General features: G+C 39.3%; 1 protein-coding gene across 1 annotated transcript; it reads right to left on the reverse strand.

The window, feature by feature from the left end:
• Nucleotides 1-14,332: 14,332 nt before the first annotated feature.
• Naf1 (nuclear assembly factor 1 ribonucleoprotein) lies at nucleotides 14,333-48,105 on the reverse strand. The gene is made up of 8 exons (XM_057752562.1): nucleotides 47,701-48,105; nucleotides 45,997-46,159; nucleotides 29,287-29,380; nucleotides 26,904-26,986; nucleotides 20,836-20,996; nucleotides 18,508-18,559; nucleotides 16,284-16,386; nucleotides 14,333-15,170 (listed from the first exon to the last, which is right to left on the reverse strand). The coding sequence occupies exons 1-8, from the start codon at nucleotides 47,982-47,984 to the stop codon at nucleotides 14,725-14,727; spliced, it is 1,386 nt and encodes a 461-aa protein (XP_057608545.1). The 5' UTR covers nucleotides 47,985-48,105; the 3' UTR covers nucleotides 14,333-14,724.
• Between the last annotated feature and the right edge of the window lie 23,984 nt (nucleotides 48,106-72,089).

Consider the following 72,089-nt stretch of genomic DNA (forward strand, 5'->3'; position numbering starts at 1 on the left):
TTAACTGTGGTAACAGGGACTGAACACAGGACCTTGCTGGTGTTGCTACTAGGTTGCACTATTCTTTATTTAAAATAATACAAGTTGTATAGTTTCAATGTACATAAACGCAACAGAATTTCATATGTTGTCATTTACAGGAGTGTTCCATACTAATTGATTAATGAACCATTTTGAAAGTAAAACGAAAGATTACATGTTTGCCAAATTAGCCTAAATTGATGTCATCATTATGACATCAAATTGTCTCTTAAAGCAAAATTATATTTTCTAAAATAATAAAAAGAATCAAGACACAATAGATACATTCAATACAACAGACCTTATAAATCTAAACAGTTGCTAAAATATTCAAAATTAATTCCTAAAATTATACAACACATGAACACATTATGACCAGTTTTTGATACTGGAGTTGGGTAATGTTATTGCCCGTATATTTATTTGTGTATATGTGTGTGTGTCTACATAAGTTTATATGCACCACATACATGCAGTGCCTGCGGAGTCAAAAAGAAGGCAGAGTCTCTTCTGGGGCTGGAGTTACATAGATGATTGATAGGGGTGCTCAAAACAAACCCAGGTTGTTTGCAAGAGCAACAAATACTCATAAACACTGAGCAATCTCTCTAACCCTATCCCCCTACAGTAATTTTAAAATAATATTCAGTACTTTTTTACATCAGGTTTTGAAACTAATTTAGAAATACTTTTTTGAAACTTAATTTCCAACTAATTAATACATACCACAATGTTATGAAGTACTAGGTCGATAATGTAGATAGATGACAGAAAGATAGATAAAGAGATAGATAGATAGATAGATAGATAGATAGATAGATAGATAGATAGATAGATAGATAGATGATAGATAGATAAATAGATGATAGATAGAAGATAGATAGATAGATAGATGATAGATAGATAGATAGATAGATAGATAGATAGATAGATAGATAGATAGATGATAGACAGATAATAGTATTTGTATATGAACAAAATTCTTAGAAATGTAAAGCTTAACTATCAAATTCCTATCACAAGAGTCTTATGGAATCTTGAGGGAAACAGGTAAAAAATGCAAGTGAATAAAGAGAAAATTATATCAATGAAATGTCTTTGAGCTATTTAACGTGTGTGAGCTCTATTGGAGTATGTGGAGATTAAGTATATGCTAGTAGGTTCAATACAGCTTACTTAACAGAAATGTTTCCTTTAAAACACATTTAATGGTTATTCTCTCAGCCTGTGCTGTAACACTTCTTCTATCATTTAACTCCGAATCCTGAAAATCTTGTATTTCACATTGTTTGTAAGACATCCTGGAACACTGATTACAAGCTCAGACCCTAGATCACTCAACTCTGTGTCATCAGTTATAACCCCAGAACCTATCATCTCTACAGGTCCTTGTCTTTCTGTTTTGTAGGTTAATAATTATTTTCTACCTTACAAAATTATTGGGAAGATAAAATAAGACCTGTGCAATATATGTCCTATCTAGTAACCATTTTGTGTCTTCCTTACCACGCCCCTAAACTCCTATGATCCTTTACACTTCCACTTAGCCACTGTGGTCAGTCTTCATCAGTGCCTCTATGAGGCTTCCGTTAATAATTTCTGACTGACCTCCCTTCATTTATTCCTTTCAATCATATTCTCTAGGAGAGTTACATTTCTAGGAGCAAAACTTGTCAACAACAAGGGGGTCCTTTATTCCTTCAGGATAAATTCTCACTGCTCAGCAGTGCTCCTCAGAGATCCTTGTCATGTGGTTTTTAGTTCTTTCCAACTTTGGGTATTTGTTTTTTGCACTTCATCTTCAAACTCTTATATTCCAGTCATACTTACGTTTGTTTAGAAATTTAATGAACTTTTTTGCTTCTTTATATTTACTTATATATTTATTTTCTTACTTGTTTGCTATTTATTGAGACAGAGTTTAGCTGTATACCCCAGATAGGTCTGAACTCACAGTTAGCTCAGGCTAGCCTTGAGCTCAAGGTCCATCTGCCATGGCCTCTGGAGTAATAGGATTACATGACCACGTAACCAAGTCTTTTGATTTCCACAATGTTTCCCAAACTTATTTTATTTTCAGTAAGGAGCCTGTTCTCTGTTCTCTTCCTCTTCCTGTCCCCCACTAAGGTAGAAGTGTTCCCACTGTAGCTTGCACAAACATATTGTATGATAGCATCTGGTGTCCTTTTGTGTGTGATCCCTACTAGTGAACTCTAAGAGCTGTACCCTACCATCAGACAACGACCACAAAACACATATTTTTTGAATCGAGGAGGTGGCAGTTCAAATGCTTCAAACCACTTTCACTAGAGCAACTTGTTTAAAAAAAAAAAAAAAAACACTAACAGATTACATGTACATGTACTCCTTCAGTGCTTGCTCCAGAGATCTAGATTGGTTCTTTTAATATTTATTTTTTTTTGTATTTTTATAAGTAAATCTAGTGCATTTCCTCCAGCTTCTTCCTCATCTGAAGCTATTGTACAAAGTAGAGAAAACCCAGAGGGAAAAAGAAATCTCTTGGAATGTATCATCTTATCCTTTAAATTCCCCCAGAAACCTAATATATATACAGCATCCATAATTCTTTGCCGACTATAAAGGTCAGTGCTCTAGATGGTATTGTTAAAGGTCAACGTCCCAGAGACATCCTTACAAATAGAGCAGCTTGGATACTATTACTGGAATATCAACTTAGAGAACTGAAAATGTCCAGACTTTTATCTTCTTTTGGTAGAGCTTGGTAGTCTAGCCTTGACAGAGACCATCTGTGGTGGATGAATGAGAATGGCCCCAAGGGGCTCATGTGTTTGAATGTTTTGGGCCGCAGTTGAACTGTTAGGAAACGTTGGGAGTGTATCAGTGGTTATGTCTTTGAAGTCTCAACATTTAGTCCTAGCTCTCTGATTTCAACTTTTGGGTCAGGATGCTTAGAGTTGTTAGCTAGTTCTCCAGTACCATGGCTGCCTGTCTGCTGCCTAAATTCCTGAACTCACCCACTTAAACTGTAAGCCCCCAAATAAACACTTCCTTTTATAACTTGCTTTGGCCGTGGTGTTTTGTCATAGTGATGGGATAAGACATCAACTGAACACTTTTCAAGTAAAGTTTACCATGATGAAAAGGGTAAAAAAAAAATCCATTGATTATGATGTGGTGACTTCTATGTCAGAGTCATAAAGTCTTCTCAAAATCAGCTCCAGTCTATTACATTAAGCAAAAAAGACCAAATACACTGTGAAAAAAAAAATAACATTGACCACAAAAGAGCTGAGAGTAGAATAGTGGCTACCAGAAGCTGGGGCAAGTAAGGGGTAGGCTGAAAGGACAGGTTGGTCACCTTGACCTAGAATATGGACAGGGGCAAGAATTTCTGGGGTGCTTATAGATAACTATTGTATGTTGTGAAAAGGGTGGCAGAAACGAGCCCAAATGCTCTTTCATCATAAATAATGTGCAAGGAAATAATCTGAACCAGGGAATTCAGCCATTACACCAAGTATAAATACGTTGATATAGCAACCTGTCTGTAGTAGGTGCTGTGGGCCTCTTCCCACAGCCCGGCTCATGGCTGCCTAGCTAGCTTATGCCCCGAAATAACAACACACAAACTGTATTCTTTTAAACACTGCTTGGCCCATTAGCTCTAGCCCTTACTGGCTAATTCTCATATCCCGATCAACCCATCTCTAATAATCTGTGTAGCATCAGTCTTGCCAGGAAAGATTCAGCATGTCTGACCTGGCGGCTTGCTTCATCGTGTCTGCCCCAGAGAGGAGAGGAAATGGCGTCTGTCTCTCAGAGGAGCTGCCCTACATCTGAGCTCACTTCCTCTTCCTCCCAGCATTCTGTTCTGTTTACGCTGCCTATCTAAATTCTGCCCTATCAGATGGGCCAAGGCAGTTTCTTTATTAGCCAATGACCTTCCTCCATCACCTGTCCTCTATAAATATGTACAACTTTCATATATAATTTAAAAGCAAATTTAAACTTTCAAAGAGTAGAAGAAAAACAAGGAGAAAGTGAAACCATTTTCTATTGGTCTACGCCAGTTTTGAGAAACCATTGACCTGAATTCTATACTAAAATAGGCTTATGATGCCCTAGAAATACCATCCAGTCATTAACTAGACTCCTCCCATGCTTCTGGTAATGTTCTGGAATCAGCACACGTCAAGTTCTGTATTTAGAAACACAAAGGAGACTCCCAGGGTGACAGTCAGCAAATGACGCCTAGAAACTGGAGTCCAGTGGCTGTCTAGGCCTAGGAATAGACATTACTAACAATGCTGGTCCTGGAGGAGACTCCAGAAGGGAAGGTCAGTACTAACCCCTGGTTCTCAGATGAAGACAACAGTGGAAGGTCAGCACATCAGCAGAATTGGTCTTGTCTTGTGATACATCACATTTATGGTAGAAATGAAACTTTTGTAACAGGTTGTATGTCCACATTGGGGATAGCCATGGTGCCTTACCAAGTTCAGATAGATTCTTGTAAGAAGGTTTGCCTAGCTGTGTTGGCTAGCACAATTGAATACACTTTTTGTAAGGAAATCTGCCTACGCTGCCTTCCCATAATACATGCTTTCATACTGTATGAGTTGTACATAATCATGTAGGTCTGTGGGAAAAGCTGTTATCAGAGACGCTGCTTGTAGTTTGTCTTAATCAAACAAACTTGACTGTGCCTACAACCAAGCTAATGCTATTCTTGGAGACCATTTACAGCATGTTTTCGGCTTCCATACTGTGAACTTGGCCTGTTTAGAATTAACTGACTTTGATGAAAACCAGTGTAACTACACTTTGGATTTCCAGTGTTATTAACTCCTAGTAGCTAAGCTGAAACCATAGCTTTGATCCAATACCTTCCTCTTCATGCCTGATTTGGAACAATGTATCTGTGTGTAAAGATTTGTTGATTATTGACTCAAAACACCAAGTGACAATGCCCCCTATCCCCAGAATTTTGAATTCAGATTGATATCTACTTGTGTCTTTGTGTGCTGTTCGGAGTCAATATTGTGAGAACAATTTCCTTCCATCTGAAATTCCTGTAAGAAAGACCCATTAAGACAAATATTCCCCATTCCTTTTGATACTGTATTTTCTGGGTTATTCAATAGAGAAGATGCCTTTGTTGAGATCAGAGCAATCAGAACTCTTCAGAACGACTGGGTAATGTGGGATGCCCTTCTGTAAGCTGTGAAGGAGCTGCTTTTACTTGGTTGATGAATGAAGCTGCTTTGGCCTATGGCAGGACAGACTAGCTAGGTAGGAAATTCAAGTAGTCAGACACGGAGAAAAAAGGCAGTCAGGGACATACCAGCATCCAGCAGAAAAGCAAGAAGTAATGTTAGACCCCAACTCTGGGATGCTAACTCCTCAGGAGGGTCACCCCATGGAACCACTCACCAGTCCAGTTGATGCAAAAGCAGGAGGAATTTTATTCTCGTTTGTGCAAACGGGCTCCTCAGCCAAGCAAGGGAGAGAAGCCCTGACTAGCTATTACAGGCTACTTTTAAAGGAAAAAAAAATACATATTCAGGGAGGGGGGTACAGTGAGTTGTTTGTCAAATGCAGGGATTGGCTCATTTAAAGGATATTTACTATGATTGGTTACGTCAAATGCAGGACCGACGGTTGCTGGGTCATGCGAAGGACAGGGAAGCACCTGCAGGCTGTTGGAGTCACGACTAGTTCACAAAACCATGTTTTCTTCAGTAAAGTAACAAGCCATGAGCCTCATGGTAAAATATAGAATAGGAATGGATTAAATAGTAAGAGCTAGTTAATAACATGCCTGAGATAATAGGCTAGTTTGTAATTAATATTAAGCCTCAGAGTGGTTACAGGAACTGGTGGGCAGGAGAGAAACTTCCATTTGCAACCAGACTCACTCTTGGGTAAATGACACCACGGGTAATTTTTTTTTTTTTAATGTGGCAGCAGTTCACACATCCTCTATACAAAGGTTACCATACCTTGGTCAGTCAGTCTCAACCTGCCCTCACCTCCATTTTTGTACTAGAAATTTCCTGCACTTCAAATCCTTCTTCCCTTTTTTTTTTTTCATCTGTAAATGTTCACAAACTTTGGGAAACTGCATGAATTTCATCCTTTACCACAGTTTCTCTGGGATAAGTTTTGAATGTAAGTTTTCTCTGGGATAAATGGAAAAAGGCAACTAAATGTATCAAGCTGAAGCTGGTATTCCTTTCTTGTAATGTAAGAATGAATTCCCATTTGCAGTCTAAACTTAAGTTCCTCTCAGAAAAAAACATGCATGCTGGGCATTCTTAGACATCTGAGATGCCAAATATTCTGCTTCTGGCTGTTTATGTTCAAAAAATCCATTTTTCTCTCTCTCTGCCCATTTGAAACCCAACCTCGTTTCTTAATATTTCTAAAGTATTCCCCTCTCTTTCTGTCTATGTCAATGTCTCTCTATCCATCCATATAGAATTTTAGTTTCTTTAAGAAAAGGACAGAAAAGTGTGTGTGTGTGTGTGTGTGTGTGTGTGTGTGTGTGTGTGTGTGTGTGTGTGTGGCGGGGAGATCTGGGAGGAGTTAGAGAGGGGGAGAAGTAGAGAGTGAATATAATCAAGATACAATATATGAAATTCTTTAAGAACAAAAAATAATTTTAACAAGTTTTAAAATTCAGTTGTTTCCCAAATGGTTTCACAGATAATCTGGTATCTATAACAGTTATTTTAAAATTATTATTGTATAAAAGTGGCAAAACTTTTAGAGAAAAGGCAGGTTCTTTAATAAATGGTGTTAGGAAAACTGAGTATGCACAGATAGAAGATCAAAATTAGATACCTTTCATGCTGTATGAAAATCACCTCAAAATGGAGCAAATGCCTTCATACAAAACTTTAAGTTGGTAGGAGACCCCAAAGGAAATGCTTCAAGATACCGGCATAGCCTGTGATTTCCTGAGTAGGTCACTTAACAGCTCAGAAGATAAAAGAACTGACATTTAGAACTGCATCAAAGTAAAAAAGTTTGCATGGCAAAAGGAAGAACACAGGGCAGAGAATTCACAGAATGGTATCTTGGCCAGCAGAGGGCTAGCACGCAGAATCTCTCAAGAACTCAAGCTGGAAGTGTGGCTCAGGGGTAGAGGGTTTGCTTGGCACTCTGAAGGCCTTGAGTTAGAATTTGCTACCCCCAACACTGGTGCAGGACTTAGGAGAGGGAAGGGGAAAGGAGTGAAGAATGAAGAAAGAAAACTGTACATCCTAGGAACAGACTGTCAAACATGCACAAAGGGCCAACAGCAAATACAAAAATGCTGAACATCTTCATTTAGCTGTTGTAGAGGGCTGCTTGATTATTCCCAGTTGCCCAGACTTGAAATATCCACACAGAACCTGTATTTATTAAATCACTGTTTGGCCTAATAGCTCTAGATTCTTATTGGCTAGCTCTTACATCTAATTTAACCAATTTCTATTAATCTGTGTATTGCCACATGGCTGTGGCGTACTGGCAAGTTTCCAATCGTGCCTGTCTCTGGCGGGACTACATGGCTTCTCACGACACCGCCTTTTTTCTCCCAGCATTCAGCTTAGTTTTCACTCTGCTCTAGCACAGGCCAAGGCAGTTTATTTATTAACCAATAAAAGCAAAGCACATACGGAAGGACCTCCCACACCATTTAGCTGTGAGAGAAAAACCACAAAGGGAATGCAAATCAAAACAAAGTTGAGGTCCATCTCAGTCCTGTCAGAATAACTTCACCAGAAAGCAAAAAAAAAAGGCCAAAAGAATGATTCAATGAGTTAAGGTTCTTCCAAAACAAGCCAAGTAACCCAAGTTCAGTTCCTGGTACCCACAACATAAAGGTGGAAGGACAGATGTGACTCCACAAATTTGTCTTCTGATCTCCACATATGTATACACACACAATAGTAATTTCTTTAATATTAATTTTTTAAAAAGAACACCCCCCCAAAACCCCAAAACAAACGAAAAATGATGACAAGGATGTAAGGGCATAAAAGAAATCCATATGGCCGGGTGGTGGTGGCACACGCCTTTAATCCCAGCACTCGGGAGGCAGAGGCAGGCGGATCTCTGTGAGTTCGAGGCCAGCCTGGTCTACAAGAGCTAGTTCCAGGACAGGAACCAAAAGCTACGGAGAAAAAACCCTGTCTCGAAAATCCAAAAAAAAAAAAAAAGAAAAGAAATCCATATGAATTTGTGGGGGTGGGGTGAGGAAGAGGGAGAAGAGAGAATGTACATTAATGTATCTACAACGGAAAACAATATAGCTCCATCCAATAAAATAGAAGCACCATATGATTTACCTATGGCACTCACAGGTAGAGATTGAAAGAAAACAATGTCAGGCTACTAGGGACACTTGTGCATGCAAGGCTTATTGAAACACTATTCCCAGCAGCCACACCATGAAATCAGCCTGTGTGTATTAACTGATAAAAGGATACAGAAAATACTGCACACTTTTATATGTTTATGTGTGTATATATTACTATATATATATATCATAATAGATATCAGAGTATTATTAAGCTAAAAATAATCAGGTCATTTGCAGGAAAATGTAGTAAAGTAAGTGCCACCATGTTAAGCTAAAGGCATTTTTTCCCCTTCAGTGTGAAGCTAGGGAAACCACGAAAAGACCTGAAAAGAAGTAGATTAGAGAAGGAAAAGGAGGGGAAGGGTGAAACAGATTTGGGAGAGTACAAATTATCACTATGTAAGAAGTTAATATGGACAACTGACAATCACAATTGTAATGATGATCTGTAGTTAGATTTAGAAACATTTCTGTTACTCCTGCTCTAAACACCTTGTGGATTCTGTTTCTTGTCCTCTCCTGAAACAAGATGAGCCACAGACCTTGCTAGAAAGTTTGTAACACAGGGATTAAAGGAGTTCTTAAAAGATTGGGTAAAAACCTTAAGTTTGAGCCTATAGACTCCACCAAAGAATTGTGGTTGCCTGGAATCTAATAATTACCTTCTTAGCAGGATGAGGCATCTCTAAGACACACATGTTTTATTACTGTTCTATTGCTGTGAAAAGGATGCCATGACCAACACAACTATTATAAAAGAAATCATTTAGTTGGGGTTTGCTTACGTCTCTGAAGGCAGAAAGATAGGGGGAGAATACACGGGGATAGAGAGATCCAACAAGGTTATACCTACCTCAACAAAGGCATATCTTCTAATCCTTCCCAAATAGTTCCACTAACCAGAATATACACATTCAAACATATGAGTCTATGAGGGCCATTCTCATTCAGACCACAACATCCTACCCTAAGTTTCTGCCAACCATCCTGATGGCACTTTCCAATCTGTGGGGCATTGGGACAGGGAATGTTCTATGAAGAAAAAAAAAAATCTATACAGAAAGCAATATACCCCACAACCTACATATTAGATCGAAGCCTATGCAACTGCCACCTTGTAGCCAGTTTTGTATGGCTCAAAGTAACAGTACTGGAATACATTAACATTAATACCTTCAGCCATTTTTTTTTTATCCATTGTTTCCCCAACTTGTGAACTAAATTCATTTGAACTTGTTACCAACAAATAAACTAACAATTACTCATAGTCAAATCCAAAACATTAAAATTATCAACATCAAATGATATCAAATGTCTCAGCTTCCATAATTGAGTCTGATGGTGCCAAATCATGTCTGAAACAAAACACTGCATGTGACACATCATCAAACAGGTATTTTCAAGAGCTGTTGAGGGAAAGAACAAATGTCCCCAGCACTGCTGAATGTCATGGGAGCACGGCATAAAAGCTTTAGAGAGTTATGCTAACAAGTTTTGCCCAATGACTGGCAATTAGTACTGAGAACATTTTAGTCCATCTCTACCATAGCCACACTAGAGATTGCCATCATCTATTTGCCAAATTTCAATGGGCAGTACCTGCTAATAGATTCCATCCCTTTGTATCTGTTCTAGTTTATTATCTTTGGGATTGTATCTCTTGTTAGAAAAAACATCTGGCTCCTCTGTCCTCAATATAAATAAAAGCTTTTGCCATATGAACAAGGTCAATCTGTTTTATTTGGGAGATAATGAGACCAACTATAAGGTACTTTAGCGCAAGATCTATCTGCCTTCTGTCAACCTTAAAAAAGAGGGGAGGCAATACACAACTTAGCAGTGAGCAGTATGTCAGTGACACTTTTCACACTACCTTTCAAATAATAAACATGCATAGCAACATAGAAAGAGTATACAATGGTATTTTATTAAAAAGGAATATTATTTTTCTTCATTTTTATTTTCATTACTCCTTAACTGATATACAAATTCGCACCTTGTACAACAACACTAAGTAGCTAGTTGTACATGTCTAATTCACAACTTAGGGACATAGCCAAAAATATGATATGATGTTATTGCTGTTAGAAGCTTAAAACAAGTATCTGATAGAAAATATTGAGAAAATATCCAACTTTGTTTTCAACTATAGTGTGTTCTTAACATCCCAGGATACAACTGCATAGAATCCTGTCTGTTATATGCTAACTTATACTCACGTACATGTGACTCAGAGAAGTAATAAAAACAAGCAGAGTATTAGCAATTCTCATGGATGCAGAAGTCACATTCTACTGTGTCTTTTCCTTTAGAATCCTGAAGGCCTGAAATCATAAATAACTCAGCTTTAACATTACTTGAACAGTTTTTCTAAGATTTTCGATATTTTACATTTTCAGTTCATACTGCACTGAAGTGTGTGCATGCACACATGGGCATGATCAGGCCTCAGGTTTTCTGATGTCAAACAAGCAGTGTCTGATCACTTATTGTAGAAAGGCTCATTGCATGAATACAAGATTAATTCATTTTGCAAATGTTAAGTTTCATATTTTAAGGATTCTTATTTAAGAAAGCATTAGTTTATTGTCCCTAGCATATAATTATAGCAGTACTCGACTATTATAAAGGAGTTCTAAGCACCCCAATACTGTGGGACAAAGGTCTTGCTTGTATTGTTTTAATAAAACACTGACTGACCAGTAGCCAAGCAGGAAGTAGAGGCAGGGTGACGAGAACAGAATTCTGGGAAGAGGTAAGGGTCAGTTTGCAGTTGTCACCCAGGCACAGAGGAAGCAAGATGAGAATGCTTCACCAAGTCACGTGGCTGAACAGACAAGAATTCTGGACAAATATGTAAGAGTTAAATAAGCCTGAGCTACTGGCCAACCAGTTTATGATTAATGTAGACCTCTGTATGCTTCTTTGGGACTGAAGGGCTGCGGGACTGGGCGGGACAGAAACCTCCGCCAACACCCCGAGTATGTAATAATAACACCCATGGAAACCATTTGCTCAAATTTTAGTACCTTACCTAAGATGGGGAAAACAAGGAACAGAGTTTTAAAACCTCGCTCTTCTCTGTTTATATTCCCTGATTTTAGTCATTTGGAGGCGAGGGAGACCTTATGTAACAGGAAAGCACTCCATAGTGGAAGCTCAAGTTTTGTTTTGTGAAAGAATGAAAATATCCAAACCAGTCAAACATTAATGTATGAATCCATAAACTCAAATAAAAGACCCGTCATTCCTATTGAAAGGAAACATAAATGATGCGCTATGCCTGAGCTGTGTCCTCCAAACACAGTGCTTGAAAATATTGCTTACATGAAGTAAGCACTTTAAACACTGGGGTCTTAAATCCCTCTTCACATCAGAAGTTAAAATGACCTCAGATTCTTATCAAATGGTGTTAATTAGCAAAAAAGAGTTAACACATAACGGTAATGAATAAAAAGCACATAAAGTGGGGTTGTGCTGCGTGGAAAAGAACCAATACTGCTCCTAGCAGTCTGTCCCCTCTCCACTTAGCATTGTTAACTTGCAAGTGTTACTAACTATCTCACTGTGACATGGACACATTTTGGTACTTTGTCACTTTTATAGAATGTTTTGCTATGGTCTGACTGTCCCCTATCAAACTCATACTGAAATTTGTTATTGGTACAGTACTAGGAAGTGGAATCTTTAAAGATGGGCTCAAGACTATGGTAGAAAGTGGTATGATAACAAAAGACCCTATTCTCCCCAACCGCTTTCCCCATGTGATAAAGCAGAAAGCTCTTGCCAGCTGTTGGCACCTGACACTGCTCCTACTACCTAGTCTGTAGTAGTCCATTATAGCAGTACATTGCCAAACAATACAAGTCCCTTGGTAAATTTTCAAACTGCTTTTTATTCCAGATGTTGAAAAGCCAGCCTCACCCCAGTTCTTTCAAGATACATGTTCAAAACCATGTGTTTGTGGATGTCAAAAGAGGCCACAAGAGGGCATCGGTTCCCTTAGAGAAGCAATGCGTAAGAGTTCCAATTGGTTGAGAGCAGCAAACACGGGTTCTGCTCAAACTCTGGTCCTCTAGAAGAGCAGCCGGTGTTATCAGCCCTCATCGCCTATTCTCATCAGTACACTATGAACAGCACTATATTTTTTCTAAAACAGAATTCAGCTCAATAAAACAAACACAGCAGGTTAGTCAACAACAGTACTTTCATTCAACTACATTTACTAACTATAGACTGCAGAGACAATTATCTGCACGTAACCCTGTAACTGTCCTGATTTAGTGCAGGAAACGATTAAGGATTTTCTATTTGAAGAAAGAATGAATACATTTACATTCTTTTCAGATTGGAGTTTAGACACAGGGCCAAGGTAATTTGAATGCACTCTTAAGATTAGCAATTCTTGAGAATAGCAATCCTGCGTCATTTTTATCTTCCAAAAGACTGTTGTTCTGTATGCTGCTCCAAAATCCATGGACTGGATAATTTATAAACAATATAAATTAATGTTTTTGTTTTGGATGCAAGAAAATGCATCAACTTCTCTGGTGTTTCTGTGCCCAAACCAGTACCTGTTTCCAACTCTTCCAAGGGAAGAGACGTAACTCCTCACACAGTGGAGGAGTATAAGACTTCGCAGCCTAAAGCAGTGTCGCCCAGTCACATTCCAGGGCACCCATCCGCCGACAGGCAGCCTCTTCCGTGAGGAATCACGTCTCCAAGACCCCACACCTCTTACTACCACCCAAACTGACTGTAACTAACCACACGCATTGGAAGAACAGTAAACCGCTAGCAGTCGGCTTCCACTCCGAAGATGAACTCTTGATGGCAAAACAAATACTTTGAGATGTCAACACATACTGAAATACTTAAGGATATGGAATTTGTAGCTAGGTTTTCTCCCTGGCACAACCTCACTTCCACTGCTTCCCAAACTAGCTTACTCAAGTTCAAGTGTACTGTCAAAAAAAAGAAAGAAAGAAAAAAGGCTGTAGTAATGTGTTTGCCCTGAAATACTTGCAGATTAAGATTACTTATGCCAGAACAGCATGCATTCTTAACTGCTGAGCCATCTCTCCAGTGCAAATACAATGTTTTCTTACTTCTATCAACCAGAAATATTCTACAAACCAGAAATACATCACTTCCAACTATAAAAATCATTCCTAAAGAGAAATCTTCAGAGAACAATGAAGAAACTCCAATGTAATAAAGTTGACATGTACACTTTCACAGACTTCATGCCAAGGCAGACCGCAGCTATCACTTACAAACACTTTAGCTGTCTTGGTCTGCAGGGAGCAAAGTAGGACCTCAATACAAATACAGAGTGAATAAGCTTGGAATTAGTGATCTCTAAATTCCCCATGTGCTGAATACAGTATTGTAAGAATATCAGGGAATGAAAGACTAAGAGCACCAACTGAGCAGAAAGTACTGAGAAGGAAAAAGCACCTGGATTCAACTCTTTGCCACTGTAACAGTTAAGTGACCTCAGTTAAATTAAGAGCCTCGACTGAGCATGCAGGCTTCTGTTAATAAATGAGAATGGAGAGACGTTGATGTAGGCCTACACAAGATCCCAAATTCCTTGATTCCTCTTAGCATTTACACTGTGCTGGAAAACAAAACTCATTCAGTTAAAAACTCTAAATTGATTTGGTCATTCGCTATGCATCCATTAGACAGGTCACCCATTTCAGATACCAGAAGGCCTGGGAACAGAAGACATATATACAGCCCCAGACCTTAATTTCTCAGCGACTCAATGGTAGAGCTTTCTACACACGCATAAGCAATGAAGACCTACAAGAACAGAGTGTTTGTCAACACAGTTAATATTTGCCAGCTAACGAGAGCTTCTGCTTATGGTGTCTTCCTTCTTCATGCACTGAACTTGCTTACAGAAATCAAGTTTAAAGAATTCTTGCACTCACAATCAATTCCAAAAGTGTCAAGTTTATAAAAATACTTTATTTTAAAGACACTTAGTAGGACTTGAACACCTTACTTTATACTAAGAAGACAGTGTTCAGTACATTAGAAGCATATTTAACAGCCATGACAACACATATTGTTTGGTGGATGGGGTAGTGTAGGACATGATTCAACATTTTACTTAAATATTATATAAATTGGATTTTTCTCTAAGAATGAGATGAACACCATTTCACAAAGGTCACAAATATATATGAACTTACAAGTGAGTCATTTAAAATATATGAACATATAAATGAGTCATTTCATTTACTATTTTACAATGTCTTTTTAAAAATCTAGTTCCATGATAGATTTTCCTTTTTAAAAAAGTCTTTAACATATAATCTTAACAGTCCATATTTTTCTAAACTACAAGCATATACCTAATAGTAAGGTCCAAAATGAGAAGAATTACTCTCTCCAGGAGAGGGAGGGGGAGGAGGTGGGGGAGGGGGTGGTGGTGGTAGGGAGTATGGTACATTAAGTAAGGGATGAGAGGCCATGTTAGGTGCAGCCCACCCCATACTTACAGAAGGAGGTGGGGGTGGGGGAGGGAGTGAAAAGTTATGCATATCAAACATGGGAGGGGGAAAGGGATAGTGGGGCATGACAGGATTATCTTGTCTCTGAGGTGGAAACCCCAAAGTCTCCTGAGATGCCATTTGATCTGAGTTATACAACTGCTGAGGGGGAGGCCTGCTGTGGCTTCCTCGGGAATATCTTCCCCTGGGAAAGCCTCTTGTGAATTCCCTGTTGTGATATCCCCTCGAATATTCTGAAGAAGAGCCATAAGCATTCCAATTCTGATGCACTTCACCAAAATCTTCACCTGCGATGGCAGAAACACATAAAAGCAAATTTAAAGTTCAGTTTAATACATCAAGATAATTGCTTAAAGAATAATTTCTATTCCTTAAGTTACTAACACCACTGAAAACTCAATTTTAAATGAATTTAAAAGGCACAACTTAATGCTTAAGGATTAGGAAAGGCAAGACAAAATATTTAACAATAACTGCATCCAACCACAAAACAAAACAACAAAAGCACCAATCCCCCCCCACACACACTCAAGGCTCAGAAAGAAGGCTGTGTTCCTGCTTAGCATTTGTCCCGAGAAATACAAATTTATTTAAAAAAAACAAATATACTTATATAAGATTTATTCCTGACCAAAAAAAAAAAATGGAAATAAGCCAGATGCTCCTTAACAGATCAGCAGTTAAACAATGTATAGTCTACAGATGCTCCTTAAGAGATCAGCAGTTAAACAATGTATAGTCTAATTCACCCAACGGGGCAGGACTCTGGAAAGAAAGGAACAATCTATAAATATAGAAACTTGAATGGATTTCCAAGAAAGTATGATGAGCAGCAAAGCAAATGTGTGATTTCAAACACTCGTGTAATACACTAGGATTTCACTTTGTAACACTCCTGAAATGATCACATTAAAGACATGGAAAATAGCACTGGAAATGAAACCAGGAGCTGAGCACTTGTACGTGCAAGGCCATGAATTTGATCTCTAGTGCTACAAGGCAGACAAAGGAGGAAGGAGCAGAGAAACACAGACAGACAGACAGACAGACAGACAAACAGATGCTTGTCATGAACTGAAGTGAAAAATATTTAAAAAGAAAAAGTCAAAATAAAGAGTCTGATTTGGGTGCTACACCACTGAATTCTAAACATGGGCAAATCTATCCCTTAAGAAAACCACACTATAAGCACAGTTGCCTGTAGGGACTCAGCTTGATATCCTAGAAGATAACTTCAGATTGAGCTCAAACAACGAAAGTATTCCTGGGGCTCTCAACATAGCCCATGCTGTGTAATGCCTGCAATGTGAGGGGCGCCAGGAGACAGAGAGAACCCAGATATTCTATTTTATTTTAGTTTACATATTTGTAGAAGGCCAAAATAGAAACAATATACTCACCTGACTCATTCAATTCGGATTTGAGTTTTTTCCGCCCTTGAATCTGAGACTTTTTCCTTTGTTTGGCTTCTTTTTCTTTTTCATCATCACTAAAATCCAAAGCCTTACAGATAAAAGTAGAAATTCAAGTATCACGTCTTTGCCAACAAAACAGGTGCTTGTAGATGAGGCTCAAACTGCTACTTAACCATTAACCATGAGAGAAGGTTGCTCATTTGAACTTAATACTACTTATTAATATGTGGATTAACATCTAAAGTAGTAACAGAAAAGAAATCGTGTTTTTTATGTTTGTTTTTAAGCCCTAAAGAGATTAATAAGCTGGGTATTTGAAATTTGCCTTTTTAAAAAATTTGTCTATTGAATTCCTAGAAAGCTTCAGATAGATAACTTTAAAATGCCAAAAATCAGCAATTTTAAGATATGAAAGATATATTCCCTGGTCAGAAGTCTAACTTCCTGCTTAGATTTAAGATTCATCATCATGCCAGCTGCCAAAGAAAACAGTAAGAAGATTAAACTATTTTTACACTACCAGATCCAAAACATCATCATCCCATGATCTGGTCAATCAAAACCAGACACACGCCTTCCATCAATCTCGTCATGATCTCAAATTTCACTCTTTACAACAAGCAATAAAACAAATTCTATGATTTCGTGTTAAGAGGAGTATGGGGCTGAGTTAAAAAAGTAGAAAAGGAAGACTTGTTGGCAGAACAGGAAATGGGAATAATATGCACACGGTCAAAAGCACAGAGAATGTAAAAGTAAAGATGCTCTGAAAGCAAACCAAAGCTGTTCTTCCTACTACAGAATTGGTAATTGTCAAGTAACTCAAGAGGGAGAGGAAGGAAAGTTCATCGAAGCAGCTTTAGAGATTGCTTTGAATAAATTTTGCTATCATCTCCTAAAATCATTTTTCTTATAAAAAATCAATTTTGTATACATGAAATATTTAAGTCAACTATAATTTTTTCATATATACATTAGAATTGTATAAAGATGAGGTTTAAAAAATTAAGAAATCTCCACGTCTTTTATGTATGTTCAGCATTTTACCATAGTGTAAAATTAGAGAATTCAGGGCTGGAGATGGCTCAGTGGTTAAGAGCACTGGCTGCTCTTCTAGAAGTCCTGAATTCGAATCCCAGCAACCACATGGTGGCTCACAGCCATCTATAATGAGATCTGGTGCCCTCTTCTGGCCTGGAAGGAATGTTGTATACATAATAAATAAATATTTTTTAAAAAATTGGAGAATTCATTTGGACTATAAAATGTCATTAATAAATATATAAAATTAAATTCCAACATTTTTTTGAACTAGACTGCCACACCCGGTCCCTGGAACCCCACAAACACTCACAATCATACAGCACATGGGATTTCATTCTGTAAAAACCAAATCAAATCAAACCAAACCAATTTCACAAGAACTTAACATTACCAAAATTATTAACTTCAATCTTCAGGCCTAAAATGAAGAGTTTAACACGACCAATCTCAAGACTCACATGAACGTCTAAACACTTTAAAACATGCAATTTTATTATGAAGATACCCTGAGCACAACAGAGAATGTGAGTAAGTACCAACATCAACATCATGAGATAACATTTTTGTAGATATCAGATAGATTATTCCCTGAGCTAAGCGATTCATTCCTGTAAAATCTCTGTAAGTGGGCACAAACCTGACTCATATCAGGATCTTCAGCACTGTTTGAAATAATTGAAGTATTCAGAAATTAAATCTTCAATTAACCCAAAGCCACAACACTAAAATCTTTACCACAAACTTTACATCCCCTAGAGTGGGACCAAATAATGACACATCTGCATGCATGTGATTCCTAAATGAATTATACATCTCTGGACAGATTAAATTACTAGCACACCTTAGGAGATAAAACTAAGGTCCCAGTGACATGGACACAAAACATAAAATCAAGATGGAGATGGACATTTGGAAGAGTCAGAAGCTGCTCATGACTCTACCCCACCCCCAAAGGTTGACATACTATAAAGGCATCACAGCAAATGCCATCAGGTACTACACATTCACTAAACCGAAGAACAAACTCAATTGTAAGTAAGAACATTTTTTGTCTACCAGTTGATAAAAATGAGAATTACAAGGTAAATAAGTCAGAATTAGTTAATGTGTATGACTAAGGCATGTGCTGCTTTGTGAAATATTAAGTAAAGAGGCTCATACTAACTTCTGGAGGTGGTTCCTGATCATTTTTCCAAGAGGCATCCGATCCTCTGTCCCTAGAAAAGATCAGATTTTGTTAAGAACATACAGAACCTAACACCTTGGGAAATTAAATGAGTTCCACCTGTACTTTTATATGGAAATGGGAAAAAGCTAAAAGACTATCTTTTGTTTTCACATAACATGTTCATCTTATAAGAAACACACACACACACACACACACACACACACACAGGGCACATGCAAGTGTCAGCACTGGGGAACTGAGATCTCATCTACACTGTGAAGAGTAAGTGATTTTGCACTTTTGATTTTCACTTTTTAAGATGCCTGATCTTTGTACAAAACTCTGTTCCACACCCACACACAAAAGATGCTTTAGCTGCTGCAGACATGAAAAACAGAGCAATTCCTTTTCTAAGGCTTCCAGGAACAGGTAGAGGCAAAGACACAAGTTCTTGCTCTTTACTTCACCTAAAAAAAAATACCAAGAATTCTCCAGGAGTGGTTTTCAAATCAAATAGATAAAAAAAGATTGATGAGTTTGGAGAGGAGGAGGAGCACCGAATATTCTGAAGGACAGTGTCAGACGCCTATATGAAATGAGTCATTAGAGATGGAATTAGTAACTTCGGGTAGGAAGTTTTACAATGTGAAAAAAGTATAATTATAACTTCTGAAACCTCATTTTTTAAATGTTTAATCTTAACCATCTCATTGTTTCAGCCATCTTTGTTACTCAACTACATTAATATAAATTATTCTGACTAGATGTTCTTGGTACTTTAAATTAGATCTTAAAAGTAAATGAGATTCTCTGGAATTAATGCCACTAAAATACATTTGCCAACGACAAAATTTTATTTGTCACAAAATAAAAACTAAATTGCTTTAAATTTTTCACTGACATTAGATATAGAATCTTTGACATTCTATAAGTGTATCATAAATGACTATTGTGTCATCTGGCCAGCTGTCATTAACCTGTTAACCTCACATAAATCCAGTGCTTCTTTTGAATATAGTCAGTATAAGAAATGATGTACAAGATCCTTGGTATGGAGTTTATAGAGCTAACAGGAAAGCTCATTAGCTAGAATGTCTACTGCAAGAAATCTATTATTTGCCAAAGAAAAATCAAGCAACAAGACAGCAAGTGGACAGAAAGCTAATTAAACTGGTCTTGCTAGGCCTGGAACTGCCAAGGGGCTGAACTACTATACTCCAAAAGCCAAGCCCTACAAAAGGTAGGAACAAGGAGATATCAAAGTGAAGGGATGGGTAGGGTTGCTATAGTTCAGCCTCACTACTCACTTTTCTGGTTTATTCATATTTCTTTTCAGAATTGAAAAATCAAGAATAAAAAGTTGCTTTTATTTAACTATATTTGTAAGCAGTTTCAGAAAACCCTTTTGAGCATATACATCTTAATATTCAAGGAAGAATGAGATGGCTATTGCTCAAGCATTATCTAAAATATAAACCTTTATGACTTAGTATTCGTTTCATTCACTTATCCCATCACTAATTCATATAGAAAATTAACCACACACAGCTAGAAAAATAATGAAGGTCAAATGGTTCTACTTTACATTCTTATAAATGACTTGTCCATATGAAGATAAAACTTTTACCTCTGTAGTAGTAAATGAATTTTAGGAACCTGATTTAAGACAAAAATGGTACAAAGAACTTCTTACAAGGGAGAGTTCAGAGTATTTTGTATAAGGCTATGGTGGAATAAACTTGTAAACTCAGCACTTGGGAAATGGAGGCAGGAGGACAAAGATGAGTCCAGCTAGGGATACATGACACCTCATCTTACAAACCAAACAAAACAGTTCTTTAAATTTTTACTTATATTGGGAATAATTATGTAGTAATGCTAATATTGAAGTAGTTTGAATAATAATGTATGTGACAGGAAAAAAAAACTGCAGTGAACTAGAACTCAAAAGATGTCTATGTTCGTTGAATGCTGTGATCCTCGTGGCTTCTTTGGATAATGTATAAATATACACATTTTCTGCCTGTTAACAGTGATGAGAAATCACAGCTCTCAAAGATGTTATAGAAAGAAAAATAAGGTGTCTAGAATACAGCCACCATTTAACTATAAGAAACTATTATCTAGGGCAGTGGTTCTCAACCTCCCTAATGCTGCAACCATTTAATACAGTTCCTTATGTTGTGTGATTCTCTACATGGCCACTTCATAACTATTAATTTCGCTACTGTTATGAATTGTAATGCAAATATCTGATGTGATCCTTAAGGATCAGATTCTTAAAAATATAAATGACAATGAAGAACATAGCAATGGAGCACTTACTGTTTGAGTTTTTCTGGGAATATATACTGAGTGAAGTCTTTCATAGATGGAGCAAAATACATAGTATCCTTTATTTTGATGCCTTTACTCTCAATGTGGTCTGAAGAATTAAACCGTAACACATAAAATGGATGGGCAACAGGTCCAAAGATCTCAAATATCTATAAAACAGAGGACACAGAATATGTACCTTTCAATAATGGTTTAAAAAGATAGCAAGATTTTTAAAATATAATTGCTAAAACAAGGCAATTCTATGTTACAGCAAATAAATCATTTTACTTTTTACACTCAGAGTTCTTATATTTTGATTATAAATGCAACAGTTTTATTAAACATTTCTTTTCTTAAATAAGTATAAGTTTATTTTTTGCCAATTCAAATAATTTTGGTGGTACCTGTTAGATGTAAGTAATGAACTTTTCTATCAATGTTCATGAGTTACATGCTACACTGAATTACAGGATGGAGTCAAAAATTGAAATCATATGATGGAAAATATAAAAGCAAGCTTCTGAATCAAAAGATAAAATGTCAATGTTGTTTTCATAAAACGCTGGCATTTTTGTAAAATGAAGCCCTGGCTTTCCTTAGTTTAAAAAGCAGAGCAGCTGGCACAGTGCTGCAAGGAGCTGGAGAACTGCTGCAACTCAGAGACTGACTGTCCTGTTCTCTACAGCTGCAGCAAGTGGACACAGGATCCTCCTTTGTGATCCAGCTCACTTCATTAACCTGTTCTGTTTAAGGCAGTTTCAGGGAGATGCAAATAGTTGAGCATCATATGTAATGCCATGATGGAATTTTGGGAGAGGCTCAACTGCCAGAGCTGAAAGCATGATGATTAAAGATGTACATTACTTCCTTCACCAGCTTATTAATGGCACTCATGTGCTGATTCACCAACCCTTGGATACTTGCTTTTGTTATGTGGTCTCATTTTGTGAGTCAATCTTTCATTTGCCTTCATTAAAGAGCAAAGGTAAGACTACTCTTAAGTTTACAAATACTTGAAAAAAAAAGTTTCAATTAAAGTAATAAAAATAAAAACATTCTGAAATATGTTAATACTTCTTTTAATTAAAAATAATTTAATGCCCAGCAGTGGTGGTGCTCACCTTTAATCCCAGCACTTGAGAGGCAGAAGCAGGCGGATCTCTGTGAGCAGGAAACCAGCCTGGGCTAAAACAAACAAACAAATAACCCAGGATAGCCAAAACAATCCTATACAATAAAGGAACTTCCGGAGGCATTACCATCCCTGACTTCAAACTCTATGAACATTTGATTTTTGACAAAGGAGCTAAAATTATACAATAGAAGAAAGCAAGCATCTTTAACAAATGGTGCTGGCATAACTGGATGTCAGCCTGTAGAAGAATGAAAATAGATCCATATCTGTTGCCATGTACAAAACTCAAGTCCAAATGGATTCAAGACCTCAATATAAATCTGACCACACTGAACCTGATAGAAGAGAAAGTGGGAAGTACTCTACAACACATGGGCACAGGAGACCACTTCCTGCGTATAACCCCAGCAGCACAGACAATAAGAGCAACATTGAATAAATGGGACCTCCTAAAACAGAGAAGCTTCTGTAAAGCAAAGGACACTGTCATTAAGACAAAAAGGCAACCTACTGAATGGGAGAAGATCTTCACCAACCCCACATCAGACAAAGGACTGATCTCCAAAATATATAAAAAACTCAAGAAACTAGACATTAAAATTCTAAATGACCCAATTAAAAAACGGGGTACTGAACTGAACAGAGAATTCTGAACAGAAGAAGTTCAAATGGCCAAGAGACACTTAAGGTCATGTTCAACTTCCTTAGCAGGGGAAATGCAAATCAAAACAACTTTGAGACACCATCTTACACTTGTCAGAATGACTAAAAGCAAAAACACCAAAGATAACCTATGCTTGAGAGGATGTGGAGTAAGGGGAACACTCATCCATTGCTGGTGGGAATACAAACTTGTGCATCCATTTTGGAGATCAGTGTGGTGGTTTCTCAGAAAATTGGGAGTCAACCTACCTCAATACCACTCTTGGGAACATACCCAAGAGATGCCCAATCATACTACAAAAGCATTTGTTCAACTATGTTCATAACAGCATTATTTGGAGTAGCCAGAACCTGGAAACAATCTAGATGCCCCTCAATGGAAGAATGGATAAAGAAAGTGTGGAATATATACACATTAGAGTACTACTCAGCGGTAAAAAAATGACATCTTAAATTTTGCATGCAAATGGATGGAAATAGAAAACACTATCCTGAGTGAGATAACCCAGACCCAAAAAGAGGAATATGGCATGTACTGACTCATTAGTGCATTCTAGCCATAAACAAAGGACATTGAGCCTATAGTCGCAATCCTAGAGAAGCTAAATAATAAGATAAACCCAAAGAAAAACATACATAGATCCTCCTGGAAACTGGAAGCAGACAAGATCGCCAGGCAATAGTTGGGAGCATGGGGGTGGGGAGAAGGGGAGAGGGGGAGAGAGAAGGGAGAAAAGGAGGACTGGGGAGAGCTTGGGGGAGTGGGATGGTTGAGATGGAGGAAGGGTAGATATGGGAGCAGAGAAGAAGATATCTTAATTAAGGGAGCCATTTTAGGGTTGGCAATAGACTTAGCTCTAGAGGGGTTCCCAGGTGTCCATGGGGATGTTGTTGCCAGCTAGGTCCTTGGGTAGTAGAGGGTGCCTGAACTGGCCTTGTTCCACAGTTACACTGATGAATATCTTTAATATCACTACAGAACCTCTTTCTGGCGATGGATGGAGATAAGAGACAGAGACCCACATTGGAGCACTGGACTGAACTTCCAAGGTCCAGTTGAAGAGCAGAAGGAGGGAAAAGATGAGCAAGGAAGTCAGGCCCACCAGGGGTTGGTCCACCCACTGAGACAGTGTGCCTGATCTAATGGGAGCTCACTAAAGCTAGCTGGACTGGGACTGAACGAGAATGTGATCAAACTGGACTCTCTAAATGTGGGTGACAATGGGGGCTGACTGAGAAGCCAGTGGTAATAGCACTGGGATTTGTCTCTACTGCATGTACTGGCTTTTTTGGGATTCTAGTCTGTTTGTATGTACACCTACCTAGGCCTGGATGGAGGGAGGAGGGTCTTGAACTTCTCACAGGGCAGGGTACCCTACCCTCTCTTAGGACTGGAGGGTGAGGGGGGGAGTGGGAAGAGAGAAGTGGAAATGCTATTATTTATAAAGCAATAAAAAAATTAACAAAATAGAAAGATAAATGCTTTGAAAAGGTTTAGAAAAACAGCAGACTTCGTCCAATGAGAGCAGTATGGGATGGGACCATCAGCACTACCACTCTTACTGGCCTAAACTTAAGTCATTATCTTACCTTCTTTAGTAATTTAACAAACTTAACTTCTTGAATAAACATGTTTAAGACAGCAATAATCTCTGACTTCAATACTACATGGTAGCCATTATATTATAGTTCCCATGTAATACATGGTACGTAAGGCTCATTCCCAGGATCTCATTCCCTGGATAGTGTGATTCCATTTCTTAACTGTGGGAATGATTTTCCCAGAGGATCACTATGACAACTTCTGGCATGGTTTGCACTAAAACTGCAACACTGAAATTCCTGAACACATTTTAATTAACTCTTTCCTTGGGATCTCAAATGTTTGTTCTTCATAGCTACATTTAAACCATTATAAAATTTTAGGAAAAAAAATGTATCATGTAGCAAGTGAAAGGAAGATTATGACAGATTTAGTATCCACAAGTACTGGTAGCTACCTGGTCCTACCTTAATCACAGGAAAACTGGGTTGAATTCAAAGTAAGTAATTTACCTAATCAAGATTATTACAAAGAAGGATGCAATAAGGTTATTTTAAAACAAAACAAATGAAAAAACCTTATGATCCTCAAGAGTGCAGATCTGAAGCTGAATATTGGGGGTGAAACTGGGAAGCAGCTCTACACACAGGGTTCTGGGTAATATTCCTTCTCATACTGTCTCCTAGGAGTCCTGCACCCTGCCCTGACATTCTACTCAACTTCAGAAAGTGTGTAACTGCAGAGCACCTAATGTGAAATTAAAACAAAGGGAATTTTACTCTGTGAGAAAAGCACAGAAAGTCATGTTTACAGACTGGGAGCAGACATTGACTCTGAACCACCACAAAGCATCTTTACACATAGACTAAGGGAGGGAACATATCTAGAATGCAAGGCCCATCAGTGGGTGAGACCTCTGGCCCAGCAGGACCATACAGACTCTAGTGGAGGATGAGCTACACCACCCCTTCTACCTGGGGTCTGAGTCCTTCTTCTACTTTCTCTAAATAGAAATCTGTCAGGAAACAGACCTAAAACAGTTTGCATTTCCTATTCTGGGCACTGGTTTGCTTCACAAATATCTTTACCCTCCTTTGCTCCAACCCTATTATGGAGAAAGGGTGCTAGAGTCTAATTCTATTCTACCTTCTTCTTTGTTTGAGGTAGGGTCTCATCCAATCCTGCTCAGACTGTTGAATTTACCTTCCCCCTTTCAAATTTACAAAGTTCTCTAAATAAAATTTAAACCCAGATGTAATTTTTGCCTCCATGTATAACTTTCATCTAATGTATATCAACGTTTATTAGTCTCACTTATAAGTCTAAAAATTCACATTATTTGGGATATAAAAACGCCATTTTAAAAGACTGAATTAGCAAAGCATGTATTCTAAAAATAAAATTGCCCAAGATCTTGAGAAAAAAGATGTCATAAAAACAATAATCAGAACTGGAGAAACAATCACTTTTGATAATTTTATTCTTAATTAAAAGAAAAACCAAAAAGTGAAATTTCCCTGCTTCTTCCTTCTCCATTCTGTTACCACTTCCTTGAGGACGCCAGCACGCATTCTGTTCTTGCTGGAGCAAAACTATTTTCTTCTGAAATAGCACAGCAGGCGTGGAAAATTACCCACATACAGTCATGTAGCCTCTCCCACTCCTTCCCTCTTTCCAGTCTAAGGCTTTCCCTCAAGTGTACTGAGATGTGCACTGGCACCATAAATGTTCAGCCTAAGTTTTCAAGGGAGGAAAAGAACAGCATCATTCTACACTCAGAAATCTTCCTCCCTTCATCGTGTTTCCCACAAATAAAAATAGTTTTCAATGCCAATAAATCCTGCCAACTGCTTTGTAATTAGTTGTGGGTATCTAGTCAGCCAAATTAAACATATGTGTGTGGTGAAAGGTAAAACTCGATCCTTTCTAAGCTGTTTTAAAATTAAAACAGTGGGGACAGCAGAGAACCAAGAAAAGTATAGGAGCTTGCCCAATAATAATTTCTTCTTACTGACTCAGTGTAACTTACTTTGATCTCCTGAAGCAAAACAAACAAAACAAAACAAACAAACAAAACAAAAAAATTCATCTTGGAAGAACTAAATTCCAAAAGCATGTTGCAGAGCGCCACGGGTTTCTTACTCATGTTTTCAAGGAAATATACAAATACCCAGCACATTTAATTTTTAAATTAATACCTGTTTAGTACGAGCAAAGTATATGTTTTCAGATTAAGTACGGACATACATGCTTACCGATAAGAGAGAAAAATGGCTCCAGTGGACCTGGCTAATAAATCTATATTGATAACCTCCTACTTTGAGCATAGAGCAACACTGAATTTGTTGCTAAAATATTTTCCATTTAAAAGATTCCACTCTGCACTTTGACCTGAAGAAACCAAAATCTGAAGAGTTTCAAAGCCACTAACTTTGAAAACAAGAATGACAGCTATGACTACCCTGTGGGAATCCTAACTCGGCTCTGAGTACCTGTGGACAACAGCAATGTCATATGCAGTGTTTAGAACTTCTGCCCTTGACGTCTCTGACAGACACATGTGAATGCACTGATCCATGCAGCAGAGAACTCTGAGGAATAGGAAGCCAATTTACAAAATACAGTACTGAGAATGAATCGAAACTTGATGATTTGTCTACTTAAATTAACAAACTCTTAAGACAGCTAGGAGACACCAGAAAAAATAAATCTGTAAGACGAGTTTTAACAGACCTTTCCTGCTGCTTGTCGGTCACTTCTGAAGATGATAGTATCCTCATTTACTGGAGGCATGTTAGTCAGAGACTCAATTATTACTAGAAAACAAACAAAGAACAGGTTATGATTTACAAAGAAGATCTATCAGCATCTAGTCACAAACTTCCACTATGGAGAACGTCTGCTAGTTTACTGACATGAATGCATCTTCCTCTGAGTAAATGAAAAGGGTGACAACAGGCCCACTGTAATTTCTAGGATATACCTTTCTTTCCTAAATCCAAACACATAGTATCCTGAGGGCTTAGCATAACCCCCAATTCTTGTAAATGTTACAGATTTTAAGTTGGTCTACACAGTAATGTGCAACACACATACAGCACAGTAACACAGAATTATCATACTATACAGATAGTTACGTTCACTGGAAGCTCATATTATGAAAAGTAACTCAATTTTTTTATATCTCAATTTAGTACTGAAATTAGTAGTTCTAAATTCTAAATATAAATCCATGATGTCAAATTCAGGAGACCTCACACATACACACAGTAAATAAAATGTAAAAATATATCATGGAGTAAATGTAAAAGCAGTAAATGTAGTAACAGAAGTTTTAGAATTACTTTTATAAAAATAGAGATTTTTACTTTAATCCAAATTTAAATCAAAATTTTACAAAATTGCCGGGCGGTGGTGGTGCACGCCTTTAATCCCAGCATTTGGGAGGCAGAGGCAGGCAGATCTCTGTGAGTTCGAGGCCAGCCTGGTCTAGAAGAGCTAGTTCCAGGACAGGAACCAAAAAAGCTACGGAGAAACCCTGTCTCGGAAAAAAAAATTTACAAAATTATGGTAAATAGTAACTTTTACAAATATTGGTATAGCTATTGTTTAGAAACAGGTCAAAAGGTAAAGTTTCATTTCGGTTCCTTATACAACTGATCAGGAGTAAGACTTGAATTCTGTGTTACCTAGGTTTTAGAAATTAAGAGGGCTTATAATTTAGTTTTCTTTCCCAAATTCAAAATCCCTATGGCTTCCTCAGCTCCTAACTGTAGTCTCAGATTTATCTTATTGTAAGACTCAGTAGTTGTTCTTGGTTGATTACCATAACTTTACTGTAACTAGATGCTGAGATCCAATTATCAAAGACTCTACATTCTATGGTTGTGGGACAGAAAAAATGAGCCATATTTAGTGGGTTGTAGAAGGGAAAATTTCTTGCTTGGCTCAGGTCCTCGTAGGGTCAAGCACTTTATCCTTTGATTGTTAATCTTTCTGAGAAAATCTGCTAACTTCTGTCCTTAGCCAATCTAGGGTTAATGGGAGAGGATGGAGTTCATATTCTTGAAGGCAAATCTCTATATTCTTCACACATAACATGCATTTACAAAGAACAGCTCCATCGCTTTCCCACAGTCCAAGACAAGAGGCGTGGTGCGAATGAGGGGCTTCCCCATCCTCAGGAGTTACTGTTGATTGTACTGTCTTGGCTGACTGTGGAGGGAACCTTTCCAAAAGATAAGCAAAAAAGATGTAATGGTGGTGAAAGGTCACACAGAAAATAAATCCCTGGCTTTAAGAATGAAGATGCTGGGTGGAGTTGACACTTGCCTTTAACCCCAGCATTCCACAGACAGAAGCAAGTGGATTTCTGATTTGAGGCTAGCCTGATCTACACAGAATTCCACGACACAGAGAAAACATGTCTCAAAACAAAAACAAAAACAAAAACAAAAAAGAATGAGAAAGAGAGACATGAAACAGGAAACATGGGAGCGGAGTCTAGAAACCAAAAAGAACAGCAAAAAAAGGACTCCTCCAAAGAGCCTAAGAATGGGGCTCAGGGGGGCTGGAGAGATGGCTCAGAGGTTAAGAGCATTGCCTGCTCTTCCAAAGGTCCTGAGTTCAATTCCCAGCAACCACATGGTGGCTCACAACCATCTGTAATGGGGTCTGGTGCCCTCTTCTGGCCTGAAGGCATACACACAGACAAAATATTGTATGCATAATAAATAAATAAATATTTTTAAAAAAAAAGAAAAAAAAAAGAATGGGGCTCAGCATTCTTGGACATCTGGTTTTAGCTACCAAGACCAGACCTGTATCAGACTATGTGTCCACAAAACTGTTAAATAGGAAATTTATGCTGTTTTACATCTCTAAATTTTTGTCAACTTGTTACAGCCAATAAAGTAAACCAAATCAGAGCAAACTCTCAAAAACTGTCAGCAAGGACAAGAAAAAATATATTTACCTCAAAACTGAGCATTATTCTTTCCAGTTTAATGACCAAGATAAACCGTATGTTTCAAAGAAAATTTACAACATCAATTCCTTAAGCTATTGTCACTGTGTGCTTGGACATAAATTTTGTTAATAAAAGTTACTTACACACCTAATTGTTCAATAATGCTTGAAACATTCCCAAGAGGCTTTAGTTCAATATCTTCGGGCAAAATAACAGTCACTTCTTCAACAGAAGGCAGTTCCTGTAATGTGGGGAAAAGCATTGATCATCTTACAGCTTCAGTAACTTTAAAAAAAGAGAGAAATATTTTCCATTTACAGTGTGACACAGATTGTAAAAGATGTAACATTAAGAGTTTAAAGCATTCCTTTGATGTTTCCTTTGTATAGATGACTGGACTTCTGACTGCATTTCTGCCACTTATGTGGCTCCGTATCTCTAACATGTAAGTCCAGTGAGATGAAGAATATAGACTTAAGTACTATCAATCACAGTCGACAAGAGATGACCTCTTTAAAGAAAAGCTTTATTAACCAGAGACATTCCAATTGAAGAGTTCTACTAAGAACTACAATTCTTCCGCAGCAGGAGGGATCTCTCTTCGAGCTACTTTTTTTAATTTGTCTCATTAACTAATTATAGTGGAATTAACAATCAGCAACCTTTCCCAGCACGAGGTGAAGAGTGAGGGCTGCCAATGACATCAATCAAATACAGTATTCTTGGAAACAGACGTGGCCTGTAAAAGCTGAAAAGGTGTTACCACATACCTTCTTTTCCCAGTTGAAAAAATACGTTTCTTAACACCTACAGATTTCTTTTGTGACCCAACTGTAAAGCATACCTCAGTTGTTATAGAAACTAAATATTGAAATAGATGAAGCAAAACCTAAGAATAAAACTGACCCCAGCTTTCATATTAAATAAACAGAGCTCTTTGCTCTTGACCCTTAACCAAATGATATCCCTCCCGAAGGAGACTTCAAAGCACAAAGGCCCTGTCAATGACGTTAGTGGCAGGATAATGCTTGAACAAATGCTGAGAAAGATGAGAACAACCTAAATAATACCAAGCACAATGCAAAAAAGTGAATTATGGGTGATCATTTTTCCCTGAGGGAACTTAAGTTTTTAAAAGAATCATTCATAGCAGCTTTATTTATGGTACCCAGAAACAGAAAACATACATGTCCCTCAACCAAAAAAATGGATAAAGAAAATGTACATTTACACAATGGAGTTGTGCCAACACAGCTGTTAAAAAATTTAAAATTTACATTATGAAATTTGCAGGCAAATGGATGGAACTAGTAAAACAAAAATCACCCTGAGTGAGGTAACCCAGACCCAAAAAGACAAATATAATATGTACCCATTTATAAGTGAATATTAGCTGTTAATTAAAGGATAACCATGCTATAATCCACAGACCCGGAGAGGCTAAGTAACAAGGAGGACTCAAGAGGGGACACGTGGACCTCCCCAGGGAAGGAGAAACAGAACACATTTCACAGGTGAACTGAGGGAATAGAAGGAGAGTACTGGAAGAGACTTTGGAATTAGAGGAGGGGAATTTTGAGGTTATATGGAAACCTATGCAACGCAAACTTTCTGTCATCTACAAAAGTAAGCCCAGTGAAGACTTAGTAATAGGGGATATGGAGCCTGACCCAGCCATCTTCTCTAACTAAGACAAAGCTTCCAGTGGTAAGACTGGGATATCAAGCCAGCCACAAAACCTTCAACCTATAACTTGTCCTGTCTGGCAAAGTGCACTAGGGTTAACAGTGACACAGAACTTGAGGGAGTAGCCAACCAGTGATTGGTTCAGCTTGAGAACCATGAAAGGGAGACCACACGACACTGCCTGAAGGGCCAGAAACTACAGTCTGAATAGCCTAGAGATCTAGGGTAGAACCAAACATAACTAGCAAAAAAGGAAGGAAGGAAGGGAGGGAGGGAGGGACGGAGGGAGGGACGGAGGGAGGAAGGGGTCAATGAAATGATTCTAAATGATACTCTGCTAATCTTATAAACTAGGGAGTAGCCCAATCATCAGAGAGGCTTCATCTAGCAACTGATGGGAGCAGAGGCAAAGATCCACAGCCAAGCATTAGGCGGAGCTTAGGAAATACTATGGAAGAAGGGAGAAAGAACTGAGGAATCAGAGGGGTCAAGGACACCTTAAGAACACAGTACACAGAGCTCACAGAGACTAAAGTGATAATCAGGGAGTGTGCATGGGTCCGCTCTAGGTCCTTTACATACACACTGTATTTGTGTAGCTTGGTGTGGGGTTGTCCCCGACTCTTGTCTACTCTAGGGACTCTTTTCCTACTGGGTTGGCTCACCCCCAGTCTTGCTATGAGAGTATATGCTTGGTCTTTTTGTAACTTGTGCTGTGGTGCATATGTGATATGCAGCATTATCGATTGGTATCCCCGGAGGGCTGCTCTTTTCTGAAGGGCAATGGAGGAGGAGTGGATCTAGGAGAGAAGAGAGGCAAAAGTGGAGGTAGGGGAGAACTGCAGTGGGGATGTAATATATAAGAAAAGAATAAACAAATTATATATAAAAAAGAATCATTTAAGCATATATCTAAAATACACTTTCCTTCTGGGACACACTATTAATTTTTTTTTACTTACAAAGAGATGTTAAGGGTTTCAGCCAACTCAATGCAGTAATTTGCCTCAGAATGGTTAAAACACGCTTAGGATTAAAGAAAATAACTTTGTTTCAATTATCAGATTTCTTCTGAGTATTTTTGGGAGAAGAAAACCACCTGTCATTTTTGAAATTTACTATTTTTTTTTAGTAGTTATAGGTTTTCCCTACATGTATATCTGTAAACAATCCCTGGAACTTGAGACACAGATAGCAGTGAGTCACCAGGTGGGTGCTGGGAATTCAAACTCTTTAGGGCCAAGCAATCTCTCCAGCCCCCATTTGCCATCTTAACACAATAAAGACAGAAGAAGGTTTTCTGGTAAAATCCTGCTTTTTAAAGTATCAGTATGTATAACAGACACCAAAAAGTCTTTCAAAGTTATAATTGTAAAATATAGGTTCATGCTAAAAACAAAACAAAACAAAAAAACAAAACAAAAAAATCACTCTCTGGTAGTACAGAACACAAAGTAGAAAACAACCCCCTGATCGCCAACAAACCACACCAGTTACTATCACAAGCCCATGCTTCCTTCAATACATTCACTATGCAAACACAGGCTTCATTTAACATAATACTCATCACTCTCTTGAAATGCCCTTGTTGCATACCAGCTACTTCCTTTACAGCCTGAATATCTTCCTATACCAAAATATAAGTATCTACCCTGTCCTGTAGAGGCGTGCCATAATCAACCACAGTAACATGCTCGCTAAAAACCTTTGTCACACGTTTTCACAGTCTTTGTATGACTTCTGTTGTAAGTAGACCTCCTATATTAAAAAAGTATTTCATATTTTGACATACACTTGCTAAATTTCTTCTAAAAAACACTATCGTTTCACACTTCCTACATGGTGCCATTACTGAGAAGCAAATTTAAAATCACTGCCAGCTGATATAAAATAAAATAGTATCTTGTTTTAAAACTTTTTGTTTTGAACATGACTGAATACCCTTTCCATATTTCTTGGCAATCTGCATGTGCTTAAAAACTGCACATGTAAGTAATTTCTAGTTTTCTTTCGGAGGATTTCTCTTTTACTGACTTTTATGAAAACTGTGGACTTTCTAAGGATATTTTCCTTGTTTCAAATGTGTGGCAAATATGCTCCCCATGCCCCTAGCAGTTTGTCTGGTACACATCTGGTCTTCTGAGCTGTCTTGCCCACTGGCATTTTCTTCACTTCTCTAGTTTCAAAAGTTAGTATTTGCTTACCTAATTCATTATTTTAACCTTGCATAAAAGAAGTAGAACAGGGATTGGTTTTATCTTTACCTAAAATACTTGTCAGTAATTCTCAGAGATTACAATCTTTTAAGACTGACTTGAAAATTAGACTTTAACATACTAAATATACTTATCCCTGCATTTTTTTTTACCAAAATCTCAATTTAGTTACACTGATATCTGATAGTGTCAGTACCAAATTATTTTAACAACTGTGGCTTTCATAATACAGTATTCAGAAAGAGCTAATTCCTACCAATTCCATCAACATTTCCCCTAACAGCATTTTCTAACTGTTTTTACATGTTTATTTTACTAGGCAAACTTCAAAACTGTCCTAGTATTGTTGCTAGTATTAACTGAGATCCCGGTTTAGTAGTTTTGATATTTACATAGGCACTTAGGTTTGTTAGGTTACTTTATTCACAGATTCAATGCAATGCCCATCAAAATCCCAGCAAAAATCTTCAATGACCTCAAAAGAACAGTACTCAACTTCATTTGGAAAAGCAAAAAACCTATGATAGCCAAAACAATCCTGTACAATAAAAGAACTTCTGGAAGCATCACAATCCCTGACTTAAAACTCTACGACAAAGCTACAGTACTGAAAACAGCCTGGTATTGGCGTAAGAACAGACAAGAGGACCAAAGGAACTGAATAAAAGACCCGGGTATCAATCCACACGTCTTCGAACACTTGGTGTTTGATAAAGAAGCAAAAAATATCAAATGGAAAAAAGAAAGTATATTTAACAAGTGGTGCTGGCATAACTGGTTATCAACATGTAGAAGAATGAAAATAGACCCATATCTCTCACCATGCACAAAACTCAAGTCCAAATGGATCAAAAATAAAGCCAGCCACACTGAACCTTATAGAAGAGAAAGTGGGAAGTACACTTGAATACATTGGCACAGGAGACCACTTCCTAAATATAACCCCAGCAGCACAGACACTGAGAGAAATAATTAATAATAATGGGACCTCCTGAAACTGAAAAGCTTCTGTAAAGCAAAGGACACGGTCAACAAGACAAAATGACAGCCTACAAAATGGGAAAAGATCTTTACTAACCTCACAGCAGACAGAGGTCTGATCTCCAAAATATACAAAGAACTCGAGAAATTGGACACCAAAAGATCACATAATCCAATAAAAATGGAGTACAGACCTAAATAGAGAACTCTCAACAGAGGAATCTAAAATGGCTGAAAGACACTTAACGAAATGTTCAACATCCTTAGCCATTAGAGAAATGCAAATCAAAACAACTCTGAGATTCCATCTTTTATCTGTAAGAATGGCCAAGATCAAAAACACTGATGATAACTTATGCTGGAGAGGTTGTGGGGTAAAGGGAACACTCCTGCATTGCTGTGGGAATGCAAGCTGGTACAACCACTTTGAATATCAATGTGGCAACTTCTCAGGAAATTAGGAAACAACTTTCCTCAAGACCCAGTAATACCATTTTTGGGTATACATCCAAAGGATGCTCAATCATGCCATAAGGACATGTGCTCAACTGTGTTCATAGCAGCTTTGTTTGTCATAGCCAGAACCTGGAAACAACCTAAATGCCCCTTGATTGAAGAATGGATAAAAAAAAAAAAAAAAAAATGTGGTACATTTACACAATGGAGTACTACACAGCAGAAAAAAATAATGACATCTTGAATTTTGCAGGAAAATGGAGCTAGAAAACATCATTTTGAGTGAGGTAACCCAGACACAGAAAGACAATTATCACATGTACTCACTCATAGGTGGTTTTTAAACATAAAGCAAAGAAAGCCAGCCTACAAACCACAATCCCAGAGAACTTAGACAACAATGAGGACACTAAGAGAGACTTACATAGATCTAATCTACATGGGAAGTAGAAAGTAGACAAAGACAAGACCTCCTGAGTAAATTGGGGGAGGGCTGAAGGGAAAAGCAGGGAAGAAGGGAGGGGAGCAGAGAAAATTGTAGTGCTCAATAAGCATCAATTAAAAAAAGGAAAAAGAAATAAGTTAATTTATCCATTACTTGCTATCACAAATTCCTAGTACTCCCTCTGTGCACTCTCTTCTCTCCCCCCTCTTTTGAGATGGGGTTTCACTACACAAGCAAGGCTGTCCTAGAACTCACTGCGTAGACCAGGCTGACCTTGAATTCAGTTAGGCCAACCTTTTACCTTTGCCTCCCAAGTGCTGGGATTGTAGTGTAAGCCACTATGTGCCTGACTTTCATAGCTAACACACTGTTCTACAATATTAGTACATTATGTTTTCAGATTCTTTAGTGTCAAGTAAGTATAGCAGTGGGCATAACATCTAATTCTAAGAATGTTACAAATGTTAAGAATAATTACATATTGATATGTATCTTAATAAGGTTAAGAAAATAAATAACTATTCTTCTAAGATTAATCAAATGCAGCCTAGTAAGTTTTACTGTTTTTTCATTAGTTTGACATCAGTATTAACACAATTTTTGTAGGTTAAGCTTGCTAGCCCTACAGTATGAAGTCCTAATACCCTATGGTAAAGCGTACCTATAGGGGAGAAAATAAGTTATGTAGTACCAGACTTTTCTAAGGCAAGCACTATTCTGTTGTCACAGGGGCCTCTCAACACCTTGTTTCAATCATTATTATTGTGGAGGTCCAAAGAGGCCAAAGGTCAGAGAGTTTTGGGACTTGTTTTTAGTTTGAGATTATTGTGCTTCTAACTCAAACAAAGGTCCCACCTAGTTGTAAATCAGAGTTCTGCTCTCTCAAGGCTACTGTAAAGAGGTGTGGCTAGTTGACAGACCTCTGGCTCCTGAAACAGGAAAGTAGTTGGTTCCTACCTAAAACAAAAGTCTAAGGATCCAACTAGGTTCTTGTACCCTTTATGGAAATTCTACCAATGAAGTGTTTGCCTACAGGGTGTTTAGTCTAGGGCAGCAGTTAAGGACATAATGCTGAATGCACCCCATGACTTTCAATTTGTATGTTAATACAGACCTTTTGTTCTACTCCTAACTTTTGAAATCAGGGGTATGTTAAGCTGTTAGAAATTAAACAGTACTGAAATTCCCTCCCAATACTGTCCTATGTGTTTCTGCATTTTATTATTTTAGTTCGCATCTTGGTATTCCTTACTGTAATTCACACCTCCACTCTGGAAGACAGGTAATCTGTCGAAGCTGGTCCCTGACAATTATAACAATGAGAAGTTCCAGCTAAACATGTGCAAGGCATCTGATTTCCTGTAGAAACACAGAGAAAAAATATTGATATCTGTGACTGTCACCACACTTCCAACTTCAGTTGAGTAGTTCTAAGGGGCCTATAACATGAAAATGTATATTTCCTCAGCATTAAATTACTTTTATTCATGCAGTAATTCGTTTATATGCGTGTGTGTGTGTGTGTGTGTGTGTGTGTGCGCAGGTGTGTATAGAAGCCAGGGACTGAAATTGTCTTTTATCATTCTCATCTTGTTTTATGAAATATAAAATGCTGAATATAAAGCTCACTCTTTTAGCTACACTGACCGGTCTGTAAGTTCCAGACCTGTAGTCAAACCCTCCCTCCCCAGTGGTGGAGTAAGTAACAGAGCCAGTGAACCCTTTATAGACAGCAGAACACCTACCTATATAGTTCTGTATATAAAGTCTCTATTCTCAATACTCAACAGAACACAGAGCATACACAATGAACTAAATACTGTACACAAAGTGCAAGAGGTAAGTAATGGAACTAGCACCACAAGATTCCAATGTGAACTTATTACAAAGTATACCTTTGCAAGTTAGCTAAATTAAGCTGTTTGAAGTCACTTTCAGAATGGCAGACACTTTTCAGACAAAAATCAAGGAAAGATGGATGTTTATTTCCTTCAAATAAACAGACTAGGAGACAGAAAAGAGAAAAGGAATATTTCAAGTTCTATCAGCTAGATTTCATCCAACAGATATTCTTTCCATGAAAATTCTTAGTGGTTTAAGGAAGCAGAACTTTGAAAGGGTAGTTTGGGATAGGTCCCTAGAGAATTTAATGGGAAGTTTTTGGACTGCCATATCCAATAGAGCACTATTAAGATTCTGTCTTAATGCATGCATTCCATGGGCCACCATCTCTTCCCTAACTACTGGACCTAAAGAACACCACTACCAAGGCTAGCTATTCTTTACCAAGTTACTCTATCCTTTTCCTCCTTCAAAACATACTAATATTCCATTTATCACACTCCTAATGAGAACAAACCCAGCATGTAGGACACAGCTGGAGCACACAGAATGATGCCTAGCACAGTCACTAGAAATTAATTAAATGAACTGATCCATATTACCACTCCAAGCTAATAAAACATCTCAGAAGTCAAGGTTCATTTTAGTCACAGCAAAAGTCAGAAAATGAATATATAATTTAATATACAACCCTCAAGAAAGAAAAAACACCTGAACCAAACCACCTCAAAATAAAATAAAGCTGCTTAGAAAACCTGACTGCCAAAAATGATGCATAGATACCTCTAGCTTGCAGTAGCAAGCATTACTACAATTAAATTAACACCTGGCTTCCCTGGTAACATAGCAGCTGCCCTGGGCAGATAATACGTAAATCTCCTCAGAGGCATATTATCCTCATTAAAGGAAACAGAGGCGAATCATTTTATTTATTTTTTTGTAGGTGATAAAAAGATATACGGTGCCAAGAAATAAAAATACACAAATGTCAACAATAGGGGAAAACCAAACTGGAATACACACTGATGGGTATGGCTATTTTGATTACAGACACAATTTAAATATTTGGAAAGGATCTCTGCAATAGATAATACAGAAATAATGAAAGGGAAACAGGGTAGAAAGATCTTCAAGTAATGAACAAAACCCAGGACAGTAAAAAGAAAGAAGGGTACTTAACTGCAGATTAGGAAAATTAAATGAGCTGATATTGCCCATAGCCACTGTGAACAACTATAAACAATTCCTTTCATTCTGCATACCCAAATAGAAAGAAACTAACCATATGTGGTTAAGTTTAAATGTAACCGACTAAACTTAAATTTAATTATGAGCCAATCTCAAGTCAGAATGACGACATTTAAGATGTACGATGGCTTTAGTGTTAAGAAGACATGGACAAGTCCATCAACGCAGTCTTCTGCACAACCTCACTTTACTTTCTCACACAGAAAGAGTCCACAACTGCAAGGCACATACACAGGCATTAAAATGGGTGTACTTCCAGCCACTAACACAGGTAAAAATCTAAAATTACATCACAATAGCATGTACCTAACATTAATGAAATGTCATAATACTAACCTAAATATTCCACTTGTGAAATCAAGATTTGTGATTAAACTATACTTTAAAAAACTTGTTTTATATGTACATTATCTGCAATTAAAAAGTTATGCTGTCACTTACCTAAAACACGTTATAAAATGTCCACTGCCGAAAAATTAAAGAATAGCAAAAATATTTTCCTTAGACACAGTCCTTATTTCTGTATTTGATAATAAAGAATAAGTAAAGACTGACATTGTCAGTCAAAAGGCTACCTGAACATACAATACAACAGGCACTTCTGGTAAAGGAATGACTAAAATTCAACATACTAAATAAATTCAAGTCATTCATTTCCTACACACTCCCTAGCTAATCAAAGGGCTTTCTGAGGCAAAGGTGATACAAACACAATTTAAGAAAGCTGACATGCAACGTAGATCCTTTATCACGACAAAATAATCTACTATTATTGAAAAGTTAAGTAGGAGTATTAGCTAACTTAGAGCAGATGTCAGCATGGCTAGGTACTTTGCTATTAATCTTACCACTTAATAGATTCTCAGGAAAGTCTCCTTCTGGCACCAGTGTTTTTCCATGAGCAATGCAGAAACTGAGTGAAAGTTTAGCACAAATCTTACAACATGCTGAGGAGTCATCATCAAAGCAGCAGCATAATAAATTTGGAGACTACATACTAGACTAGAACAAAATTGCTATGACTTCCTGATAAGTTACTTATAAGCAAGTCATAAGAAAATTATAAGTCTCAGGGACAGTGTGATGATACCTGCCATTAATACCTTAGGAGGCAGAGGCAGGCGGTTCTCTTGTGAGTTCTAGCTCAGCATGGTCTATACAACTAAAAGTTCCAGGCTAGCCAAAGCTAAACAAGGAGGCTGTCCCATAGCAGATCAAATCAGACCCTAACAACACTTCTGAAACAACAGATGTTAGAACATCCGAGTTACACAAGGTGTAACTCTTCAACAAGACAATGAATGAGCAACAAACAACATTCAAAATGTGCCCTATTAAAAACGAAACTTCAAGAACAAAACTGTAAGGAGCTAGTCCCAAAAACATGCCCTGACAAGATAACATTCATCCTTTACAATGGCTTTGACTTCTCTAGCTTTTTTTAAGGTTTACTACTGGAAAAGGAAAAAGCAAAAAAAAAAAAAGGCAAAATTATCTAGACCATTACTTGTGTTTTACTCACAAAAATGGAGTAAAAGCAGAGAGGGTTCTGGGAAAAAGAAGCAAACATTCCAAATAGAAGCCAATCCCTTCTGGTACTAGTTTGGGCAGAAGTGAGAAAAGCCTGGAAGTGGGATAAATTATGTAACCACTTTCCTCTCATTACCCAAAAGAATGCATGCACACGGCCAACAATTACCTGATGCTATTAGGTGAGCCTTCACTTTTCAGATATAGTTGTAAAGTAGGATCCAATCTCTGGAGTCCTGAGAGCCATGACTGAAATTTTATTTTTCCTATATCTGGTGAAACATATTGGAAAAAGAATGGATTAGGTCCTTACAGCTTGTGTCCACTATGACCAATTTAATATTTCATTTATTATCTTTCAACTTCTCCAGGAGAAGCTCCAGAGATTTCTGTAGAATTCAGCCATTTCTGTATTGTACCATTTGTGCCCTCATTCATTATTTTTATATGATACAAAACAGTCTCAGGTCAGCATATTAAATAGTTACAACTAAGAAAGTCAATGATTCTTGGAAATGTCTTTTAGTTTTCCTTTTCCAATGATTATGTTTTCGTCTTATTTTTCTCTAAAATGACTGTCAACAAAAACAAAGCTCAAGAATGTGCACCAAGGCACACACCTTTAATCTCAGGGAGGGGCAGCAGATCTCTGAGAATTCAAGGCCAGCCTGAGGCTAAGCCAGGGCTATGTAGTCAGACCCTGTCTCAAAAGCAAACAAAAATCAAGCAAGCAAGCAAGCAAGCAAGCAAACAAAGCCTACAAGCCCAGACTTCATTAAAAACTGCAAAAGACTCAAATACAAAACTGAATTAAAATTATATTTCAGTATAAAAAATCTTAAACACTGCTACCTCAGGATTATATATTTAGTTTATCTAAAGCTTATATAAAACTAAGAGAAAAGGCACTGTCAAATAACTGCATGCAACAGTTTATGTTTCTGAAACAAAGGCAAAAAAAGGTTCAGTTTAGAACGAACATTGGCCTTGTGTATGACAAATGAACAAACTGTCATCTTCTGAGTTCCTACTGACTCTGAGCATGCAACTGGTCTGTGACAGAACCATTCTTCCTTGGGCAAGTTCAAGTGATCTTCACCTCATCACTCCCGTCCGACACAGTCCTACTATACACACAGCGCTCCCCTGACATTCGGTCACTATCCCCACACTTCAGTTAGACAAACTTCCTTATTCAAGTCTACCAGGAAAACAAGACTATGGAATGAGTCTGTGTAGTTATATTCATACAGGAGATACACTGGAAATGTATGCCTACTCCAGTGCATAAAATCTTCATTTGAAGCCTAACAAATCATTCATTCACTACCTTGAATAAATGTACATGGTGCTAGATGGGACCCAGAACACTGTGGGTGTGAAGGCAGGTGCTTTAGCGAGTGCATTATGCTGCATATGAGCTTTATGCAATCATTTGTATAGTGAAAGACAAAAGCCTCATATCAAATACTAATAAAAACTACATCTTCCTCTAAGTGTATAAAACATTACTTAAACACCAGGCATTGTGTCAAGTTTCATTAGTATCCAGGTTAGAATATAGTAAATCCCAACCTACCCAGTCATAAAAAGATTAAACTTAAAAAGAACCTTCCCCTATATTTAGGACAAAATGACAAATAAGTCAGTCCTTGAGAAACAACATATTCAATTAGTAATGATTAGTGCACACTATAGTATAACAGTTTCACAGGAACTGGGACATCAAGCAGGTATGAATATTCCAGTGAAGCTTCTAACCACCTGAAGTAGCCTAGGTATTTCCTTCCTTCATGTGATATGTTTTGGATGTGTCTGCCTTAGCATATTAGGTGAATAAATGTCCTCAACCCACTCTTTCTTTTTTCTTTTTTTAAACAAAGGCAGTCTTGATGAGAAAGTTAAATTTCTCATGAGCAGCAATTAACATTTTCTTGGTCATACTGTATCACAAGCATAAATACACACGGTTATCCCTATTGAGCATTGTTCGCTTTTTATACCCCAGAGCACCAAAATCACAATTTTAAAATGTGAAAGTCTTTCAGGTTTTTGGACAAGAAAATAAGCAATAATTTATAGAACTCGTTTCTAGTTCATAGATTGGAACATTGCCATCCCTAATGTTTTTAAAAATTCAAATTTTCAATAACATTTGTTTTATTTTAACGAAGAACTCTGAGCATAAGTTTCTGAGAAATATTTCAAAAGGCATCTAATTTTCCAATTCAGCGACACATAGTACGATGGACTTAACATAACTCCAAAGCTGCAGTGCACACGGTGCTCTACATCATACAGGCTCTATAGAAACCGCTCAGCACTCAAAGGTTTACGCTGAAGAAATGCAATTCATTAAATCACACATCAGAGTCTGTAACTGATACATCACCAAGAGACCCAACTGGACTCCTTTTTCAGTTCCTCTATGGTTCATTATTAATATCGCTTTCTGTGTTCCTTTGACCACCCCCCCCAACCCAGTTTCTGTTTTTGAGACAGCGTATCTATACAATTCATGCTGACTTTTGGGATTCAAGCATGTACTATTACGCATGGCTTCCTTTACTTTTAATTTTCTTTGAGTGATAAGATTTGGCTATAATCAAAAAACAAAACAAAACATAGCAAACCAAAATTGCCCATAAAGTTTACTTTATTTTGGAAGCTTATTTTGGAAGAATAATCTCCAAACTACTTCACTGTAATTCCCAGATACCTGTAACTAATAAGCCACAAAGTAAATACTCAGTGTCCCTCACAAGAAACTCCTGGCAAAGAAACACCCTGGCTTTCTGATTTGACAATTTGCATACACATAATGAGATATCCTGGGGATGGAACTAAAGCCTAAATGTGAAATTCATTTGTTTAATGCATACCTTATACACACTAACTGAATGTAATCTTATACAATATTTTAAATAATTTTGGGGATGAAACAAAAGTTCATGTCGATACTGAAAAGTTTGACATTTCAGATTTCCACAGTAAATGCTCAAACTACAGCCAGAGCACAGCGTTCAAGTTTTCAAATAGGAAGACTTAAGAAGACTGAAGCAACATTCTTGCTTAAAAGCAGACTAACAAGCCGGGCGGTGGTGGTGCACGCCTTTAATCCCAGCACTTGGGAGGCAGAGGCAGGTGGATCTCTGTAAGTTCGAGACCAGCCTGGTCTACAAGAGCTAGTTTCAGGACAGGCTCCAAAACCACAGAGAAACCCTGTCTCGAAAACCCAAGAAAAAAAAAAAAAAAAAAGTAAAGAGGAAGCTCTCTGCACATCTAAAGAGAACATTCCTAAAAGATGAAATACATCAAAAGCAGTTAGGACATAGCATTGCAAGAAAGAAGGCATGTCCATCATCCAGATATCCCTAAGACCTACACAAACTGAAAGCTGCTATTAACAGTTTAGAGCATTTAGCAAAAACAACTGATTTTCTTCAGAATCTCGTTAGGTATTAAATTAATAAATAAACTGCATATATCCAGCAGCTTCACATTAAGACATGCAATTAACATTGCCTAAGAGTACAAGTGACTCATTCAAGGTTTTAACAAAACAGCCCATAGCACATAGAATTAGTGGTAATAAAGAAGGGACACTTCCCAGAAGAATGAACTGTTATTTAATAAACAAAGTAAAACAAAACAAAACCCTAATAGTACTGTCCCAAAAAAAGAAATAAAACACTAGCTAGTTCAAGGGGATCTGCAAGAAAATGCTGTATTTAGAGACAGGGATAGAGAAGTTCATAAAGCTAGAAAGAAAAAGTTCAATCCAGAGGTGAACCTGGGAAATCAGTATAGAAGGACCAAAATCACATGACATTCACTGAAACTGAAGTCTTCAAGAGACATGCAAAATAATGACCTAACAGCTGCCTTAGCACCCATGACTTTTCACCTAAAGTTTACATTAAATCTTTTTGATGTCCTGATACCCGAATCTTTTCTTCTCACTATACTGAGTTTGACTTTAAGCCAGGCACCACACTCACTTAAGAACCTGCCTCTATCAGTTAATACTGATACTCCCAAATAGTCAGCATCCTTTTTTTGTCAGAAAAACCATCCCACATGGCACAATAACCCCATCCCCACCCTCCTCAAAATACACATTCGCACCCCCTCTTGCCAACTGGCTCACGGGCACCCCCACTATCATCACCACTAGTCCAGGTGCTTCTCAAGCTTTCACTTCCCACACATTCTCACCTCCTACAGACTTGCCCACACGAACAGGAATGACCATGAGGCTCTGACCCAAACAAATTCAATATGCATCCCACTGACTCCACTGTTTGTCCGAGGCTGTGTAACAAGATACAGGCTGCAGGCTAAATCCTTCACATAAAAATGCACATCGTTGGCCACCCCTAAAAAGCAACACAAAGGCAGAGCAGGATGGACACGGAGGTCATACTATCCTTGGAATTCAGGATCAAGCTACCCCCCTCCTTCTCCCTCTCCCTTTTTCTAAGCTACTCTTATGTCCTGAACTTAATGAATCCTTTGAGAGAATCATAATAGATGCTTCCAGAGTAAGGGCCTTAGGAATAACCAGAGAAATAACGTCTCCACTATCTCTAGGAACAAAACGGTAGTGTTGTTTACCTAATACTGTTAATATAAAAACAAGTTAATATCTAACCATTAATCCATTAACTTTAAAATTAAAAAACTGCTGTGTGTAATGAGGTCCACCTTTAATTCCAGCACTAGGGAGGCAGAGGCAGGCGGATCTATGTGAGTTTGAGACCAGTCTGGTCTACATAATAAGTTCCAGAACAGCTAGGGCTATGCAGAGAAACCCTGTCTCAAAACCCCAAATAAATATAGGATGGAGAGACGGCTAGGTGGCTGTTCTTCCAAAACACTAAGATTCAATTCCCAGCACCCACATGGTAGCTCACATCTGTCAGTATTCCAGGTCTGAGGCTCCTGACACCCTCACACAGACACACTTACAGACAAAACAATAAACAGAAAAGAACCTTTAACTGCTTCTTCTGTCTTTCCCAAAACATCCCTTAGAAAAAGCATAAAAAGGACTTCAGTTATTGTTCTGAGTTTTAAACGACAACAATGTACTTTCCAAACAATGCAATTTTCTTCTGAGCCAAACACACGCACTTCAACAGCACACTGACTGGTTCTGTTTGAAGTACCTGGCATGTTACAGACGTGTTACAATTACAAACACACACACTTCAACAGCACACTGACTCGTTCTGTTTGAAGTACCTGGTATGTTACAGATGTGTTGCAATTACTTAAAACAACAAATGAAGAAAAGACATCTATTTACACATTCATTTTGTAATCATCACTACTGCTGACTATGAACCTATCGTGAGAGTCAATGACTTCACTGAATACCAGGGAGAAGCAAAATCAGTTATGAACCCAGTCCTCAAATATGACTCCTGACCTGTCTAGTCAAAGGCTATCAGATTTCTCACGAATGCCTGGGTATTCTATTTAGAAAAACACCCCCCACCATAATATAGTAAGATTTGGCGATAAATTTCAAAGGACTCCCAATGTTAAGAAATCCAGACTAAATATGGCAAATAAAATATGGAAATGGGTAAATTTCTAAAGTTTGTTGGTTTTATAATGAGAGCTTGAGAGATGATCAGTGTGGTGGTTTGAATGCAACTGGTCCCCCTATCTTACAGGATTTTTTAAAAATGATACAAGGTTTCAAGTGATTAGGTATCCTAAAAAGCTTAAAATCCATTAAAGCCAGCAATTTTTTTCACTCTACTGCTCTAAAAGCAATCAATTAAAAAGGTTTCAATGACTATGGAAGAAAGTTTCTGTGCATAGAACAGCAATAAACAAATGAAAGAAGGCCACCAATTGACAAAGATTATTTTTCTCATATTTCTGTAGTATTGAGAATGAACATAGGTCCCAGGTTTTTCCACGCATGCTAAGCAAGGGGCCTAAAACTGACTGATCTGTGTCCAGCCTCGGTGGTGGTGGCGCAGCCTTTAATCTCAGCACTTGGGAGCCAGAGATAGTTAGATCTCTGTGAGTTTGAGGCCAGCCTGGTCTAGAAGTGCTAGTTCCAGGACAGGCTCCAAAACTACAGAGAAAGCCTGACTAAAAAAACCAAAAACCAACCAACCAAAACAAAACAAAACAACCAAACATACCAAAAAAACCCCCCACCCCCTCCCTCAAAAAAAGAAAAGAAAACACAGAAGCCACTAAAGTGAAGGCAATGCCTCTGTAAGATCATGAGTTAGGTATCAAGTGCCAGGGTTTGCAGCAGCCCTGGAAATTTTCCGCATGACTCTTTGTGAAAGCACGGCAGAACTTCGTACAAAAAGCTGAGAAGAGACACTAAGTTTATGGAGCAATCAGAATAAATAATAGATATAATAAATAATAGAAATAACAAATATAAGTAATCAATAAGTAACAATCCCAAGCACTTACATTAAGCAGCAACTCATCTTTTGTTTTAAGAGGAAAATTCTTGTTTTCCTTTTCAACTTGTACATCTTCCTCTCCATCCGACAGCACTGGAGGAAGTGATACACAGGAAGAAGATGAAGATGAGGATGAAGAAGAGGAGCTTGAACTATCCGAATCCGTTTCACTGTAGAGGCAGAGTTGAAAACCTGGTCAGGTACCATCATAATTAAAATCTTGTTTCAAGTAGGAAACAATTTACTTCCTCTTGCTTGTCTAATTCAAAAGCTAACATTTCAAAATGACTTTGTTGTTGTTGTTTGAGACAGGGTTTCTTTTCTTTTTGTAGCTCTGGCTGTCTAGGAACTCACTCCTTAGACCAGGCTGACCTTGAACCAGAGATCCTCCTGCCTGTCTCCCTGGGATTAAGGAAAGATGTGCCTCTACACTGGGTTTATTCTGTCCATTTTAAAATCCAGTGGGATGAAGAACAGTTGTGGGGAGAGGCCATTTTTGACACTGGATATATACTATTACAGACATATGGACCCTCTCTGGGCCAAGAGTGTCACATTTTATAAATCTCTACGACTGCAATTATGCAGTGACAATCAGTGACTAATGGTAACTCTAGGTAAAGCACCTGTCTGAGTAACCTACCTATGGTGAGACCACTCAATTCAGTGAGTTCATTTTCAGTCATCACTTTGGGATGCTTCAAAGTTGCCATGGTGACCATTAACTCTTAAAAACTTCTTTGGTTCTACAAGATTCAAGAAACTAGTAAAACCTCCCTTTCCCTAAAGTTATAAGAACAGTAAACTGCTGGGTAGAGATTTCTAGAGCTGCTGCCACAGCAAGAAGCTCCAGGGACACAGCTTTTGTCACCGAGGTGGCATGGGCTTTTCCACGAGACAGATTTGGGCATAACAGAAACCACTCTTCCCTGGTCTCAGTCAGTGGGTTTTCTAAAAATGCCACATCTCCCCATCATGTGCTTATCTTGTCCACCTCTCAGAACCCCCTCGCCATGTGGTCAAGGTATTTGGAAAACATTCTATATTTTGGATCTTCTTCCATCAAGAAGAGCACAGAGAGTAAATTTCTCTGGAAAGCATAGAGTCCCAAATACCAAGAAACTGGTGCGCAAATTCTAACATTATCAAGCAGCTATGAGAGGAGCAAGGTGGTGAGCGCGTGTACAACCCTGCACTTGGGAGGAGGAGGCAGAAGTTCACCATCAACCTCGCAGGCTACAGTGTGAGACCAGTCTGGCCTCCATGAGACCTTTTCTGGAAGAGAAGTCAACTTTGAAACATACAGCAATCCTTTTCCTGACCGCCAACTCTTAGGATTTGAAAAAAGCGGACTCGATGAAAAAAAAAAAGTGGCAATTCCAAACTGAAACAAAATTCTTGTCGTAACTCTGAAGTACATGCTAAGCTTGGATGTTATGAGAACAATCTACAAACACCGGTTTTTCTACAGTGAACAGGTTACTCCTTCTACCTGTGCCCTGGCGGACTGTCAAGTCGGGGAAGGACGTTGGAACTCCTGTAACTGGGCAGACACCCCTGGGAAGGCGATGCTGCCAGCCGGGGTACCGGATCCCGGAGCGCACGTGCGCACCCAGCATCAGCAGCGCCACCCCGCAGAGCACGCGCGTCGACCACGACCTAGGCCCCTGCCCCCCGGTCCCGGCAGCCCCGGGGCGCGCGTGCACTCGACCTGTCCGAATCCGAGTCCGAATCCGATGAGTCCGAGGCCTGCAGGGCTGGCGGCGGCTCCGCGGCGTCCGGGCGGGTGACGCAGGCCTCACTTAGGGGCGGCCGGTCGAGCTGCGGCGGGTTTCCTTCGGCGCTCGGGGCTGGCGGCTGCTCCCCTGCCGGCGGGGCCCGCTCCGTCTGCTCGGCTTCCCGGGGCTCCTCAGGTGCCGCCGGTGCCGCGGGCCCCTGGCCGGAGCTGCCGAACTTGAGCGTCTGCAGCTGCGCGGCGGCCTCCACCACCTCCATGGCGCAGCGCGGGCCTCCTCGGCGGACGCGTTCGCCTCCGCGGCGGGGGCTGCGGCGACCGCGACAGCAGCGGCGGCACCGAAACTCGCGCGTCTCTCAGGTAACTGCACGCGGAGGGGATGGACACGCCTCCGGCGCAGGCGCGGGACTTCCGGAAGGCGGGTGACGTCACGCGTCGAGAGGCGGGTTGCGGGAGCTGGAGGGTGTAAGTACTTAGACAGCTTGCCTTCCGCGCGGTCCAAAGCCCGCCGGTTTCCATCTCTGCTTCTCATGAGCTGGCGCTAAAGCTAGGATTTCCAGGCATAGGTATGAACCAAAGATTATAGTACTAGTTTCTGTAAATAATAATCTTCTCCATAGAGTCTTGAAAAGACATTCTTAGTGAGCTCTTGAAAGTTAAATGAACAAGAAAACCATTTTACATTCTCACCATAAAAGAAAGAAAAATTACTATTTTCCTCTAAAAGGACACAGCAGCAGGGAAGGGATTTTTCTATTTATATTATGGTAATGTCTTTATCATACTGGATGCCGCTTCAAAGAAAGGGTAGGATGTAGCGTTCAAACCTGGTGTCCTCTAGACAGTGAAGCACGAGAAACACGAGGGTCTTCAATCTGATGTGTCAATAATAATATTGTAACAATTTACTAGGCATGCATATTATGAAAGACTATGTAAAATTTTATATATTATTTACTGGCAATTTCTTGAGGAGTTCCATAGTAGACTCTCAGTTAAATTAAAGGAAGATGGAGCCCAGATGTCCCTACAATTCAGTAGAATATTTAAAAGCAGAGGGAAATCTCTAGGAGATAATTGAGATACGGCATCGAAGATTCAAGAGCACAACAATGGGAAGTGATGATTGGTGGGCTGTGTTCCTACCATTTTCTTCCTAAAATATACAACCTGTTGTAACTAAATCTCAGTTTTCTTATCTGTAAAATACATACAGAAATACTATCTCATTTAGCCTATGGAACATTAAATATGGTTGTATGGAGAAGAATGCCTTGTCTAACATGCATTCAGTGTGCAGAAATTCCTTCAAGGTTCATCAAAACATGAATTTATGAATAAGATATATCATTGATAATGATTAATATTGAAGATATATACAGCTGAATTTTAGAAGGAAAATTTTACTCAGAATAACCCTCTAGACAGAAAAAAAATCATATTCTTTCAGAAATTAGATATTGGCAGTCTAAACTAGGGTTTAAGTAAATAAGGTAGAGTAAATGACAAATCAAAATATTAATACTGCAAAAAGGTGCTGTAAAATCTGTGAACTAGGAAAGAACAAATAAGTTGGTATCATCAGCCGGGCGATGGTGGCGCATGCCTTTAATCCCAGCACTTGGGAGGCAGAGGCAGGCGGATCTCTGTGAGTTCGAGGCCAGTCTGGTCTACAAGAGCTAGTTCCAGGACAGGCTCCAAAGCTACACAGAAATCCTGTCTCAGAAACAAACAAACAAACAAACAAACAAAGTTGGCATTGTTTAGAAAACAGGAGAAGCTGGAAAAGGCTAATGAGTCTGTGAACCTGAGTCTAAGAAAAAACAGCACAGCCGACTGAGAATGGCAGAAGGAATGTAAACATAGGAGATGACACAAGATGATGAATTCATGGTTCAGTTGGAAAAATAAGCAGCAAAGAAAGACATTCATACATGTAGTAGAGGAAGGGACTGTGGAAGCACATACTGTGACAGAGAAATGCAGAGATGGGGAAACCGAGACTAGAGAAGAAATATTCAATCCGGGAAATACTGTGACGGGAAGATTCATGGGAGCCAGAAACCTGGCTTGGGCATCTGTGAAGATCCTTGTTACAGACCACTTTGACATTGCTGGCCTCGGGGATTTCCAGAAAACAAGACTTCTTCCACACAGATGCAACTTTCTTGACCCTTAGAAGAACAGCTTCAACCTGTCTCTGTGATGCCACCGTTTTGTAACTGACCCCATCAAATTCAAAAGTAAGAAAAGGGAGAGAGGATCACAGAGCCTGGGCGTGGTCTCCAGGTGGGGGTTGGCTAATCCATAGCTCACACATCTGACTGGACGAGCCTTTCTGGCCTACCAGTGTCCTGTGCAGTGCTGGAGAGTGACCACAGGACCTCAGAAATCTGCTTACTCATTTACTCTACCGCTGAGCCGTGCGCCCAGCCTTACACTGTCCATCTTGTCAGACCAGGGGAAAATGGGTGAGTTCCTATCAGTGCCTAAGATCATCTTTGACAGAAATGGAAGCCAAGTGAAGAGTTGGCCCCCAGGATAACTGGGGAGCCCCAGGACCTCCCAATACCCACACAATATTGCAGACTGCTTTTCCACGAATTTGGTGGTGAGATAGACCTTTAACGAGATCCATGGCTATGTTTATCTGGGATAATTTAAGAAGGGAGAATTGAAAAGAATCAAACAATTTCCTGCTTCAAATCCTAGATATTTGTACTAACATTTAAAAAAAAAAATCTGAATGCCCAGCTTGGGTTTCAGGCTCCGTGTGATCTAGATGCTATTTCCCCCGCTCCTTGTTTTGTAGACCAGGTTGGTCTTAAACTCACAGAAATCTGCTTGCCTCTATCTCCCAAGTGCTGAAATTAAAGGCATGAACTACCATGCCTGGCATTTTAAAAATGTCTGTGTTGTGTGTGCACATGTATGCGGGCAGGCGCCTACGGAGGGCAGAGGAAAATGTGAAAGAACCCATTCTCTTCTTCCACTGTGGAGTCTGGGCATTGAACTCAACTCAACAGGCTTGACAACGAGGGAGTTTATCCACCAAAGACTTTTGAATGGAAGAATGAAAGAAAAATATAAAATGCTGTTAGGCAATCACAGTAAGAACGATGGCTCCCAGATAACACCAGAGAGCAGACCACAGTCAGCCATTCACATTAAATTAATAAAACGATATCTAAGAAAGCCACTATTGCTGATAAAAAAAACAAAAACAAAAACAAAAAAACACCTCTCTAGTTTCTGAGGTAGGGACAGAGTCTGGGTTTTAGTGTAAGAGTAGCTGTCTGTGCCTGTGGCTGTCTTTGAAATAGGTTCACTCTTTCACAATTAGTACTTTTTCTAAGTGCTTGAATGTTTCAAAATGTCCTGAATTTACCTCCAGTACTTCCGGAAACTTCCTGCCTACTGCATTACTTCTAATAGCTGCTAAACTTAGCCTGAAGTGCTTAGCCCGAAGGCTAACTCTAACTTTTTAGAGTCTGAGTACCTGACAGTAAAATTTAGAGAAGAGAATTTTTCTTGTTTTGAATTACAGGTCAAAGACCAAACCCTGTTTCAAAATGACACATTTTTTTAATATGTGAAAATAAAATTTAGGAAAACAATTTATCAGATATGCCATTCTTTCTACACTGTTTAGACTGAAAAATTACATTATAAAGAAAACAAACACAGGCAAAACAACCCTAACTAGTTTTAAAGGCCATTTCCCTGCATTGTGTATGTTGCTGTTCAAAATGTAGAAGGAGGTTGGCACTTGTCCCAGGACACTGCTAGAACCTTGGGCCTTGCCCCAGACCTTCTGCCTTAAATCTGTCTTTTAATTGTCTGTGGTGGCTCCGGCCTGTAATCCCAGCACTCGCTGGGAGAGTAAAGCAGGAGCATTCTAGGGAGGAGTCTAAGAGGGCAGGAGCATCCCAGGGAGGAGTCTAAGAGGGCAGGAACATTCTAGCGAGTTTAAGGCTGGTTATTGTAGCATTGGTAAGCACCTACTTCAAAACCGAAAACCAGGGCTAGGGAAGTAGCTCAATCAATAAAGGGCTTGTTCATGAAAGCATAAAGGCTCAAGTGCCATCCCTGAAACCCACTTAAAAATAAAAACACAAACTAGATGAGAAAGAGAGAAGGGAAGGAAGGAAGGAAGGAAGGAAGGAAGGAAGGAAGGAAGGAAGGAAGGAAGGAAGGAAGGAAGGAAGGAGAAAGATAGAGAAGATGAAGGAAGTAAGAAGGAAGAGAGAGAAGAAAAACTGGCCGTCAAGTCTGGTGTCATGCACATTAATGACTTCTCTGAGGAGGATATAGGCAGACCTTGTGCTCACTTGCCAGGCAGCCTAGCTCTGAGCAGTAAGGTCTAGGCTAGCGAGAATCACCGTCCATTAAAGAAGTCCATGCCCATGCGGTGAGGAGAGTAGGGCTCTTCCTGTTGGCTAACACATGTACTTGGTTAGCTACAATTCCTCAATATCCCACGTCCAAAGTGCTCAGCATCTCTGGCTCATGCTTCTCCTTTGGCCCCTATTCTGACAGTGAGCCCACTGCCTTCTAGTCAGTCACCATGTGCAAAGTCCCAGCCTCTCAAGTATGCAAGTATGCTGAGTGATTTGCTCTCAGCCACTTGTTTTCTCTGCCTGCTATTTAGTCATTCAGTCAGCCAATCAACAAATCCTTTTGGAGTGTAACCCAGACACTGGGAAGGCTGTGACTAAGTAAATTAAGAAGCTCATGCACTCCCAGAACTCACGGTGTCTTTTTCAGTTTTACATAGGGAGTGATATCCTTAGTGTCCAGGAAGGGACTAGAGGCATGGGAAGCTGGGAGGTTGAAGAAATTGTGAGGAGCCTCGGACAGAGATAAAACATATTTTATTCGCCAACACACTGACCCCTTGGCAGGAGCCTCCTGAAGGAACACAGGCACATGTCAGCACACATGCTTCACACAGGCAGGCACGACATACACATAGGCTGGAACACAGGCTCTAGCAAATAGGCACCAGACCTTCAGACAAACACACACACAGGCAGGCTGGAAAAGTAAAGGTTTCTGACCTCAAGGTCATATTTATACAGAATCACAAAAATAAATAAATAAATAAATAAATGTCATTCTGCCCCAAATAGTCTATAACCGAGTCCCTCATGGATTGCCCTTAGGGCCCTTAGATGGCTGGCTTCAGCTGTTTTGTGCCAACTCATTCATGACCGTGCACGACAGCCTGTGTTTCCCACAATTGCCACGAGGACAGGGATTCCATGAACGCAGTGACATGTATCAGGAACCCGTCAAGGAGGAGATAAAAAAGGTTGAGGTTTCAGACTTCCTGTGTACTTTGGAGTTCTAGTAAGACTTCATTTGCATCAGGCATTTAATCTCAAAAGTACAAGAGCATGAACAAGTTCATGTCTGAGTCCATGGCTAGACGTTTCATGTGATCTGGTTTCAATTTCCATTGTTTTTGAAGTCAGAAACATTTGGCGATGACACTGATTGCTTCCTGTCCACTTCAGTATGTATAGGGACATGAGTAGACATGTGTGCAGTTCAGATTGAAGCCTGTGCTGTCTTCAATGCCCATGAGAAGTTCGCTAATCCTTGTCACCTAATGCTAACAACAGGCTGTGTGATGTCTTGGCGGAGTCACTGCTTGTACTTGGATGGACTCCATCACTAAGGTGAAGTCAAATTCTGATTTTTGACACAGAATAATAGAGTAGGGGAAAGTGAGGCACGAGTGTCAGTGTTTTTTCCCCAAGCAGTTTACTGGATGTGATCATTAGTGTTTACTGTTCACAGACTTTAGGATGACCTGGGGGATGGCCTCTGAGCATGTCTTGGGGGATATCTTGAGCACTTTAACTAATTGGGCAGACTCAGTCACCACAGGCTCCTAAGTGGGAGGGTCAGGGGATAAGAAGATAGGGAAGTTTAGGATGAGAAGGTTGTGCACAAGCTTATTAGTATACTATTTCCAGGGCAGAGAAGGGACAGTGGAACACTCTCAACAGTGGGGTGACGTCAGTGTCAACAGCAGGCTGGTCAAGCAATGCGCACGAAGGGAGCACAGGCCTCTTAAGACCATTGCAGACTGGGCACATAGCTGTTCAAGGACTGAGAACTCCAGTGTTTTCAGGAGGAAAAGCCAAGTTCCCAGGAACTAAAAGCTCAACTCCTTCCCGGTCCAGTCTCAGCCCCCAGGCAAGGACACAGGCCTGAGGCTGGTGAGACAAGGGCAGCAGTTGCACCAGGAGTACCCAAGGCCTTGGCCTAGGTGGGTGGATGACCACTGAGGGTGAGAGACAGACAGATATACCATGCAGAAAGAGCTTGGGTGTCATGTTTATTTAGTGGGTTATGAAGGGGGAAGGAAAGGAAAGAGAAGAGAGAGAGGCAGAAGCTGCCTCTTCAGAAGAAGGGCTGACAGAGAGGAGAGAGAGAAAGAGAGGAGGGGGGTAGGGAGGGAGAGAAGGAGGAAGGGAGGGAGGGAGGGGCTGAAGAGAAGGCAGGAGATTTGCTTGCTTCACTGAAAGGAGGGGGGAGGTTGGGAGTGAACGCTTGTCTCTTAAAGGGGCCGGGTACCAGGTGTTAGACCAGGCCAGCAGATTACAACACTAGGTTCCTTTTGTCTTTCCATCAAGGTCAATGAAAACCTTACGTGGTTGTGGCTCTCAATCAGTTCCCATCTCATGTTTGCACAGAAAAGTTGCCACTCTGTTCCTAAAACTGAGCAGTCACTCTCTGAGGGCTCACCGGCTAAGTGTTTGCTTCCTTTTCAGAGAGCCAGAGCTCAGTTTCTATCACCCCACTCCAGGCAGCTCACAGCTACCTGTATACCTGTAACTCCAGCTCCAGGGGATCTGATGCTCTCCTGTGACATCCAAGAACACCTCCATGTACACATACACACACATGCGCGCACACACACACACACACACACACACACCAAACTTCAAAAAAAAAAAAAGGAGTAACTCTCTAACTTCCTGCTCTCCTCTAACACCCATAGAGTGACACGGGACTCATCTGGTGAGCTTGGAGCAGCAGTTGAATGTGTTGGCCAGGTACAGGTGGGCACTCCTTAAGCTGTGTCCTTGCAGGTCCCCTCCGTTGTGTAATCTGACACTAACAAGTGCACATACGTGACAGCAGTCTTCTGTGTGCCTGCCACTGTTCTAAGCGTTACATTAAGTTTACTTCTCTCAAGTGGGGCTGTGGTGGCGCACACCTTTAATCCCGGCACTCAGAAGGCAGAGACAGGTGGATCTCTGTGAGTTTGAGACCAGCCTGGTCTACAAGAGCTAGTTCCAGGGCAAGCACCAAAGCTACAAAGAGACCTTGTCTTGAAAAACCACCAAAAAAAGTCTACTTCTCTCCACAAATATTAGCTAGATAGAACTATTATGTCTATTTTATGAATAAGGAAGCTGAAGCTTAAGAAGGCTTAATTAGCTTTAATTAGTTTTACAAGATTACATAGCCAGAAAAGATTTTTGAATATTCCTTCAGAGGAATCTTGAAAATTCTAACCAGTAGGATGACTAGGTAGAGAAGTCTGGCTAATCTCAAAAAGGCCATTTTGCTGCACATCTAAAAATCATGTTTTCCAATCAAGTCATGGTGATTGTCTCTTCCTCCTCCTGTTCGCCCTCTTGTGTGTACATACGTGTGTGTTCTTTTCTGGGTAATGAAGGCAAGAGGACAACTTCAGGCATGGTCCACCTTGTCATATGAAGCAGGGTCCCGATAGATCGCTCAGGGTGGCTCAGAGTTGCCATCCTCCTGCTTCAGCATCCTGAGTAACTGGAATTATGAATCTGTATACTAGCTCTATGCAGTTTTATCAATAATTAAGGCAATTCCCCCTTTCATGCGCTCCTGAATCTTACTTCTAGATTGCTCTGTACTCCAGTGGGAAACAGTTACATGGTATTTATTGGAAACTCCAGAAACTACCACTGCTGACCAGACATCGTGAAGACAAAACTACATACAAAATGAATTTTTCAGTGCTAAACATGAACATCTCCTCACTGCAGAAACAAATGGCCCATGTGAATGAACCACCTTCCGAGGAGGATATTCTTAGCTAACACTGCCCATTGAAATCTCTGCATATATGGGAATGGCCTATACCTGTTATTGGTCAAGGAAGAACCCACCAGCCACACTTAACTCCTGAGAACTTGAAAAGTGGCTGAAAATGAAAAAAAAAAAAATTACTGCTACTTAATATTAATGAGCTTCAATTTACATGTTCCCCCAGAGGAGGTATGAAGAGTCTATACCCACACAAGGACCTGGTACAGACCTGTGTAGCTTCTGTGCATGCTGCCTCCGTCTCGGTGACCTCATAGGAGCTTCGATCATGTAGACTTAGAGGGCCTTGTTTTCTTGGTGTCCTTCATCTACTCTATTACACTCTTTCTACCTTCCTCTTCCACAGGGTTCCCTGAGCCCTGAAGGGAATTCTGTAGATCCATTCCCATCTTCCTGAGAATCTGCTAAATCCTAGCACTTGGGTGGCAGAGGCAGGTGAATCTTTGAGGCCAGCCTGGTCTACAGAGTAAGTTCCAGGACAACCAGTTGTATGTAGAGAGAACCTGTCTCAAAAGAACAACAACAACAACAAAGAAAACAAAACACTGATTTCCATAATGGCCCAACAAGTTTGTGTTCCCACCAGCAATGGAGGAGTGCCACATCCTCACCAGCCATTATGGGAATTGATCTACTGTTGACTGAGGTTTTTGTCCTGCCCAGTTCCCGTAGTCCTTAATTTCCAAAGAAACACACAGAGGTCTACATTAATTATAAACTGATTGGCCTATTAGCTCAGGCTTCTTGTTAATTCTTATAACTTATATAAGCCCATAGTACTTGTCTGTGTTAGCCACTTGGCTTGGTACCTTTTACAGTAAGGCAGTCACATCTTGCATCCTCTGCATCTGGGTCACGGCTGCATAGTGAAACTTCCCTCTTCCCAGAATTCTCATCGCCCCGTCTATACTTTCTGCCTAACTACTGGCCAATTACCGTTTTATTAAAAAATAATACAAGTGACAGATTAAAAGACCGTTGTCTCACAGCTCCTCCCCCCCCCTTTTTTAAAACAAGAACTGTGAATCTAATATCTTTTGTTTAGCTTTTTGCCTGACCATTATCCATAGCAACTTGTAACCAACATTCTAAACCAAGGAAAATATCTATAGTCCATTTTTTGGGGATAGTGGACATAGTTTTCCAGGCTACTTTCTGCTGATTGGGGGTGCTGATAATCTTATGGGGACCTAAAGAAAATTTAGAATTATGATCAAGTTGTAACTGGAGTACCCTGTGAGGCATGATCATCGCAGGCAGCAGTCTTTGAACTGTTCTGGATGTAGTTCTCAGGGGGGTCTTCCTTGGTCAAACCTGATTTTTCTTGACACAGAATGAATTCACAGTCCCTCAATTCCTGTGGAAAGAAAAGCAAAACCTGTTCTCCAAAGTAACATATCTTTTGACATAAATTTTAAAGTCAAAGCATTATATATATATATATATATATATATTTATTCCAGAAGCATTTATAATCAAATGTCTTTAGCAGCTTTTTCTCCTTCTTCAGCATTCAGTTCAAAGAGAACATAATAATACACACTATCCAGATTTTCTGTGTGTTTTTCCATCTTTATGTGGCTTTATTTTAACCTCGATTTCTTTTATTTTTAATTTTTGGCTTTTTGAGACAGGGCTTCTCTGTATCTTTGGCTGTTCTGTAACTCACTTTGTAAACCAGGCTGTCCTTGAACTCACAGAGGTCTACCTGCCTCTGCCTCCCAAGTGTTGGTATTAAAAGGTACGTGCTACCACACCTTGAACTCACAGAGATCTGTCTACCTCTGTCTCCCAAGTGTTGGGATTAAAGGTGTGTGCCACCACACCCAACTACTCTCTTTCTTTTTAGTTTAAGGACTATATCCTCCCTCCCCCAAGCCTACATACATTTTTAACACACTGTAAACTGTTTAGAGGTTTTCTTTGTCTTTGAATATCTCTTTACTATATAGCTCTCTTTTTCTGACCACATGAGTCTTTAATTTGCTAAGCAATATGGCTAGGATTAAAACTGTGGCTTTGATGGTTGGATCCAGCTCATTCTTTAGCTTTCTGAGATTCCAACCTCATGGCAGAGGTACCCACCGGAGCCCTGTTTATTGCCACAACTCTATGGCATTTCAAGGTCCCCGCCACCACCAAAAAGTATGCAGTCAGCTTTTCATCAACACCATTTAAGTGTTTTGTGGCAGAACCTCTTAAAAGAGCTGCAGGGTTTTGCAGCTAATGCTGAGTCAGGAAGCCTCTGTTAAATGAGAGCGCTTGCCTCTAGCAAGCAGAGCTCACCTGAGAAAGCACTGCTATCAATAAGCCATGCTTTACTCTATTCTTTTCTGTCTAGAATTACTTCCCAAGCTCTTTCAGACTTTATGTGGATGCCGTTGTCCACATGGGCACCATTCTGTTGACTGAGGTTTCTGTCCTGCCCAGTTCCTACGGTAGTTAAGAACAAAAGAAAAAAAAAAAACAGAGGTCTACATTTATTGTGAACTGATCCACCTCAAAATCCATTTATATCACTCTTGAGTATATGCCCAAAGGATCCTTCCTCCCACCACAGAAACACTTGCTCAGCTGTGTTTATTGCTACTGTTTTCATAAGAACCAGAAATCAGAAACAATCTAGATGTCCCTCGGCAGATAAATATATAAAGAAAATGTGGTACATTTACACAATGGAGTATCACTCAGTATAAAAAACCAGAAAGTATTTGTTTATTTTATGTATATGGGTATTTTGTATACATGTATGTCTGCACACCAGAAAAGGGCATCAGATCCCATGGGACTACAGTCATAGATGACTGTGAGCCAACATGTAGGTGCTTGACAAAACCAAAGTTAATGAGGAAGAATCCTTAAAATGAGTACTCTGCTTTATTTTATTCACTATCAAGCTGAATAAAATACATTTTATTCACATCAGAATCTAAACTACATATTTGGAATACCTGCATGTTTGACATTATTTTTTAACTCACTCCAGTGCCAAGAGTTAATAAATTCCTTGAACTGATCCCTGTGACCTGCACAAGTACAAAGACTGGCAGTAAAGAACCAAAATACACTACCTTAAAGTCTTAAGCTGGGCAATCTTAATATTGGAGCATATTTTGTTCAGAAGTAAGGGTGTGTTTAGTGGCAGAGCAGTTGCCTAGTGGCCCAGGTCTTAGAGTTCAGTCCCTACCACTACAGAAGAAGAACAAAAGCTCAAAATGTAATTTACATTTAGATAGGCCTTAAGGCCTTTCCAAGTGAATTGTTTGCTGTGTTTTAGCAAACAAGTGTAGATATATGTGACCTTAATTAAGAAAACTATGGTATAGGAGGTTCTTCTGTCTATATGTTGCTTTCATTGGTTGAATAAAGAAACTGCCTTGGCCTTTTGATAGGGCAGCACTTAGGTAGGCGGAGTAGACAGAACTGAATGCTGGGAAGAAGGACAGTATGGCAGATGCCGTGGTTCTCCTGCCCGAGACAGATGATGGTTAGACTCATGCTAGTAAGTCACAGTCAAGTGGTGATATACATTAATGGAGATGGGTTAAACTAATATAAGAGAGTTAGCCAATAAGAGGCTAGAAATAATGGGCCAGGCAGTGTTTACGTGAATATAGTTTCTGTGTGATTATTTTGGGTGTAAGCTAGCTGGGCGGGATGGAACAAAGGGCCCCTGTGCTCCCTACTACAAAAACCAGTTTGGTTCAACTAGCCAATAGTGTAGACATTTTTTCTGTTTTTCATGTCCAATATAAGAACTTTCCCTTTGTTCCTAATTCCTTTAAAATTAGCTAAAGAAACAAGTAGTTTTTGTATTTTTCGAAGTATTCAAAATATTGTATTTTATACTTATGAAAAAGTTTTGTTGTAGTATTTCATGAAAAAAACATTATGAAACTGGCAGGTACATAAATAGCTGGACTAGAAAACCATCATTGAAGCCGGGCAGTGGTGGCCCATGCTCTTAATTCCAGCACTTTGGAGGCAGAGACAGGTGTATCTCTGTGAGTTGGAGGCCAACCTGGTCTATAAAGTGAGTTCCAGGACAGCCACGGCTGTTACACAGAGAAACCCTTTCTCAACCCCCCCCCACCCAAATAAAAAAGAAAGGAAGAAAGAAAAATAAACAAGAAAGAAAACCATCATTGTGAGTAAAGTATCCTTGACCCAGAAAGACAAATATGGTTTGTAATTGCTCATATGTGGCTCTTAGCTGTAAAGTCAAAAATAACCAAGCTTCATTCCATAGAATCACAGAGGTTGGGTTATAGAGGAAGGGACTTGTGGCGACAGATAGATCTTGTTAGGCAAGGGAATTAGAACAGATAGTTATAGATGGATGGGGCAGGGACTGGAACAAGAAGATGAGGTAGGGATTTATGGGAGAGAGGAACTAACAGTGGAGGGAATGTGGGCAGAGATGACTAAAATAAAGGGTTGTTTGAGGGGTAGTATGGACATCTAATACAGAGATTCTCAGATCCTGGGAATAGGCCAATTTAGTCCCATCTATATGTAGATCAGGCACCCATTTGAGATGAATGTGGTCAGTTAATTTGAATGCTCATGGGGACTCTGATTGGCCGGTGGGTCCCTGCCAGCAAGGGAGGGAGACCCCATTTAAAGGTTCCAAGGGGCAAGTTAAACCAGGTAGTGAAATGAACAGAGCTTTGGACTCTAGTATCTTACCTTAGACTAGGTTTTATCAGTTCACCATGGAGCCCTGCTGCCTCTGAGCTACACACAGGCTTCTTAGGGATAGTTTAGACATTGTGTCTTTTTGGGGTCTGTCATCTTCAACAACTGCCTGCAAAGCTAGGCTCTCTGTCTCCTCTCTCCTGTTACTTTTGCTTTACAGACACCACAGAGTCCTTAAACTGGGGCTACTGTGAGCCTGGCCACCACCCACCTATCCCACCTGTACTGAACTAAATGCGACAGTAGGAGGAGGCGGCAGAGTCACCAAAAAAGATGATGTTCATCTGGGCTTCGCCAACACAGGTGGACACAAGATAACGTAGTTGGATTTTTATTGGGGGGGGGGGGACACCAACCAGCTCCCGAATAAAGACACAGAGATGTATTATTATGAATGCTCAGCCTTAGTTTAGGCTTGTCCCACTAGCTCTTTTAACTTAATTTAACTTATTTCTATTCATCTGTACTTTGCTTCAGGGCTTTTTACCTTTCTTTCATTCTGTATGTCCTACTTTCCTACTCCTTCTGTGTCTGTATGTCTGGCTCCTGGCATCTCCCCAGTGTCTCTTTTTCTTTCTCCCTCAAGCTTACATTTCTCCCCTTACTTACTTTCCCTGCCCAGAAGTTCCACCTATACCTCCTCTCTCACTCCTGACCATTCAGCTTTTTATTAGACTCATCAGGGGCCTTAGACAGGCAAGGCAAAACAGCCACACATCTTTACATAATTAAACACATCTGTGCATAGTTTAACAGATATTCTGCAAGAGAATAGCTCATGCAGCACCTTTGCTGTGCTTGGTTTTGTTGTGTGTGGTTGTTGTTGTTCATTTTCAGTTATCTGGGGTCAATCCCTTTTCTAAATAGTACTTTGCAGAATAACCCAAGTTTTTCCATATATTAACTGTACGTCAGTCTTGGAGTTACTAAAATTGATTTTCCTTTTCCAAGCAAAATATAAAGCCACATCAAAGTTAAACAGAGGTCAATCAACAGTTGAATGGTTTCACAAAATAGCAAATGTAGCAGCTGTCAACATTTCCAATCTGGGAAAGATGCAATCAAAACAGATGTTTTGTGGTTTGTTTGCTGGATGGAAGAGAACTATTTTCACCCTGATTTATTGAGATCCACTGATGATTGAGTGCAAGCTCTTTTAAGAAACATTGTATTTTCTCTTGTGTTCAAAAATCCAATATGTCCCTTATTCTCAGAAATAGACTATGATGCCAATCAGTAGATTAGTTAGTGCTGGTATCACCAGAAGTATAATCCTAGAATGACAGAGAGAAGGAAAGATACTTTGGCCTAATTCACCCAGAAGTTCTATTGTCCTATATGATCCTGTGTTCTGATGACATTAGACAACAGCATTTCTACAGGTTTTTTTTTTCCCTGACATTCTGTTATTAACTCACTTCTCAGTACTTTTTAAATTCTTTTACTTACATTTATTTTGTGTGCATACATGGTGTGAGCAAGTGCATGATTGTCATGTGTCTTGTGTGGAAGTCAGAGGAAAGCTTTTAGGAGTCAGTTTTCTCCTTCCCCAATGTGGGTGGGCTCTGAGGATTAAGTCAGGCCATGAGGCCTGGCAGCAAGTGCCCTTCCCACTGAGCCGTTTTGCCAACCACTTCTTCATTCTTCTGAATCAGGTCTTCAGACAAAGACAGTATCCCTTCCACCAATAACCATTTTCACCTTTTACCTAGGAAGTACCAAGTTAAAAAACTGTGGCCTGTTATTGCATGCACTATATTTCAGCTATATATTCAACTTCTTCATGAGGTATTTGGCTTAAAACCTTTCTCAGAGCTGAGCTGAGTGGTGCCTACAATCCCAGTGACTCAAGAGACTGAGGCAGAAGGATCCTAAATTCAAGGCCAATTTCAGGAACATAGCAAGCCCCTGTCAAAACCAAAACAAAATAAAGCAAAACCCACCAGAATATTATTCCTTTTGAAAACGTTTTTTTTTTCGTGCAAATATATATTATATGGGAATGTCTCTCCGCTTCTTGTTTGTCCCCATTATTTCCCTAGACAATTTCTCTTCCACTTTCATTTTGAATACTTTTTATGTGATAATGTAAAATCTAAGAGGCACGGATGAGAGAAAACATATAATCTTTATGACTGGCTTAAAATTGCTTGATATGATTGTCTCACGTGACATGCATTTTCCTACAAACAATATCACTTCATTCCTTTTTGTAGTTAAAAAACATTTCATTGTGTATGTAAGCCCGTTGAAAAGCATTTCACTGTGTATGTGAGCTCATCGAGACTTGAGATACAAGTGACTAAGCTCTATCCTAAAGAGGAAAAAGGCCACAGAATCCCACCAATCTCAGGCCACCCTGGAAAGATCAACAGACACCCCTCCCCTCACCGAGAAACACCAAGGAAACCCTGATTCCTGCTCAGTTCTTTGCTGCTTCTCTTCCAATGCAGGGGTTGGGGTGGGCAGCCACCCTCTTATATCTTTCCCTATAAATCCCTTGTGTGAGGTTTGTTGTGCTGTGTGGCTTTGTGGTCTTCCTCAGTTCCTGACTGCCAGGATACCTTTCCCGTCAGAGCTGTAACATTTCCAGTGTTTTCTTTATACACTCCCTTGCTGCTGTGCACCTCGCTAGGTTCTATAGTGTAACTATTGAGGATATTGCTTTAATAAACATCAATGTTCAGGTATCCCAGCAGCAGGCTAATGTCGAACCCTTCCAGGAAAATACCCCGGGTGTTGTTGAGTTCCATTTTTAGCTTTCCTGGAGACCGCCATACTGATATCCATCTAGTTTGGTCTAGGTTACATTCCCATGAGCACTGAATAAAGATTTAGTTTTTTCCACATCCTCACTGTGACATTCTTTAATGAGCAACATTGACTAGCATTCTGACTAGGGTAAGATGGAATCTGAATGTAGGTTTAGAGTCTGTTTCAGTGTCAGTTGATAGAGCACTGAAGGTAGCTTGCAAGGCATTGGTCTCTTGTTATTTAAATGTGTGTGCACTTCATCAGAAAGCAATTTGGATACGTACACTCCGTGATATACAGGTTCATTTACTTAATTATATAAATGCTATATAAATACTTAATTATATAAATATTATGTTCAGTTAAAATTTATAACAAAAACAAAACACAAGACTGACAAATTTTAGATAAAGCTTTACTTGATATAAAATATGCTATATATTTTATATCAAAATATATAATTCAAATTTTAAATGAAAAACTCAGTGGTACAGAAACAGTTTTAATCTTACTGACTACATAATTTCTTTTTCTTTACAAAGAAAATTTTTAGTCAAGCTGAGCTTTTCTGGAATCTCAGTAGTTGGGGACTGAGGCAGGAGGATTTCTGTAAAGCAGCCTAGGCTACATAGTGACTTCCAGCCCAGTAGATACAGAGAAGAATGGAACCTAGCCCCAGGAAGAGATAAGACATTGTCTGCTTCCTAAAGAGTGAATCCAGTTGAGTAGAACAAGCGCTTGGCTAAGGGGAGTTTGCTCTGTAAGCGACACTACAGAGCACGGAGGGATTCTTATCCCTACAAGTAGATAATGGACTTTTCCCTCTTAGAATTCCTGCTGCCACTCTAGTGTGACCACGGAGTTTAGCAGGGTCTACCAGGAACAACTTTGTTTTGCTTCTGTGTTTTTTCTTTGGGATGCTATCCAGAACCTAACTATGCTGCCATGGGTACTGTAGTCTTTTTCCTCTTTCTCTGAAGCTCTCCTCCATGTCATGTGACTGCTTGTTTGCCTTGTGGCTGACCACCACTCCATGATGGCTTCATTCAAACAGTATGGATTTTTCTTTCTCATCTCAGCTTTTCTTCTTCAAGCAGTTGTCAACATTTATAGTTTTCTGATTAAAAAAAAAAAAAGGCCTTAGGAAAACTGTCTTTCAACTTCGGATTGATTGCTTTCTTAAGCTGTTTTATTAAGACTCCCCCAAAGGGGATGCTGATATCCAGTCATGCAATTGGGCTACCAGACAAGAACTTATGTGGTGATTAAAACTAAGAAGGAGGAAAAGAAACATAGAGGATGGTGAGAAGGAGAGAGAGAGAGAGAGAGAGAGAGAGAGAGAGAGAGAGAGAGAGAGAGAGAGAGAGACTGTATGTGTGTGTATGCATAAGTAAGAGAGAGAGTGTGTGTGTGCAAGCATGCAAGCCAGTCTAATACATACCATTAAATATACTCACTCTATCAGTTCTATTCCTTTAGAGAAATCTGACTTGCAACACCCGAGTCAACCTCTGACCTTCTCAAGCACACAATGAGGAGCATGGCCACACACAAACACACAAACATGTGCTCTTCACACACAGAACCATACACAAACAAAAACAGAGAAAAGCACAGGAAACATCAGAATAACCCCTCTATGTATTTAATCAATTTCAATCAGGGCCATCTTTGTTATTTTCTTGTTCTTGTTGCTTTAAGATAGTTCTGACTATGTAGCCAGACCCTCAAGATCTTCCTGCCTCAGTGCTAAAAAGTACAGAATTGTGGTTGTCCACAATGCAAACCCCATTAAGTTTTTTCCACATCCTTATCCTACCCAGATATTGTTTCCTGACTTATTTTGAGAAAATCCAGGTATCAGAAATTTTTAGCCAAGTGTGGTGGTGGACTCAAGAGGCAGAGGCAAGTGGTCCCCTGAGTTTCAGGACATTCTGTTCTGCACAATGAGTTCCAGGACAGCTGGGGATACACAGAGAATCATGTGGGTAGTTTAATCTTGTACCCACCTTCAACCCCCAAACAGGGTTTCTCTGTATAGTTCTGGCTATTCTGCAATTCCATCTATAGACTAGGCTGGCCTTGAAACCAGAGATCCTCCTGCTTCTGCCACCCAAGTGCTAGGACTAATGGTGTGCACCACCACCCAGGATATATTTCTCATGCCAGAAGAGAGCATCAGATTTCATTATAGATGGAGCCACTGGTGGTTGCTAGGAATTAAATGCAAAACTGTTAGAAGAACAGTCAATGCTCTCAACCCCTGAGCCATCTCTCCAGTCCCCAGAATCTGTTTCTTAAAATATGTATTTTAAAAGTAGTAATACAGCCATTAATTAACAAACCTTCCTGAGCATTGTCAAAGACCCAAGTCACTACTTTACCTTCATCAGTTTTACAGACAGTTCAATTGGGTATGGGCCGTTACAGAAAGAAATAGTTAAAAAATAAAACAAAGTCTTTAAAGAGATAGTAAAAATAATATAAAAAAGCAAGACATAAATTAAATGAGTAAATATAATAAATATTAAAAAGTAGTAGAGAAAAAAGCTGCACAAAGATAAAATATACTCAGAGAGTCTAGATTATGTATATCATTATATTTTCTTTGAATTTCTTGACTACAGAGAGACATTTTATTATATGGGCTACTCAGCTAAACCAACATATATATTTCAAAATTTGAGCCTAAAGATATGTTACTTTGGAAAAGAGGTTCTGCTTTTGTTTCCACAAAAGATGAGAACCTGTGGATTTCTTCTAGGTTAATGTGGTTTGATGGAACAAGACTCCCTGAAAGGTCTCTGTGAACCCTGAAAATACTTTACACAATTTGCAACAAGAAGCAGTTTGGAGAAAACTATGTTCAAATTCCCAAAATGATTGTTTATAAATGTTTGTTTTTATATTAAGGGGTTTGGTTATAAGTGTTTAATGGTCACAGTCAATTTCTTAAAAAAAAAAAAAACAAATGCGGGCAATATGATATAGAGATGAATACTTTACATTGGTATGAACTTTGGTTTATTGATACAAATTTAAGATCAATTTTGTTGTATGTATATTTATACTCTTGTGTAAGGTATTATGTTTATACAGTTCACTGAAACTGTAATGTATAGTTAAGAAATACAGATTAATAGGTAGTCATTTATAATAATCAAGCTTTTAATTACGTTAGGTTTTCTAGATATACAGAGATATGTTAGATAATATTCAACATTTCAAAGGCATACAGAATATGGCATTTAAAATGTTTTAAGAACTTAGACTTTTCTTGACAATGAGACATGTCTGCTCTGGTAGCACCAATTACTTCAGAGAGGTTGATGGGCACTGAATAAATTCCTTATGGAGTTTACCTTCAATTTGACAAGGCTAGCCATTTGGGCAAGGAACTGCTCTTGCCAAGACTTCTTGATGGTATGCTGTATAAACAGAACATGCAGGATCAATAGAAAAATGATTGCTGAACTTGCCTAAAGAAGGTGAGAAAATCCTTCAGGATTTCTGCTTCATGAAAGAGTCTGCCAGATATTCTGGAGGACACAGAGGAAAGCAACTGATGAGCTTTGTCAGTACAAGGCAGAATGATCTCAAATTTCCTGCTTCATGGAAAAGTCTGCCAGATACTATGGGCCTGTAGGGTAAAGATGGATTTCCCAACATTACAGGAGAACTTTGGGTGACTGTCTAGTCAACAAGATGTCTCTGTCAATTCTAGAGTTTTGGAAGTTGCTTACAATGCACTTCCTGTTAACTTAGGTAATATTATATCCTTCTGGGCTTTGGTGGAGTTGAAGATAGTTATAGTTTTTCCTTACTTATGATAAAAGATAAACATTAGATATGAAACTTTACACCCACAAAGAAATATAACTATAATTCTTACTTGATAAAAGTTTTGTATATGTAATTTCACTGTTAAAGTTAAAACCTTTTGTTTTTATTAGACAGAAAAGGGGAGATGATATGGGATGTCCTTTTGTATATGTGTTGCTTTTATTGGTTGATGAATAAAGCTGTTTTGGTCAATGGCTTAGCAAAGTAAAGACAAGTGGGAAATCTAAACAGAGAGAAAGAGAGAGAGAAGGAATAGGCAGAGTCTGGAAGAGGCCATATAGCTGCCAAAGGAGAAAGAAGCTCGAACTTTACTGGTAGACCACAGCTTTATATAGTTTCTGTGTGATTATTTGGGTCTTGCAGCTAGGAAACAAATGAGCAGTCTCTACTTACATTTGGGTAGGGTTTTTTTTTTTTTTTTTTGTACTTGAACTTCCCTTTCTCTTGCCTGTACTCCTGGGCACTCTGCTGGGGTTACAGGTACATCCCACCACACCTAGCTTAAATTTTATTTTGATACTCGATTTTGATGTCTATGATAGAGGAAAAAGAGGTATCACAGAAGTCTGCCGTAGGCAGTTTGTTATCTGTTTGAATACATTAAATCGGGGAGGACAATGGATATAAAAGCATGTTGCTGAGTCTCTGATCACTTGAACGTGTTTGCTTTGTCTTCCCAGATTGCCTCAGACCCGGAGCTCTTACTTGGAAACAGAACTGTACATCTCAGCTGCTCTATGGCTTTCTGGCTCAATTTACTAAAATCACTTTCAAACCTGGGCTCTTGTAGCATTTTGAAGTCATTTATACATATTTTAAGGGCTTCTTTAGTTAAAACTGGGTCATATAAGCTATGAATACATTTATGTCCCACTTAAATTTATCTGTGCTCCAATAATATTTCTATCTCTGTGTGCTGTGAAGATACTATTCTTTCCCAGAATTCCCCTCCTGTAGGGAACTTTTGACTCATCTAAAAACAGAAGGAGAACACTGGGATCAATCCATAATGTTACCACATTTGGTGCCCCCCCCCACCCTCAGTTTTCTTTCTTTGCTATCACTTTAGAAAGTAAGTGCAGGGGTTAAAGAGATTTCTCAGCAGTTCAGGGTACTGGCTGCCCTTCTAGAAGTCCCCAGTTCAATTCCCAGAACATACATGGTTGTAAAAACCGGTCTCGCTGATGTGCCTCCAACTGTAACGCCTGTGTTACTCTCGGTACAAGTCGCATGTATGGTGCACGAGCAGGCAAGGGCCTGGAGATTGAAAGAACACACAAGAGACCTGGGTCATTCGAAAGGAGATCAGCCTAATGCGATTTATTCAAACTTAGGAAAAACCTCAAATACCTAGCTGCTGCACAATGGAATACCCCCCAGGCAGGTGGGAAATTATCATGCCCAAGGTGGAGTAAACAATGACCCTAGAGCTAACCACCAGGGGGGCAGAGGGAGCACAGGGACAAACAAGATGTTAAACTGGCTGGCCAGAAACTATCCTCAAGATGAAACCCGGGAGCAGGGGTAGACCCATAGGCCCTACACATGGCGCTGCACAAACATATATTAACTCTAGCTTTTGCATACCCTGTTTTGGCATCGGTGGGCATCAGGTACACATATGGTGTATGGACATATGTAGACAGATGTTTCTGTTCCACTCTGTCCTGCAGCCATTCAATCCCACAGAAACACACAGAGGCTAATATTAATTATAAACGCTGTTTAGCCTACTAGCTCAGACTTATTACCAGCTCTTATAATTTAAACTAACTCATAATCCTTTTCTATGTTTAGCCACATGACTTGACATCTTTTCTCAGCATAAGACATTCTCATCTTGCTTCTTCTGCATCTGGCTTGCTATAGATATGAATACTTTGCATTGGTATTGATCTGGTTTATTGATTTAAGGTCAATTTTGTTTTATGTATATTTCTGCTCTTGATTAAGGTATTGTGTTTGTATAGCTCATTAAAAATGTAATGTATAATTAAGAAATATAGGTTAATAGATAGTCACCCAAGATAGTCAAGCTTGTAGTCATGTTAGCTAGGTTTTCTAGATGGATAGATATTCTTCAAATCTTTCAGAGACCTTCAGAGTATGGCATTTAAAATATTTAAGAACTTAAGACTTTTCATGACAATGAGACACATTTGCTCCTGGCAGCAACAGTTACTTCAAAAGGATGATGGACATCAAAGAGGCTCCTAATGGAGTTTGTTAGCCATTTGGACAAGAAATTGCTTTTGCCTGAACTGTTTGATTGGACTTGCAGGACCCACTGAAAAATTACTGCTGAAGCTGTCTAAAGAAGGTGAGACAGTCCTTCGTGGGTTCCTACTTCATGAAAGAGTGACAGATACCCTGTAGGACGCAGAAGAAAGTGACTGATAAACTGCCAATATTGGCAGAATTGTCTTTGAAATTTCATGTTTCATGGAAAGGTCTGTTGGATATTATGGGCCTGTAGGCTGAAGACGGATGCTCCAATGTTACAGAAGACCTTTGGGTGACTGTCTAGGCAGTGAGATGTCTCTGTCAATTTTAGAGTTTTGGAAATTGCTTACAATGCACTTCCTGTTTACTTAGGTAATATATTCTTCTGGAGTCTTTGATGGAGTTGAAGAATAGATAGCTATAGTTGTAGTTTTCCTTAGTTATGAAAAAAGATAAAGTAGATATAAATATTGTAACTGTAATTCTTGATTGATAACTGTTTTGTTATATGTAATTTTCCTATGTTAAAGTTAAAACCTTCCTTTTTGTTTAAACAAAAGGGGAAATGGTGTAGGAAGTTCTTCTATGTGTTGCTTTATTGTTTAATAAAGAATCTGCTTTCTGCCAATGGCTTAACAGAATATAACCAGGCTGGAAGAGATATATATTGAGAGAGTAGACAGAGTCAGGAAGAAGCCATGTAGCCCTGCTGGAGATGGATGCCGGATGCTGGATGCTGGACGGAACATTACCCAGTAAGCCACAGCTACATGGCAATACACAGATTAATAAGAAATGGGTTAGCCGGGTGGTGGTGGCGCACGCCTTTAATCCCAGCACTTGGGAGGCAGAGGCAGGCGGATCTCTGTGAGTTCGAGACCAGCCTGGTCTATAAGAGCTAGTTCCAGGACAGGCTCCAAAACCACAGAGAAACCCTGTCTCGAAAAACCAAAAAAAAAAAAAAAAAAAAAAAAGAAATGGGTTAACCAAAGATATAAGAGCTAGCTAGCACTATGCTTAAGCTATTGGTCAAACAGTATTGCAAATATTATATTTTCTGTGTGATTGGTTTGGAAGTCTGGGTGGCTGGGAAGCAAACGAGCAGCCTGCACCAATGCTGACTGGTGACTGACTCTCTGCCTTTCTTCTTCCCAGAATTTTCTCAGTCTGGTCACCCCACTTATACTTCCTGCCTGGTTACTAGTCAATCAGTGTTTTATTAAACTAACACAAGGGCTGGAGAGATGGCTCAGAGGTTAAGAGCATTCATTGCCTGCTCTTCTAAAGGTCCTGAGTTCAATTCCCAGCAACCACATGGTGGCTCACAACCATCTGTAATGGGGTCTGGTGCCCTCTTCTGGCCTGCAGGCATACACACAGACAGAATATTGTATACATAATAAATAAGTAAATAAATAAATTTAAAAAATAAATAAATAAACTAACACAAGTGACAAATCTTTACAGTGTACAAGAGTGTTATCCCTCAGCAGACACACATGCATGTAAAACACTCATCCATGCAAAATAAATAATTTTTTAAAATGCAGTGTGGGGCTCACAACTGTGGTCCTAGCACCTGGGAGACTGCCCAGTCAGTCAGTGAATGGTAGTTGTAAAACTGTCTTCCTGCTTGATGGGGTTGCCACACACAAATCCTGTCAAGTGAGCATAAAATGAGTGTTGGTGTTTTCTGAGCTCTCTGGACATGTGATTTCTGTCTGTACTTCGGAAATGACCCCTGGATTATTATTTCAACCACTTCTTTTATTCCAATCCCTCATTTCCATAGGACGTCCTATCCAATTACACCTTTCACAACTTTCGAAACCGTCCCACAGTGCTTGTATATCTTTTATTCTCTTTGCATTTCCTTTGGAGAAGTGTTTATCAGTGGTCTTTAATCTCAAGGGTCATGCCCAGTGCACCAATAAGTCTGTCAGTGGAATTCTTTCTTTTGTTATGGGATTTCTGATCTCTAGTTTACCAGCATAACTAGTTCTTAGAGCTTTCAGCTCCTCCAGATTCTACCTGTCTGCTTTGCCTATTATCTGCTTTTCTCAAATAACTTACTTTATGATTTCAACTTCAGAGCCTTATCTAAATCTATCTCTGGTGTTTGTTTTGTCTCTTCTCGCCGATTTCCTTGCTTTTTGGTAGACCTCATTCGTCATTTGTTATTAAAAGCCAGACATGCTGTGTTTCTGTGATAGAGCAGGTAAACAGATCTTTACTGGGGCTAGGAGTTTGGCCATGCTTGAGGTTACCTTCTCTAGATTTAGTCTGTGTCTCTCCCCTTGCATTCATGTAAAGGAGCTTTGTTGATGGTTGGTAGTTGTTAGAAATGGCTAGCGCGCAATAGCTTTACGACTAAATTGCAATTTGTTCATTGTTATCTGTGTGTTTTGAGGCTGTCCCTTCTCTTTCCTACAACCCTTTATGTGAACTGGAGAAACCAGAAGGGACTGGGGTGAAATGCTCTCCCCCACCCCCACCTCCCAGCACAGTGCTCTGCTAAAGCCATTTCTTCTGTGAAGGAGGTCTTGCAATGGAGAACATGCTGGCCGTTTCCCACAATTGCTCCGCCTTTCCTTTGACAAAATCACAAGAAGAGCGTTCTGACTTCATGCTGAGAACCACTTGGAAGAAGTACCTGAGGCGTCATCGTTCCAAGTATCCATCTGTCTGTGGCCTTCCTCTGCTCAGTTCTCTCTCTCTGATAGACCATTTGTTATGTCATG

Source organism: Chionomys nivalis, chromosome 20, assembly GCF_950005125.1.
Source record: "Chionomys nivalis chromosome 20, mChiNiv1.1, whole genome shotgun sequence".
In the NCBI taxonomy this organism is placed as follows: domain Eukaryota; kingdom Metazoa; phylum Chordata; class Mammalia; order Rodentia; family Cricetidae; genus Chionomys; species Chionomys nivalis.

What these genes read in the sequence shown, in the direction of transcription:
- Naf1 (XM_057752562.1), bottom strand. Translation starts at nt 47,984, where the DNA reads ATGGAGGTGGTGGAGGCCGCCGCGCAGCTGCAGACGCTCAAGTTCGGC. An exon ending in TCGGACTCGGATTCGGACAG is followed by an intron (nt 46,160 to 47,700) that starts GTCGAGTGCACG and finishes CTGCCTCTACAG; the next exon opens with TGAAACGGATTCGGATAGTT. An exon ending in ACCGACAAGCAGCAGGAAAG is followed by an intron (nt 20,997 to 26,903) that starts GTCTGTTAAAAC and finishes TCTGTTTTATAG; the next exon opens with ATATTTGAGATCTTTGGACC.